At 44.4% G+C, this 72,089-nt stretch overlaps 1 pseudogene; it reads right to left on the bottom strand.

Annotated features, from left to right (window-relative positions):
• Nucleotides 1-30,083: 30,083 nt before the first annotated feature.
• On the bottom strand, nucleotides 30,084-53,660 carry LOC131838973 (cationic amino acid transporter 3-like; annotated as a pseudogene).
• Nucleotides 53,661-72,089: the final 18,429 nt, after the last annotated feature.

Raw genomic sequence — 72,089 nt, 5'->3', positions numbered from 1 at the left:
GTCTCCTTCCCAATCCCATCTTGTTTCATTGATTCTTCTCCTACCCACTTAAGCCCCCATGTTGCATCACCACTTCCTCATATCAGGGAGATCATATGATAGTTGTCTTTCTCTGCTTGACTTATTTTGCTAAGCATGCTATGCTCTAGTTCCATCCATGTTGTTGCAAATGGCAAGATTTCATTTCTTTTGATGGCTGCATAGTATTCCATTCTGTATATATACTACATCTTCTTTATCCATTCATCTGTTGATGGACATCTAGGTTCTTTCCATAGTTTGGCTATTGTGGACATTGCTGCTATAAACATTCGGGTGCACGTGCCCCTTCAGATCACTACGTTTGTATCTTTAGGGTAAATACCCAGTAGTGCAATTGCTGGGTCATAGGGAAGTTCTATTTTCAACACTTTGAGGAACCTCCATGCTGTTTTCCAGAGTGGTTGCACCAGCTTGCATTCCCACCAACAGTGTAGGAGGGTTCCCCTTTCTCCGCATCCTCGCCAGCATCTGTCATTTCCTGACTTGTTGATTTTAGCCATTCTGACTGGTGTGAGGTGATATCTCATTGTGGCTTTGATTTGTATTTCCCTGATGCCGAGTGATATGGAGCACTTTTTCATGTGTCTGTTGGCCATCTTAACAAAACATCTTTTTAAGCTTCCTATTTTACTTGGCCATTTGCACCCCAGACATGGCTGCCAATCAGGAACATATGGAAATGTTTGCAAGAAAATAGCAATATCCTCTCTGTGCCTAACCCAGAAGAACCAATATCAGAAAAATTCCAGCTTACCAGTCACTCCAAAATGTGATACCACATCCCACAGTTATAACATCAGAGTAATGCTGGAAAATAGATTTCAGCTATGTCATATTGATCATTCTGGCTTGACTATTGTTGACAACCAGAGTTTACCTAGTAGAATATATAAAATATGTACTAGTGTTCTGCATTTTGACCCATATCTGTGATCAACTCTAAGCTCACAGCATCTAGGGCATTGTTAGTATTTCTTAATCAAAGATGGAAAAAAGCACAAAGAACAATGGGTATCAGGAATCAGTAAGACAGTACTCTGCTCTGGTCAGTCTGATAAGGCTGCATGAAAGGTGAAGAATTAACCCATCTTGGCATTGTGTATAACTGTTTCCCAGGAAAACATCAATTCAAGCTACATCTTCAGTTTGAGCCATGATCCAATAAATAGAGCCTCTTTAGGCCTTCCTTCCATGGCCCCCACCAAAAACACAAAACAAGATCCACCACACCTTGAACCAGTAAATCCATTTTACCCAAATAGATGGAACCAGTTGAATATTAAAAATTTTAAAATATTTTAAAACTATTTTAAATATTTAAAAAATAATAATATTAAATATATAGATATTACCAAAGGTCTAGATACTAAACCATAATAATAATTATCATTATATTTAATATTATGTAATACTATCATAGTATTATACTATTACATAATAATTATATTATATAGTATATAGTATTATATAATATATATTAAATAATATAATAATAAACATAGTAATAATTATATTTATATATAATTATTTATTTATGTCATTTATATATAATAATTTGTTTATATATTATTATATAATAATTTACTTATATATTATATATAATAATTATATATAAACTATAATATAATAATTGTTATATTTATATTTTCAGTTTTGGTCACTGCAGGAAAGGAAAAGAGAGAGAAACGATTGCAGTAGTAGTAAATGCACAATTTCTCCCCTGAGAAAAGAGAAGTATAGGTCAGATAGCTTCCCTGAAACATCAGAAACAAAGCTGAAGTAATCAAATTCAGCCCCTACTAAAGAAAACAAATATCCAGGGCACCTGGGTAGCTCAGTGGGTTAAGCATCTGCCTTAGGCTCAGGTCATGATCCCAGGGTCCTGTGTTTGATTCTCCACATTGGGATCCCTGATCTGTGGGGAATCTGTTTTTCCCTCTCCTTCTGCCCTCCCCACCTGCTTCAGTGCTCTCTTTCAAATAAATACATAAATAAATAAATAAAATCTTTAAAAAAAGAAAATAAATATCCAAACTTATCTTCCAGTAGTCTTCTGAGAACTTCACCAAATGAATCACTTACCAGGCATCCTCCAACCTATGATATTACTTTATACTGCATTCTGTTTGCATATTATTTGGGTGCATGGATGGCTCAGTGGGTTAAAGTCTCTGCCTTTGGCCCTGGTCATGATCCCAGGGTCCCGGGATTGAGTCCCACATCGGGATCTCTGCTCAGCAGAGAGCTGCTGAGCTGAGAGTTGCTCCCCCCCACCATCTGCCTTCCTCTCTGCATACTTGTGATTTCTGTCTGTCAAATAAATAAATAAATAAAATCTTTCAAAAATAAAATAAAATTAGATAAGAAAATCAGGGAGATATCTTCAGCAGCTGTAAAAATAGATACTCAGTTCCTTGAGCCTGGAGGAAGAAGCCCCTCAAATTCTCTCTGGTGATGGGGGGGCCCCCTTATCACACTGGACTATTCTGCAAAGTCTACACCAATATCCTCTTTAAGAAGACATGACACAGAGACTTTCAGACTTTCTAGTGAGAAATGAGGCAAAACATGGAGGAGGCAGCAAGCCAGATGGAAGAATCTTCATTGATTCAAAGAACTTGTCTAGACCAAACGGAATTGATTAGGGCCAAACTGAAAGCGACCAGGGATGATATTCACAATGTTAGGGCAGAGCTGAAAGCTACCAGGGATGAGGTTCACAATGCTCTCAATGAGTTCCAATCTAATCTAAATTCTCTAAAAGCTAGGGCAACTGAGACAGAAGATAGAATTAGTGATCTGGAGGACAAACAAATAGAGAGAAAGGATCAGGAGGAAGCCTGAAACAAACAGCTTAGAAGCCACAAAAACAGAATCAGGGAAATAAATGATGCCGTGAAACGTTCCAATGTCAGAATTATTGGAATCCCTGAAGGGAAGGAGAAAGAAAGAAGTCTAGAAGATATAGTGGAACAAGTTCTTCATGAAAATTTTCCCAGTCTCGCGAATGGAATGGTGTTCGTGTACTAGAGGCAGAACGGTCTCCACCCAAGATTACAGATTCCAGAAAAACATCAAGGCACCTGATAGTCAAATTGAGGAATCATAATTGTAGATATAATCTCTTGAAAGCAGCTAGATCAAAGAGGCTCCTTACTTACAGAGGAAAGCCCATCAGAATAACATCAGACCTGTCCACAGAGACCTAGAAAGCCAGAAAGGGCTGGCAAGATATATTCAGGGCACTAAATGAGAAGAACATGCAGCCAAGAATACTTTATCCAGCAAGACTGACATTCAAAATGGATGGAGAGATAAAGAGTTTCCAAGACCGGCAAGGCTTAAAAAAGACTATGCAACCACCAAGTCGACACTGCAGGAAATATTAAGGGGGAGGGGTACTATAAAAGAGGAAAAATCCTAAGAATAGCATTGAACAGAATTGTTCAATATAGAGACAATCTAAAGAAAGAAAGACTTCAAAGGTAACACGATGTCAATAAAAATGTATCTATCAATAATCACTCTCAATGTGAATGGCCTAAATGTGCCCATCAAAGAACTTGTCTGTACTATGTGCTGGGTGGGCCCTGTGGGAGAGACAAAGATGAAGAAAGCAAGCTCTGTAACAGGTCAGAAAGGAAAGACTAGGAAGGAGGGCAGGGCAAAGACGTGGGAAGAGTGCTGAAGGAGAAGTGCCAAGGAACAATCCCCCTTAACTCATATTTTCTTCAGCAGAGGTGAGAACATTTCTGGTCTAGAGGAGAAAAGAGTGTAGGCCTCCAAATCATTCTGACCACAGCAACGTCCCTGTCTTTCCCAAACTCAAAAAACTTCTGGTGTGTGACCCCAATCCAAAGTCTATCTCTGGCACCATGAAATACCCTCTGCTGAAACTCCACAGGGCTTGACCAGCCAGAGGCACTTCAAGCCCAAACTTCTTCCTCTATGGCTCTGTCTCTGTTTTCTTGACAACTCTAAAAACAGGAGAAATCACTTACCTATGGGCTTTTTCTGCCTTAGAGGAGAACGATCTGAGAAGAAAGTGCAAGTCAAACCCAGGGAGGGAGAAGGAGCTTGGCCAAGCACAGTCAGGACTTGGAGTGGAGCTCAGCCTGTGGCCCCTGGGAGGCAGGTCCCTCAGGAGGTGGGGCCATGGAAGGTGGGGTTTGCTGGGAGGCACTACCATTGGGGAGGTGTGGCTTCTGGGAGGTCTAGGCTTTGGGAAGTTCTTTAAACAAAGAAAGAAGCACCCATTAGCCCCTCTCTCAGAATATCCCTTTAGTTTTCTCTACCATCACCATCCATCCCTGTCCCCTCACTCATGTTTCCCACCAGTCCACAAATAAAACTAAAAGGGAACTGGCTTAAGCTTCCCCATGAGGGATTCCTGAGACAGTCACTCAGCATCCCTAGCACACTCTAACTGACTATGCATTGAGCACTGTGCTGACTGAAGTAAAGAAAAAGATAGAGACCCTGCCTAGAGAACTTGCAGCTCTAGACATTCAAAACATCCAAGACCCTGAGACAGTGACCGAAGGAAGGTATCTCCTCCTTCCAGGAACATTTGTCTTCAAACACAGGCAAGATTTCACAGATATGAGAAGACCTACTTAGAGAACCAGGGCTGAATGCATAAGTGATGGGGCCAAGAAACCATGAGTCTCAAGGTAAAGGGGCACTACTGCTTCTACTTGATACTGCTGACATGCCTCTAAACCCTAAATTACAAGCTCTAAAGACAGGGAAGGATGTGGAGGCACGGGAGAGAAGGATTGAAGCAGGACTCTAAAGGGACAGAATCTATACTAACTATACAAACATGGAGCATTGAAATTGGAGCAGAAAGAATTGTTCCTGATTTCAGAAGAACCTCCTAGAAATCACACTGACCCTGACACATCTGCAGGAGGCATGGGCCAAGGGCACTAACTAAGCACCTCCTGTGTTCCAGGTGCTGTGCTGGGTAGGAGAGGAGTGGCCCAACCAAGACTACAGAGTCAGAATTCCTAGAGGCAAAGGGGGCAGGCAGGACTGGAAGTATGGCTTTCAAGACAGAACAGTAGGGAAGGGGCATCTGGGTGTTTAATGTGTCTGTTCCAACAGTCCTGGGCTGTCTTCCCTTCCCTCAAGCTAAAATTTTCCCAAATGTGGCTCTGCTTGCCAGAAAGAAGGGTGAGTGCTGGAGGAGGGTTTCCCTGTCCTTGCATCTGATCCCAAGTGCAATCCCTTCCCCTTTCTTGAGTTTTTTGTTTGCTTGTTTGTTTAAGTAAACTCTATGCCCTTCATGGGGCTTGAACTCAGGACTGTGAGAACAGGAGTAATCTCTTCTCTCTCCCTGTGCTTTCACTGCCTGCTGGGTAGAGGGTGGAGGTTGAAGGAAATACCAGAGCCCCCAGATAATCACCAGGTAAGGAAAGTAACTGAACCAGGGTTGGGGGGGCGTGCATAGGATGTATAGCTGGGACAATAAGTCTCTCTTGGAGGAGGGGTACAGATGGGGGTACCTGTCGGTTCTGGCCCATCCTGTTTATTTTTCATGAAGTATCTGAACCTTGAGGGGTGGGAGGAGAGAAGAGGGGGGAGGAGGGAAGAGAGGGGAGACAGGGTTGTGATCCAGAGACAGGGCAAGAGGCTGAAAGACAGAGATAAGAAACAAGGAGATGAGATGAAAGGGAAGGCAAGAGAAGGAACCCAGGCGGGGGAGGTAGAGAAAGGAGATAGATGGACGAGAATGTGCTTATAGACACTAAAAATCACACAATGTGAAACTCAAAATGATGTGATGCAAAGAGAGGACCACTTAGTGGTCTTTTTAGCTGGATCTGGAAGTGGCCTCCACATCACCACAAGTTCGGCTGTGGTGTTCCACACACTCTCCTTCTCCTGACTCTGCTTGGCCAAGTTCCTTACCTGTCCCTGGATTTGGCTTGTACTTTCTTCTCAGGTCCATAGCCACTGGCTATAGAAGCACTAGAGCTTTGATCAGAGGGTATTTCATGGCACCAAAGATGGACATTGGCCTGGCAGTTACAGACCAGAAGCCTTGGAGTTTGGGAAGGACATAGAGGTTTGCTGGGGTGAGAAGGACTTAGAGGCCTAAATTCTGTTCTCCTCCCGACCAGAAAAATTCTCAGCTCTGATGAGGAAAATATGAGTCATGAGAGGTTATTTCTTGCTGCTTCTCCTCCAGAGTCCTTCCTACCTCTTTGCCCTGCCCTCATTTCTGGCCTTTTCTTTTTGACCTGGTGCAGAGCTTTTTTCTTCCTCTTTGTCTTTGCCACAGGCCCGGCACACAGTATGCTTACACATGTTCCTGGAATGAATGAAGATTCTTGCATCTGGCTCTGCTGCCTCCTTCAGGTTTTCTCTCGTTTCTCACTGGAGATTCTGAAAGTCTCTGGTTGTATCTTTCTAGGGAGGACATTGATATGGACTTTGCAGAATAGCAGGTTCAGTTTGATAAGGGGGTCCTCATTCACCAGAAAGGATTTGAGGGTCTTCTTCCTCCAGGCTCAATAGCTAGATAACTCTTTTTATAGCTGCTAAAGGTATCTTCCTGTCTTTCTTATCCAATTTTTAAAAAACTGTGATGGGATAAGCTCTATGCCCTAATTTTTTTTTTAATTTTTATTCATCTATTTGACAGACGGAGATCACAAGTAGGCAGAGGCAGCCAGAAAGAGAGGGGGGAAGCAGGCTCCCTGCTGAGCAGAGAACCCAATGTGGGGCTCCATCCCAGCACCCTGAGATCATGACCTAAGCTGAAGGCAGAGGCTTAGCCCACTGAGCCACCCAGGGGCACCCGGTAATGAGACTCTTTAATCTCACAAAACAAACTGAGGGTTGCTGGGGATGGGAAGTAAGAAGAGGGGGTTTGGGTTATGGACATTGGGGACAGTATGTGCTATGGTGAGTGCTGTGAAGTGTGTAAGCCTGATGATTCACAGACCTGTACCCTTGGTGCTATAACACATTATATTTTAATAAAAAATTGAAAAAATAAAACTGTGGTGGGGATGGATGATAGGTGGTCAGGGTATAGGAGGTTAGATTACCAAGTTCCCCTGGGGTATGGCTGCCTAGTGGTATTTAAAACATTGTATGAAGTCTTCTCTGAGTTCCCAAATATATTACAAATGATCCAGTGCTAAACAAACCTTTCAACTTGAAGGCTCTGTTCTTTCTCTTGGAATCTATCAAATGGATGTACATGGCAGGCATATGTATTTATTGATAAAGGCTTGGAGAAGAAGTCTGAAGTGGTACTCACTTCCTGGGTCTCCAAGAGGAAGTTAAACTCACTCTTACCAGAAAACACACTTGCAAGTCTTTAATTTCAAAGGCCCTTAGAGCCTTAAAGTGTTCTCTGTCCAAGAGCCCCAAAATCACCACATACGCTGTTGGCAGTATAAAGCAAGATCAGAGAGAAGGAAATGTCAGATTGAGAGGCTGGGGTACAAAAGGCTAGGAGACAGGAGGCTCGTGTGCACAGCAGGTCTGGAGAGAAGCTGAGAAGACATCAAAGATGAGGATGAGGATTAATGCATTCAGGTTTATAAATCTTTACAACTGCACAGAATTCTGTTGCATAAGTCTCATTTTGTTCTCAATAACAAGCTACAGAAGCAGGCACTGGTATTGCTATTTTACAGGTAATGAAACTAAGGCACAGAGAGGATATGTAACCTGCCTCAAGTCACAGAGCAGGTGAGGGAACAGAGCAGAAAATCACGTGACTGCACTGTGGTACCTCCTCCTGTAGGTTCTGACCTGGGAAGCAGGCAAACTTGGAGCCTTGTTGTATAGGGATAACTGCTTCACCTGAGAGCAAAAGACCTGCTTCCTGGGGCCAGGATAAAGGTCTCAAAGCCTTCAGTCTTCCCATGACACTCCCCGTGCCCATCTGCAACTCCCTCTCAGTTATCCTGTCTCCTGACTCCAGGGGTCTCTTCCCCAACCTTCCCAGGTGCTAGCTGCTGTGTCCCCCCAGTCATGGCTCAATAACCTGTGTGGTCCAGGCTAGCCATCCTCACAGTCTAGGCCAGAAAGTCATCCTTGCTCCCAGGGTTCTGTCCACCCAGCCCGGGTTACTGTGGAAGTAGTACCCTGGCACCTTTTACATTGTGGCCCTGCATCCAGCAGACCCTGCCTCCTGTATCCCTCTGCTTCCCTCTCACACATTCCCCAACACACACACACACACACACACACACACACACACACACACCCCTACACATTCCCTCTTCATCTGTCTCCTGCATTCATACTCCTTCCCCAGCAAGGTCATGCACCTTCTGAGAGCTCTGAATTCTCCGATCCTTTCCTCTCCATGTTCCTGATCCTTGCTAACTGACTATCATTCTCCTTGTTTGCTAGGGAACCTTTCAGACTTCTGTGTCTTCCTCCATATTCACTCCTGTGGTCATTGTCAGTCTCCCATCATCTGGCTCATGGGGTCCGGTCCAGCTGCCCTTGACGCACTCAGCTCACACACATTGGCTGAGGGAGAGCCCAGAGCACTGTGTCTGTCTGTCCTGCAGTTAGCCTCCTCTTCTCCACTGTCAGGGAGCTTCCCTGGCGAGGGCCCCTGGTCCTCCGTCTGGGCCTCCCGCGGGTGCCCAGCACACACAGAGAGGGTGGAGTGTGGGGCTCACTGCTTCTGCTCCCAGGGAGAAAGGAGGGAACTGAGAAAGGAGCCCAAGCGGGGACAGCACCTGAGCCTGCACGGCCCTGGGAGCTCAGTGTCAGGGCAGCAGGGGCTGGAGGGAATCCATGTCTAGGAGGCACTGCTTTCCTGTAGACACCTCAGGGCACCTGTGTGTGTGTGTGTGTGTGTGTGTGTGTGTGTGTCCACGCACACCTGCCACACAGGAAGGGGAGGGGAGGCTGTGAGTCTGAGGCTCCAGGAGTGCAGGTCCTGTCTGGGAGGGAGAGTCCTGGGGGGAGATGGGGTCTAGGCCCCCCGCTGCTCCCAGCACACACAGACCCATGACCACATGGACAGAGGCCAGTCAGTGCGGCCACCGCAGGATGGATGCAGGTTGGACTTTGGGCAATGCCTCCTTCCGCTCTGGGTGTGAGTTGGCTCATTCACATGGTTCCCTGGGTCCTGCGGTTCAATCCAGTCCCGATCCTCCCTCCTTGTCCATGCTCATGGGCACTTGCCAGGTTCAGAGATTAGAACCTCATAGAAACATATGGAATTATTAGTATTCAGCTTGTTTGGGCTCATACAGTCTATTACTTTCCTTCTTCTCTCTTTTAAACACTTATTTTGCTTCCCGGCTAAGGGCCAGGGGAGCAGAGTGAGGAAGGGCAGACACGAAGAGCTCACAGTTACTGGCGCACACTGGGTGCCGAGGCTGTGGCCTTCCCACCACAGCACTGATGCCCACCGCAGTCCCGTGAAGGATTTCCCGCAGCCCTGACAGGCATTCCCCACCTGGTACAGGTGAGTGAGTCCAGGTGAGGAGGCTACACAGGGAGGAACAAGGCTGGGATTCAAGTCAGCTCAGACCTCCTGCTTCCCCACTGTCCCACCACCACCACCACCAGGGAAGTCCTGCCAGAGCCCGGGAACCAGAAGGCCATGCCTACAGCTTCAGGATGGGGAGGGAGGGGAGGTAACAGGCCACACTGGATCTCTGGGGCAGGAACAGAAGAGCCCCTTGGCAGGGGTGAGTGCAAAGCCCGGGGAGCACACCTGTAACCCAGCTGGAGAAGGGCCAGTGCAAGAGAGAACCTGGACAGAAACACACGGAGGGCAGGGAGGAGGCTGAGAGGGGGCAGCAGACAAGGGCAGAGTCTGGGAGAGTAGAAGGAGGATCTGCAGGGGGAGGCCAAGACGGGTGTGGGCAGAGCAGAAGGGCAACGATGCGGAGGCACCAGGCCTGCTGCAGAGTGTCAGGTGCCAGGGAGGGAGAGACAGCAGGGGCATGGGGAGGAAAGATAAAGGCCAGGGGAAAGGATGGAAACAGGAGGGAGGGAGGGAGCCTGTGGAGGAGATGTGGGCCTGAGGCCAATGGAGGAGCCCAGGGTCAGAGGCAGGGTGTACAGAGAGGGGGAGCTGGAGTCTGGCCCAAAGGTGGTAGGGTGGCAGGCCTGCGAAGGAGTGAAGGTAGGGCATGCACACATACAAACACAACAGACAAGCTCACGTGCACACGCGCACACGTGCACACACACACACACACACACATGCACACACTACCCAAGTAAAAGGAGCAATTCTCCTAAGTCCCAGTCAGCCTCCCCAGCCCCATCACCACACACCCTGGCAGGCAACTGGAGGCCATGGAAGGCAGGACCACCTGGATGAGAGGAGGGAAGGGGAGAGGGAGGTCATGAGCCAGGGAGTGTGTGTCTTTCTGTGCCTGTTAGGGTCTGTGAGGTCACCTGCTCCTAGGAGCAGCCTGTGCCTGCAGGACTCCACAGTCCACTGGCCCTCGGGCTCCTCATGTGAGCTTCCCCCTGAAGGCATCTGCACACGGTTCACACTGATTCTGGTCTCTGTGGGGAGAGCAGTTTGTCATTTTGCTGTTTGTCTCCTTGTCAGGACCTCAGCGGGGGCACAGGGAGCCAAAGCAGGGTTTCCGCAGGGGGTGCATGGGCGGATCTCACCCCTCAACATGGGCAAATGCACACACACACACACACACATGCTGCCTTCCACCCCATGCAACCAAACAAAATACACAAAAGCATCCAAAACACCACTTACTCATGAGACACACAAGTACACAGGGGCTCTGACAGACCAACATGCCATCACCCACACAGATGGACACATAACAGCCTGGGGCACAAAGTACCCTGGGTGCACAGCTAACTGGCCCCAACACACACACACACACACACATACACACACACACAGAGGACCTGCTCACTTGGGCCTGCAAGTCCCCAGAGGACAGTGCACCCACACATCACCGCCTGGAACATCTCAGGGCTCCCTCTAGTGGTATGGGTTCCAATAGCAGCAGCAGCTTCAGATCCCCTCAGCCCTGCTGTGAGCATCTGCCTCCCTCCTCTCTCCTTCATGCTGGTGCCCCGTCCAGCTGCTGATTCCCGAGCAGCTCAGCTGTCTCCTGCCTGGTGTCGGGTTGGCTCATCCTGCTTCAGAAACAGCACAGAGAGCTTCTCCTCCTCTTCTCCTCCATCCCTGCCCTGCTGGGTTTCTCCTTCTACACCCCCTCCTGACTCCCCTCCTCCAGGCAGCCTTCCCTGATGAACTCACTGGCTCTGATTCTGAAATCACCCTGGTCTTATGCACCTGTGGGTGTGTGCTGGGTAAGTGTCACCAGGTTACTCTGCATAGGAGTGGGCAGGGAGGGGACTGTCAGCTCCCCAAGGGCAGGACCCCTTGAACCAGTATTTCAGGCAAATGCCAGGCCTCCCCCACCAGCACCAGGCTGGGGATGCTCCTGGGAACTCTGCTACCTGGTTGTAACAGACACACAGAAAAATGACACCAGGGCTGCCACAGCCACCAGGAAGGTCCACTGGCTACAAGGTCACAGGCTACAAGTGTCACCTTCACAGTGACTTTCGGAGCCATGTGGGAGGAGAAACGTCCTCCACTGGTTTCTGACTCCCACCTTGCTACTGCTCAGAGCAGGGCTATAGAGCGAGGGAGTGTGGGCGTCCCTTTAGCACCAGAGGACTCTGGTCTTGTGACTAGAGCTCTGAACTGCTGGGTTCCTCACATGTGTGTACGCACACAGACACACACACACACACGAGCTTCTCCTCCCAGGAAAGTTCCAGGTCCTGAGAGGCCAGCAGAACCCTTGACTCAAAGACCCTGCACCCCACCTCTGCCACTTCTACCTGCCCCTGCTCCCTTCCTCTCCTGCTGCCCCCACCTCCTTTTCCTTCTCTGTCCCTGTCTCCCTCCCTCTCTGTGCACACTTCTCTGGCTCTCTCCTCACCCTGGTGCTGTGTCCGTGAATCTGTCTCTGGCTGTGAATCCACGGCTTTCTCACCCCTGAGTCCCTGTCTCTCTCTGCTACCGTTAACCTTGTCTATCTCTGCATCTGTCTTGGATCTTTTGCTTTGCTCTCTGGAGGCTCCTCCCTTTCCTCTGTCCTGTCTCTGTTTCTGTCTCCTGGTCTCTCCATTACACTGCCCACAGTCTGTCTCTCTTGACTCTGTTTATGGGTGTTTTGACTCTCCAGGGACTTGGACTGGCTCTGTCTTATTTTTCTCATCCGTTGGTCATGGCATGAATTTACTGGGTCTTTCTCTCCTTGTCCCTTTGTCCATTCCTTCCCTTCTCTCTCTCACCCACACACAACCCCATGCAAGAGGCAAGGGTGTGAGACAGAGACGGGGGAGAGACTGAGAAACACAGAGATAAGAGAAGCAGGGAAGAGAGCTGGGAGGGAGAGCAGAGAGAGAGAGACAAAGGTTGTGGGGACAACACAGGACGAGATGTGGGGCAGACCCTGAAGGCTCACAGGGTGAGACTCAGACAGATGTGATGGGAAGAGAGACCCTCAGACTCTGAGGGAGGGATGCGGGGAGAGGGACAGCCCGAAGGGAGAGCTGAGGGCAGACCCAGTCCTGGGACATCTCAGACCACAGAATATCTAGTCAGACAGACAGACAAACAGGCCCAAAGACAGACAGATGTGCTGATGAGGTGAAGGTGAAGGAGGCCAAGCTGGAAGGAAGCAGACAGGGCTGCAGGGAGGAGAGGGAAGGAGCAGACAGAGAGAGAGAAGGAGGCAGAGGTGCAGCAGGAGGGGGGAAGCCAGGCAGGGAAGGGGCCGCATAGTTGCTCCTGGAGCCTCTTCCCTCTCACCAGGCTCCTGCTGAATCTGGGTCCCTCTCAGGATCTGCTGCTGCTGCTGGAAGGGCCCAGAAAGCTGAGGGTGTGGCTGCCTCCCAGTGCCCAATGGAGGTCCCAGAGGCCTGCATGGGTATGGACCCCTGCCTCCCCTCCCCTGACAGTGCTGCCAGGCTTAGAGGCCTGAGCTCAGCCCTCATTTCTCAGGGTTCATGCGGGCTGGCACATCTAGTGCAGGGGAGTGGGGGCCAAGGAAAAAGAGAAACTGAGGCAGGCAAAGGAGGCTGGCAAGCTCTGGAGAAGTTGCTGGGACAGTCTGGTTAGGGATCCCATGGAGGAGAGGGAGGAGAGGTAGAGGTCTGGGACTGGGTCTGCATGGAGAGCTGAAGAAGGTACCACATACAGTATGATCAAAACAACTTACTAGTGACTGTCCATTAATTTGGGGTCAACAGTGTAGACAACAGTGTAGACCACCTTCTGAGCAGTCGTCATTCGTAACTACAAGCAGCTCTTCACTCAAGGTACCCCACAAATGCACATAAGAAGCTCACAAAAGGATAAGCTGAGGCAGAGAATAGTGACCTTGAGATTAGTGTACGTGCTTAAATCTAGGTTTTAAGGGACCAGTGATGGAGAAATTAGCCAAGACTTAGGATGTGAAGCTGGACCCTGCCTCTTCCCCCAGGCTTTCTTGGTATTCTGCAAAGACCAGCTCCCCCAGCTCCTCTCAGGGCAGGAGAGACCCTAAGAACAGTAACCCAAGCAATCTAAAGGGGATTGTTCTCCCACCCCCTTCCCTGCAGCAATATTTGAAGGTCCCAGAGGCCAGATGTCTGGTGACACCTAGAGCCCAAGGAGTCTCTGTAGCAGCAGGAGGAAGGCTGGAGAGGGAACCTTCCCGAGAAGTCCAGCAGAGATGACCTGTAAGCAAATCCTACCAGATTCATCCCACTCCCGTGGGCACATGGCAGTGTAATAAAGTTCAGAATGTCCAAGGATTCCATGTAATTAAATCCAGGAGCTGGTAATTACATTTCTTCTCCAAGTTCTACCAGTTACTCTCCTTGTTGCCCCTGGACACACATCTTTTACGAATCACATGGCACCAGACTCAGGACTTCAGATACCGCCTCCACTAGAGAAATGGATTTAAGCCTACAGCCATACCACCCTGAACACGCCTGATCTCGTCTGATCTTGGAAACTAAGCAGGGTCGGGCCTGGTTAGTACTTAAATGGGAGAAATGGATTTGATTTTAGCAATAAAATTTCGAGTACACTTTAGAAAGGATTTACTTAGAACTATGTTTGGTAAATGTTAGAACCAGAGAAATATAAAGCCAGACACTCTTATCACACCCGAACAGAAAAGGAAAGCCTTCACTTGACTGCTATTTCTTTGCCTGTGGGATGGGCGTCCAGATGACTTTTCCCACACCAGGAAATACTCATACAGTATCTATAACGTGGAGAAATAAATTCCCCTCTAACCCTGAGCTCTAGAGTGGAGCTAACTGTTGCCCTCCCCCCATCATGACAAACATTCTGAGGAAGCATGACACAGCCCGGAGGGAAGACCCCACATGCAAGTGTCCAGTTTGCTGTCCTGTCCCCGAAGGCCTCCCTCTCCTGGAGATCCTGCTGTATCTCCACCTCTTTGTGTCCCTCACGGTCCATCTTTGGGATCCACCTGTGAATCCAGCCCAGGAGAAGGAAAGCATCCTAAGGGAAGAGAAGACAGGGCCCTGTTCTACAGGAGGTGAGAAAAGAGAACACAAGAAACACGAAGATAAAAAAAATAAAGGCATGCAAGTTAAGAGTTTTTAGCCAGATCCTCCAGTGCTGACTGTGGAAAGGAGGATGGGCGCAGAGATGGAGAACATCAAGCAAGATCAGAGGGAAGGAGACACACATTGAGAGGCTGGGGTACAAAGTTTGGAAGACAAGAGGCTGGTGTGCTCAGCAGGTCTGGAGAGAAGCTGGGAAGACAACTGAGAGGATTAGGATGGTTAAAAATGCCCTACGCACTCCGATTTGTACATCTTTACAACTGTGCACGGTTCATTGGCATGAATCTCATTTTCTTCTCAATAACAGGCTACAGAAGCAGGTATTAATGCTGCTATTTTACAGATAATGAAACTAAGGTACAGAGAGGCTAATTAACGCCCCTCAAGTCACAGAGCAGGTGAGGGGCAGAGCAGAGAACCACATGGCTGCACAGTGTGGGCCCCCTGCAGACTCTGCCCTGGGAAGCAGCCAGGCTCAGGGCCCAGGTGGGGAAGGGAGAAGGGACTCCCCAGAGGACCAAAGACCTGCTTCTTGGGGCCCTTCTGAGCTTGTCCTGCCCAGGAGAGCTCTGCCATGTTTAGACCTCAGCTGGGTAGGGGGGAAGGAATATCTAACCCTCTGAAGATGAGGGCTGAACCACATCATTTATGGAAGATCTCTTTAAACACAGAATTCCATCCATGGAAGGGGTGAGAGAAGAGAGGAATCTGCAGGAAGGTCTCAGAGCCTTTAGTCTTCTCACGACCCCTTCCCAGGCGTGCACCTCACCCCTGTCTCCCTCTTCCTCTTCCTGTCTCCTGAGCCCCAGGGCCTTCTCCCCACCTGTCCAGGCCCTGCTTGCTGACTCCCCTGGCCATGGCTCCCTAGCCTTGTGCAGTCCAGGCTTATCACCCTCACAGCCTAGCAGGAGACATCAAGGCCAGCAGTCAGCCCTGTTCCCAGCGTTCTGCCCACCAGCCCAGGCTCACCGTGGAGCTACAACCCTGGCACATTTTACACTGAGGCCCTACATCCAGCAGACCCTGCCTCTCCCATCCCCTTGCCTCCCTCACATGCCCAACACACACACACACACACACACACAGGTGTGCGCGCACTCCCTCCTCACCTGTCTCCTGGGTTCACATTCCCTCCCTCAAGGTCATCTACTTAGTAAGAGCTCTGAATTCTCAGATTCTCTCCTCTCTCTTGCTCTCATTCTCCTTGTCTCCTAGGAAACCTTCTAGACATCTGTGTCTTCCTCCACATTCGCTCCTGTGGTCATTGTCAGTCTCCCATCATCTGACTCATGGGGTCCGGTCCAGCTGCCCTTGATGCACTCAGCTCACACACATTTGCTGAGGGAGAGCCCAGAGCACTGTGTCTGTCTGTCCTGCAGTCAGCCTCCTCTTCTCCAATGTCAGGGAGCTCCCTGAAGCCCGGGCCACTTGTCCTCCCTCTGGGCCTTCCCCGGGTGCCCAGCACACACAGAGAGGGTGGAGTGTGGGGCTCACTGCTTCTGCTCCCAGGGAGAAAGGAGGAAACGGAGAAAGGAACCCAAGCAGGGACAGCACCTGTGCCTGCATGGCCCTGGGAGCTCAGTGTCAGGGCAGCAGGTGGCTGGAGGGAATCCATGTTTAGGAGGCACTGCTTTCCTTTAGAAACCCCAGGACACCTGTGTGTGTGTGTGTGTGTGTGTGTGTGTGTGTACCTGACACACAGGGAGGGGAGAGGAGGCTGTGGGTCTGAGGCTCCAGGAGTGCAGGTCCTGTCTGTAAGTAAGAGCACTGGATTATTTATTTATTTATTTATTTATTTATTTATTTATTTATTTTGACTGAGTCACCGAGCAAGAGAGGAAGAGAGAGAGACTGACAACCAGAAAGAGACAGAATGAGAGACAGAGACAGAGACAGAGTGTACAAGTGGTCTGGAGGGACAGAGGGACAGAGAGAATCTCAACAGGACTCCATGCTAAGCACAGAGCCAGATGTTGGACTGGTTCTCAAGACCTTGAGACCATGACCTGAGCCATAATTAAGAGTCAGATCTTAACTACTTAATGGACTGAGCCACACAGGTGCCTCCACTCTGTTCTTTTCTGTAAATACTGCTTCCCACCTGGGTCCTCACCACCTTCTCCAGCCTCAGAGAACACTGGGCCTGCCCTAAAGGACACCCGTGTGCCCCTGGAGAGGAGGCTCAGAGCGGCCCTACAGGCTGGGAGGGGATCCTCACAGAGGAAGCCAGCATGAGCCAGCCTCCTGCAGGGGACTCTGTCAGCTCCACTGGGAAGAAGGTGGCAGGCAGGGGTCAGGCTCACTGTACTGAACCCAGGACAGAGGGACAAGTCACCCTGAGAAGCATGCGTGACCACCTCCCCACCTCACCCCAGGGTTGTGTCAGCCCAGCCCAGCTCCCTGGGGAGACAGGAGCCCTGCTTGCCTCCCCGCTGCCCCTGATATGCTTCCCCACAGCCCTGCCCCTCCCTGCGCCACTCCTGCAGTGAGAGGTGCCCTCCCTCCCTCCCCTGTCTTTCCTGCACCCCTGCCCCCAGCAGTGTCGTTTTCCCTCTCTGTCCCTCTCTGTCCTCTGTCCCTTTCTCTTCTCCATTCCTCACTCTCAGTTTTCCCTCTCTGATCTCAGTCTGGGCTCTGCCATTTCTTTCCCAGCTCAGTCTGCCTCTAACCTGCATCTGGTTTCTGTCTCCCAACCCCGCTACTGCTCAGAGCAGGGCTGCAAAGGGAGAGGGTGTGGGCGTCCCTTCAGCACCAGAGGACCCTGGCTTTGTGACTAAATCTCTGAACTGCTGGGTTCCTCACATGTGCGTGCGTGCGCACAACGCACACACATATACACACGCCTCTCCTCCCACCAGAGTCCCAGGTCCTGAGAGGCCAGCAGAGCCCTTGACTCAGAGAGCCTGTACCCACCTCTGCCGCCTCTACCTGCCCCTGCTCCCTGCCTCCCCTGCTGCCCCCACCTCTTCCTTTCCCTTCTCTGTCCCTGTCTCCCTCCCTCTCTGTGCACACTTCTCTGGCTGTGGCTCTGTGTCCATGAATCTGTCTCTGGCTGTGTGAATCCTTGGCTTTCCCACCCCCTGAGCCTGGGCCATTCCATGTCTCTGAGACTATGTCTGTCTCGAACTATCTCTGGCCTCTGGGTGTCTCTGTGTCTGTCTTGGATCTTTTGCTCTGCTCTCTGGAGTCTCCTCTCTTTCCCCTCCTGTCTCTGGTTCTCTCTGTCTTTCTGTTCCACGGAGGACTCTGTCTCTGCTGAGTGTCTATATTGGTCTCTTGTACTCTTCAGGGTGCTCGGAACAGCTCTATCTTCCTGATCCCACTCGGTAGGACTTGGCCAGAATTTACTGGGCCTTTCGGTCCTTGTCTGTGTGTCCATCTCTCCTCTTCTCCTAGTGTCATGCCAGGGTTGGTGAGTGGGCTGACATATAAAATCATCAAACACACTTGTGCCTACATTCACGCAACTCTAGCCCTTTCTTCTAAGGACCCAGAGCCCAGTCCTCTAGATCCTAGAGATCTAGAATGTTTGGGGGAAAGCAGGGAAACCCACAGGAAAGCTATTGCCAGTTTCCTGGCCCACACCGGAGTTCGTCTACTCTATCCCCCCTCCTGCCACCAGGGTGTCTAGGACTGTGACCCACACCCTGGGAGTGCCACATGCAGAGATAACTCAGTCCTTCACACAACCAACACTTCAGAGCACCTACCTGCCACCCCCCCAACTCACCCACACCCCAGGTCTGCAGCTGAGGCAGACACACAGAAGAGTAAGATCTTCTGCCATTGGTGGAGGGAAAAGATCAAGAGCTCAGGGTCAAGGATCTGAGTTCAAATCCTACCTTTGCCACTTCATATGCTGTGTTACCTTTGGCACTTGACATAAGCTCTCTGAGCCTTAGTTTCATCACCTGCAGGCTGGGGTCAATAAAATTTACCTAGTGTTTTGTGAGGATGAAAAGACATGTAAAACTTTATTCTGCAGTGTGTCCACCGTGGAAAGTGACCCCATTCTATTGTCCAGCCACTGTGGGGAGTGCCTCCCCAAAACACTTCCAGTCCTGCTGTCCCTGACACAGAACCCCAGACTCAGCTTCAGACCCTCAGATGCACACATCTCAGGAAAATTGATACCCAACGTGGCCAGCTCCATAGGACTCCCCTACCCAACCTTGGTCCTCACTCCTCTACCATGCTTCTTGTACATTTGCAGGTTGGGTTTTACATAATAACTCTTAATGTGGCTGACCATGGCCCAGAGGTTCACAATGGAGCGCTGAGCCCTCACATCAGGACAGGAAGTGCTAATCATCCCCCAGGTAGCTGTCCCAGGAAAAGTTGTCCCTCTAGTCTTTAACTGTTAGCCAGCATCCTGAGACCCCATGATAGATTAATTAACCTTTCCTTGTATCTCTCTATAAACCATGAATGCATTCCTACAAAAGAACAGAGCCCTTCTGCACATCGTGAAACAGAATCCAGACAATGGTGTACAACACCCATCCCCTTGCCTCACGTCAAGGAAACAGACCTTCTTGCACAATCTCAGATCACTGAGATAACATCTAGAGCTGAAACCATGAGGTCTACACATGATCAAGAAATTTTAGGGACCACTGTACTCCCTTTATTGATCTCTGCCCTAAACTCCTTTAAAAGTCCTCTGCCAGACAGTAACCTGGGAATGACTTTGGATAAGAATCTGCCTTCCCTCTAGGTACTGGGCTCCTGAATAAAACTTGTATTCCTTTCCAATCAACTCTTCTCTTGGGGGTTTGACTTTTGGGCAATTGGCAGTCAAACGTGGGTTTGGGTAAGAAATTTTGGTGAGCCAGCCTAAAGCCAACACCCCTGTGGCATCCAGTTTCCTGGGAATCTCAAGGTGGAGCAGCTGGTCCAGAACAGGCCAGGGCTTCCTCCTCTGTCTCCTCGGCTAGTAACTTGGACCACCTCAGGAGGTAAACTGCTCCGAGCTAGCTGATCTCAGGGAGGGAATCTGAGGGATCTGTTCCTGCAGCTTCCCAGACTATTTTTGTCTCAGGCAAACTCCCTGCTGATCCCAGACCCATGCTAGCTGCCAATTTTGCTCTTTGGTGTGAGTGGAAAGGAAAGGAACATTTGGGGAAGTTAAGGAGATGCTGGACAAGATATGTCCCTCAGAGTACACATTGAAGCAAGCTTCTCATTTGTGAAGCACTATGTATTTTTGTTTCCTTGTCCATGCTTTTCCCATTAGAAAGGCATGGCTTTCTGGTGAAACTAAAAAGGAGTTGAATAAGGGTCAATTTATTTGGAATTTGGAACAGATCTCTTTAAGTGTGGGAGAGGTGGGTTCCATTGTGTTGTGTTAATTTTCTGTATAGTAGTAAGTATTATCTTTATCCTGCAAAGTAGCCCACTGGGCCATACTTTGAATAAGTGGAAGAAATATAACCAGGAACCTATGACTAAGAAAAATATAATTTGTCTTGTGATACCACCTTGCTATGTATGTTAAGCTCGGAGGAAACATGACCATGAAGTGGCTCTCTTGGATCTCTTCCTCCCATTGGATTGTCTCCAAATAGGGAGTTTTGGTTTGGCTTTGCCAGCTTGTCTAGAGAGGCCTCTGGTTCAGTCAGTAGAACTCTGACTTTGGGGGGAGGAACCAGAAACTAAAATGCCATTTATTTGGTTTGATCATCTGTCAAGCCCCCAAATTTTTTGGGAAAAGGAATGCCAACAGAAGTTCTCTGGGCTTCATATAGTCATACTTTTGTTTCTTCTGTGTTCTTTCTGAACTCTTGCTCAAGAATATGGGGACACTCCTTCTGTTCCCAAAGAAAGCCCAACAGGACACATTTTAAATAAATGTTGCAGACGACTGAAAAGCAATCAGGAAAAAACACTGTTTTGCAAGAGGAAGAGACAGGAGACCAAAAGAATATAGGAATGTTAGTCTGACCTTTGGTTCTGCCTCTGGCCTTTCTGGAGGCACCCTTGTAAGATGTGTACGGAAAGGATAAGAAATGAGAACATATTTCCCTTGGGGTATGGAAAATAATTTGTCCTAAAATGAGATTGGTTATTTAGAGAGAGAAGATGAAGAAAAATTCTGAATTGAAAAGAAAGTTGTAAAAGATTTGCAAAGGGAAAGTTTGGAAATGAATTTTATGTGTGGTCAGGACTGACTCAGATTACAATGAGTCGGTTTAAATAGTACACAGATATAAGATCAAAATCCTGTTATTCTCTCTGTTAAAAGACAAAGTTTCTTTGTTGTTGGCCTTCTCTTGTTGTTGGCCTTCTCTTGATAAGAAATTGTGGACAAAGTTTTGTTTCTTTTTTTTTCCTTTGCCCAGAAAACCAGAGAGTCTATGTTTTGTCTTTATGATGTTTTTGATCACTTAAGAGAACTAAAGCTTCTCAGTATTAAAGGAACTAAGTTTTGCTAATGATTATATACCCTTTGAAGAACTTCTTACCACCAGCTTGGTTAAATAGATCCTTAAATATGAAGTTTTCTAATTACCTGTAATCCTACGTAGGTGTGTGCTTTAGAACCCTCTGAGGTTTTGAACAAACTTTCCAAGATTCAAATTCTCAATGAAATCTTTTTGACTAATTAGACTTGATATTTGGTACGTTAAATTACATGGGAAGCATTATCAAATAAATTGTTGATGAACTTTAGGTTGTACTGTATGGGTACATGCTATAACTGTTTGAGAAAATACATGGAATTCCTGTAGTTTTAGTATGTCCTGGTATAGGGTCATCACTTGACATTCTAATTATTGAAATTTGTGTGTCACAGAAATAACCAGATTTTCTTGTTGACTTTGGTATAGTGAACTTCCGTGAGATCTTGAACCTTTTTCATTTTTTCCCCATTTTTTTTCCATTTTAATTTTTGAGACTTTCATTATTTATAGTTAATGTTCTGATGCTTTTGAAAAATGCCTTTCACCTTCAAGGAGATTCATGGAAAAGACTTGACAAATAAAGGGTTTGATATCTTTGAGATCATTAAACTGGGTAAGAATTTCCAGAACTAATGGAAAAGCTGCTTCTAAACACACATGAATTATTAAGAGGGGGCTTAATAAATTGAAGAAGATGATTATAGTTTTTATGGCTCCTCTTTGAAGTACTGCTGATTATCCTGTTGGCTCTTCCAGATTTAAAGAAACTTTCTCTTAAGAAATCTGTGACTGAGCAGACATTACTCCAAAGAAAACACACAAATGGCCAATAGACACATGAAAAAAAAAATGTGTACTAGTACTCAGCATCAGGAAAATACAAATAAAAACCACAATGAGATACCACCTTACAGCAGTTAGAATGGCTAACATTAATAAGTCAGCATACACAGATGTTGGTGAGGATGTGGTGGTGCTGGTGCTGGTGGCAATGCAAACTGATGCAGCCCCTCTGGAAAACATTGTGGAGGTTCCTCAAAAAGTTAAAAAGAGAGCTACCCTACAACCCAGGTATTACAGTACTAGGTATTCACCCAGAGGATACAACATAGTGATCCAAAGGGGCTCTGGGACCCCAATGTTTATAGCAGCAGTGTCCACAACACTCAAACTGTGGAAGGAGCCCAGATGTCCATCAACAGATCAATGGATGAAGAAGATGTGTGCATATATATGTGCGTAATGCAAAATTACTCAGCCATCAAAAAGAATGAAACCTTACCATGTACATCAACATGGATTGAACTAGGGAATATTGTGCTGAGCAAAATTATCATATGGTTTCACTCATATGTAGAACATAAGGAAAGTGCAGAGGACAATAGGGGAAGGGAGGGAAAACTGAATGAGAGGATATGAGAGAGGGAGAAAACCACATGAGACTCTTGACTCTCGAAACAAACTGAGGGCTATGGAAAGGAAGGTGGGTGGGGGGATGGGTAAGTGGGTGATGGGCATTATGGAGGACCATGATGGTGTTATATTCAACTAATATATAATACATAATAATAATTCAACTAATATATAACTGGGTGTTATATTCAACTAATGAATCATTGAACATTATATCAAAAGCTAATGATGTCCTATATGTTGGCTATTGAACTTAAATTTTTTTAAAAAAGGAAAAATGAAAGAAAAACATATATATACTAAAATAAAATTGAATACAATGAAAGGAAGCCAAAAATGAAATATATATATATATACATATATGTATATAGTAAATGTAAAAATGAAAATTAAGAAAGACTTTTAAAAAAGAGTTGATAAAGTAAGAAACTAGCTGAAAGGTCTTTCTGTGACTCTGGGATCCTAAAAAGGAAATTTTAAACTGAAAGATTAAAGAATCATGAGAAAAAACCTTGAATTCTATGATCTCTTTTCCCCTAGCATTAGATTTTACACTTTTGTGATCTGTAAACTTAGTCTTAAGTGGAAGTTCCTATTGATCTTCTGGGAGAGAAGCCTGTTGGTGTTGATTCTCAGGTATCTTTGCACTGGTGGGAGTAGGGTATCAGGTCAGTGAAAGGGGCTCTGGATAGTTCTATGTGGCTTTTGTTCCCCAGAGGTTTTCCATGCCCCTTTAAAGGATGAAAATGAAAATGGTGGCCTCCTAGTCTCAAGCCCTGGAGCCAAAATCTTAGGGCCCCACTCCTCAGTGCACCCTTGAGAAAAGCTGTGGATCACTCTTGCCTCCCTGGTCTCCCAACCTGGGACGGAGTGTTTCTCTGGGACATGACCTTGTTTCAATTCTCCAAACCCTGCAGACACCTGTGGTGTGCTCCTATGCTGCTCCTCCCAAGGGGAGGGCAGGGGGGTCTCACAGGTTCTGCCGCTTGCTGCACCCCTTCTTGGAAAGCCATCACCGGACCATGACCATGCCCTGGTGCCCAGTATATGGCATCACAGAGCTGAAAGCCCACTCCTGGGCTCACTGATTACAGCTGGCTTCACAGCCTGGATGCCTGGGAACTCTGCCACACTCAGGCACCCCCGGTCTTTCTGTGACTCTGGGATCCTAAAACCATACTGTCCCACCTGGGATTCTACCACCTCAGTGCCTTTCAGACAAGGATGTCCCTCACTGGAGCAGACTTCTAGAAGTTCTGATTTTGTGCTCCACTGCTTATTCACTTGGCTGTAGTCATCTTACAGATGCTCCCTTCCCCGCCACGGTCTATCTTCCCATATATCCCCTCAGATCCACTTCTCTGCACGTCTTACCATGAAAAAATGGTGGATTTTCTCTTTGTAGAGCTGTAGCTATACTTTTCTTAGATCGCCGGCCAAATTCATGGGTGTTCATGATGATTTGACAGCTATCGGCTGAATTCAAGAAGAATTCATTTCAAGAAGAAATGAGAGTCCTTTTCACTTCCCCCATCTTCCCTCAAAAAACCTAATAAAAAGATTTCTTAATCTTATTACTGAGAAAAGCACAAAGCACAGAAAAACATATGCCACACAAGCTGGGTAATTGCATATCTGAAGGAACGAAGAAAACCCTCCTTCTTCCATCTCTATAGTTAATAGACCTTCTAACATTAGATGTCAATAAACATCTGTATTTCCTCCTTCTCTGGACAAGAGATGTTGTTAAATGTCAAATGAAAGTGAAGTTTGTCATAAAAAATCCCTCACAAAAATGTCTCCCAAACATTGGTGTTGGAGGTGGAGGAGGGGCTTCCTGGGCTGTGTCTGCCTTCAAACCATGTGCAAATTGTCTTGCCTCCTGCTGCCAGGAGCTTTGCTTCAGGTGTTCTAAATAAGGAAACAGAGACATTCAACTCCTCTTACCAACCTTGCTTCTGACAGAGCCCAGTACTTTCTATGAAATTAGTTTCACAAATGACCAGTTTCTCACAAGGTCTACTCTAGATTCCTTCATTAGTATAATTTTTAATTCTCCACTTTCTGGGATGGCTCAAACAGAGAGTCCCACGTGGCAACAAAGAAATAAATAAAATGGCTTCTTTAGCACCTTCCATTAGTGGGTTCTAGGAGAGGCGGGGTGGTTACACAGATGGTGTATATACAAGGGTGGCTGTGCTTTAGGCTAGAATGTAAAAGAAAGAAGAGGATTGCCCATGGCTACTGTTTCTCTTTCTCTGCAATCCTCTTCTGACTGTAGCACATGTGTGGGTTCCACAGCAGTCCAGCATCTTAGCCACAAACTTCCTAGAAAGAAAACTCTTTGAGGTTCCTTTGAGAGGTAATGAAAAATAAATATCACGGTTTGGTTCAAACACACCTAACCACACCTAACCAGGTCAGGTGTGGAGGACAGCTAGTTCCTTATAGCTGGTTGAACTCCTTCTGGATTTGTGTACACACACACATGGTACACACTATACACAAAAAGTCTAAGAAATATACTTGTTTTATTGACCTACTGAGATAAACATACCTCACTCCTTAGTGTATATTTCCATTCAAATTTAGACACACATGTCTATATATTTGGCACACACACATGATTTGCAGGGAGGTGTGTCATGAATATATATACCAGCCTCTCCCCCTTTCCACGCTCCTGACTGCCGGGTGGGGTACAGTGAAGGTGAAAAGCGAGTGTCTGAGTATGAGCTGCATGTGTCATTAAGTGTGTCTCTGACTACACACCACAAAACACATAGTTTTTGTTTTTCCGTTACTCACTATTTGGAATTATCCACTACCCTTCAGTTACATCTACGCCATCGAGCTTCAGTGATCATCTATTCCTCAATGAGCCAATAATCCACATAGAGTGTAGCTCAGGGCTTAGCAGCCTGAGCTTTGCTCAATCTTGGTACAAATCCTAGCTTCACTACTCCCTTGGCACAAATAGCTTAACCTTTCTGAGCTTAGTTTCAATGAGCATAAAACGAGCATAAAAACACTCACCTTGTGCAACTTTGTATTACATAGGTGATTATATAATATTTTTGGAACAAAGTACAGGGTGTAACATGCAGCAAATGGTAGCTATTACTATCATCATCATTTTGTGGACATTGGACATAGAAAGAAGTAATACATAAAGGCAATGTTTTGTTTGCTTAGGAGGTTTTTCAATCTCATCAATGAGACAAAATAAATATATGGAGAGTGGAAGGACATGGAAACTTAGAATTCTCATTTGAGTCCTTTAACATGCAACTTCTTTTCCTAAATCAAAGCCCTGTTTTAAAATTTTGCCAGATTTCAATTCTCTAATAAGAGTTTTCCTTCTTCTGTCACTATTATCTCCACGTCTAACCACCTCACATATCACACATCTACCCCAGCCTTTCAATTTAGGAGTTGACATAGAATTCTTGGAATAAAAAGATTTTGAGAGTTCATTTTGTGCATTTCCCCATTTCTGGGCAGGAGTCCATCTGAAGCTTTCCACACACAGCCAGAGAGCCTGCACCCTCCCCTCTCCCCCAGTCACCCTCTAATCTCAGAAAATTCTTCCTCATGTTCAATTTCAAGCCTGAAACAGCGTACCAATTACTTGGGAGCCTGTTAAAAAGGCATATTCTGTTTCAGTAGGTCTGGGTTGGGACCCAAGGATCTGCATTTCTACAGGCTCCCCGGTGACATCTATGCTGCTGGTCCATGGGTCATACTTTGAAGAGCAAAGATCTCCATGACTGTAGCAGGTGCTACAACTGTCTCCCAGGAAGAGTCTCTCTGTCCACATCCTTCTGTCCATCTGCCTTCCAGATAGCTGTGAGAGTCATATCTCATCCCTTCCTGATTCAGGAATCTCATTTATGGCACAATGCACATTATAAACCTGGTTCATAAATTCCCCTCAAATGGGAAAAAATACATTCCTCACAAGAGTCTCCTTCTTTCATGATCCTAAAGGTCCATAGAGCCCAACACTACTGACCCTTCTCTTTTCCAACTCACATGTCTCTCTTTTATTTCCCAAACTGCTCCATAGGCATCCGCCTCCAAGAAGTCTGTCTTGACCAATACCTCTCTCAGTTTCTACTCATATCTTCCCTTCCAGACTAATGATTCCTCAGTCCCTGTTCAATTACTAATTCCTCCTATTTCAGTGTTTCCCCCCCTCTGGGGTGTGACTTCTCTCTCCCTAAATAATCTTAGATGCTATCACAATGTTTTTGCATTGGGCCCTTTAAAAAGCACCTAAAGGATTGGGGAAGTATATGGATAATTTGGTTTCTAGCAGGCTTACTTGGAGTCACCTAGTTCTTGTTGGGAACATGAGAAATTCTGCAGGTAAGAAAGGAGCTTCTTACTCTCCATCCCAGGGTGGGCCCCATACATAAATGCAACAGGAAAACACTGGTCCTTCTATTCCAGTCATAGACTGCAGCAAGAAAGATGCCTGTTTTGCCCACCCTGGAACCAGTCTCATCTTCTGGGATTTCCTGGAGCCAGACAGAGCTGGTTGGGCCCCCTTCTGTCCCCTCCCATAAGCCCTGGGAATAGATGGACCTGGACCAAGGGTGATCGTGTCAGGCATTCTCCTAACCCAGGGCTGTTCTATCCCTGTTGCTCTTTGATGGAACAAACCTGTTCTTCACTGTTCAGGATTGGGAGAAGCTATCCCTTGCCCTGAGCAAGATTCCACCCTGATGGAACAGGCAGAACAGTCACCAGAACTCAGCCACGCAAAGGCAAAATTAACAGTGCCAGGATACAGTTTTGGGTACAGACATAGATGTAGCTCTAGATATAGTTCTGGATGGAGAGAAATGCTTTTTGTCAAGGAAGTTTCTCAGAAGGTAGTTTTAAAGAACTGGCACAGTGCTATCCTGAAAGGAAGGAGAATGTTCTGTACCAAAGAAATGTGTAAGCCTCAATTCAATTGAACATGACTTTATTAAATGCTCATTATGTGCCTGGCCCGCAGCTGGATGCTCTGCCAATGTGAGCAAGACATACTCCTAACCTATTATCTACAATCAGGGAACAAAATAAAGAAAATAAAGACTCAAAGATAACTGGTATTTTATTTTTTATTTCAGCTTTATTGCAGTATAACATATAAATTGCAAGACATACAAAATATACATTGTGGTGATTTGATATAAATATCCATCGTGAAATTTTTCAGTATGATTTCCTCACTGTAAAAAGGATTAATGATGGTACTTTAATCTAAATGTTTTATTAAAAAATAAATATGTGAAGGTGTGTGTACAAAAAGCAACTGTGGGGACGCCTGGGTGGCTCAGTGGGTTAAGCTGCTGCCTTCGGCTCAGGTCATGATCTCAGGGTCCTGGGATCGAGTCCCACATCGGGCTCTCTGCTCAGCAGGGAGCCTGCTTCCTCCTCTCTCTCTCTGCCTGCCTCTCTGCCTACTTGTAATCTCTCTCTGTCAAATAAATAAATAAAATCTTAAAAAAAAAAAAAAGCAACTGTGTTTCCCTCCCTTCATCTTTATAGGTAGAGGGCCTTCAGCTGGAGCTTTGGTTTACAAAGTGGTCCCTGGAGCAGCAGTATCAGCATCACCTGGGAACTTGTTAGATGTACAAGTTCTGAGCCCCACCCAGACCTCCTGAATTCCAAACACTTGGGTCAGGACCCAACAATATGTGTTTTCAGATATCCTCCAGGAGAGGTGACATCCACTGAAGTTTAAGCACCACTGAGCACTATTCCTGGCCTTCCACCAGTTCTCTCTCTCTCTCTGTGTCTTTCATTAGTCAGTCAGAGAGACAGTACTGACCATATCCAGCTCGGCTTCTTCCATTGTTTTCCTTCTTTCATCCAGGACCAACCCGCCAGAGGACATATGCTTTCCAACTTGTTCATACCTAAGAAAATCTAATAAAAGCAGGCTCTCTCTTGTAGTGGGAGGCAGGGTATGCTTAGCCCTACTTGTGATGATGCCCAAGACTGTCTTATTTAGTGATGCAGCATTAGCAATCCAATTAGGCTACAGCTGATGATTTAATCATCAATTGACAATCAATAAGTTCCAAACATTGGAGAGGAAAACAGGGTGTTATTTATTGTGCCTCTACAGCTCCAGCAATAGGTTGTAGTGAAAGTGAGCAGGATGCAGATTCAGATCACATGCAGTAGAGAGACGTAGTTGAGAGACTCACGGAAGAACCAAGGGAAATCTTAGAACTTTGTAAGTAAACACAACTTTAGAAATGATCATTTGTTGGGGCACCTGGGTGGCTCAGTGGGTTAAGCCGCTGCCTTCAGCTCAGGTCATGATCTCAGGGTCCTGGGATCAAGTCCCGCATCGGGCTCTCTGCTCAGTGGGGAGCCTGCTTCCTCCTCTCTCTCTCTCTGCCTGCCTCTCCATCTACTTGTGATTTCTGTCAAATAAATAAATAAAATCTTTAAAAAAAAAAAAAAAAGAAATGATCATTTGTTACCGCTCCTGTTAATAAATAAGTTAATAAATAAATAAATTTAAAATTTGAATTTAAAATAAAGTTAATAAATAAATAATAAGATGAATAGTAGAGCATGGAAGAAACTGAATGGCTTGCTCAGGTCACATTGCTAGTTAGTGGGGGAAAACAAGACCAGAAACCAGGACACTTGGCTCTTAGCTGTGCACTTTCTGAGCAGGTGGACCAAAGCAGAAAAAGGTACAGAAACTTTAAAGTCCAAGAATGCAGATATGGCCAAATAGAAGAACCAGCCCCAGGGGTTTTCGGCAGGGGCAGTGGGTTCAAAGCAAAGTGCTTTGTGCTCAGAGGAAAGCTCTGGCTCCAGTCCACGTATGCATGCTCTGCTGTCCCCTTACACTGCCGAGGCTCAAACTACACAGCCAGCTCAGTGTGCTCTGAACATTGTTTTGTTTTCTTGTGATTTTTGTAATGATTTTCTTTCTGCCTACAGTCTTTCCCTCTTGCCCATCTGTGGCAAAACCCAATCCATCCATGGGGAGAGCCAACTAACTCCAATGCCATACCTTTATAAAGTCTCCTGATTTCACCAATCTTCATCTCTGTCCCAGCTGCAAATGATCATTCTCTACTCTGAATTCCCAAGACACTTTATTTTTACATTACTATTGATAACTTTCTACTTGGTGTTACAGCTATGCTTTGCCCCTTGTATTAGAATACAAGCTCCTTAAGGGCAGGGGCCATATTTCCTTTTTTTTTCTCTCTCTCTCTAGTTGCCTTTATCTTTTTATTGAAGTACAATTAACACATAGTGTTGTTATATTACTCTCAGGTGAAGTATATAATGATGTAACAATTCCACACATCTCAGGGCTCATCAAGGTATGTACTCTTAATTTCCTTTATCTATTTCACCCATCCCCCAAACATTTCCCTTTGGCAACCACCAGGCTGTTCTTTGTATTTAAGTGTCTGTTTTCTTTTTTGTCTCTTTGTTTGTCTTATTACTTAATTTCTACATATCAGTGAAATCATATCATGTTTGTCTTTCTCTGACTGACTTATTTCACTTATCATTACACCCTTTAGGTCCACCCATGTTGTTATAAATGGCAAGATCATTTTTTTCAATATTCCACTCTGTGTGTGTGTGTGTGTGTGTGAGTGATATATCTTTAATCCATTTCTCTGTTGACAGGCACTTGTGTTGCTTCCATATCCTGGTTATTGTATATAATGCTACAATAAATATAAGGGTGCATATATGTTTTTGAGTTAGTGTAAATAAGAATCTTTTGCACAGCAAAGAAATCATCAATAAAACAAAAATCAACCTACTCAATGAGAGAAAATATTTGCAAATAATATATCCAATAAGGGGTTAATATCCAAAATATATAAAATGAGCTTATATAACTCAACACCAAAAATATTCATTTAAAAATGAGCAAAGACCAACAGACACATGAAAAGATGCTCAGCATCACTACTCATCAGGGAAATGCAAATTAAAACTACAAAGATGTATCACTTTACACTTGTCAGAGGGCTAAAATTTTAAAAAAGACAAGAAATAACAAGTGTTGATGAGGTATGGAGGAAAAAGCAACCTCATGTGCTGTTGTGTAGCAAAGTAAATTGGTACAGCCACTGTGGAAAATAGTGTGCATGTTCCTAAGAAATTAAAAATAGAATTACCATATGATCAAGCAATTCCTCTACTGGGTATTTATCTAAAAAAAACAAACACATTGTTTCTAGTTTCTTTTAATAGTAATTCTTTTTGAAGACACAACTGAAAAGTAGACAAGTTAAAAAAAAAAAAGGAGAAAGAGCAAAGATACATCATTCACTCCACAATAAAATGTTCCCCTACCAACACCCCATGGAGGCCTAGTTTCCACATGCTCAGGAGTACTCCAAATTATTGTGTGGGGAGAATAGGCTGCATTCAGGTATGATTATGTCAAACCAAATGTGTACTGGTTTTGGCCCTAACTTAAGAGGAGTTGGTCATTCTAAAGTCCTGTAGGATATGTTGGATCCCATAGCCAAAGTAGATAGCAAATCAATCAGCTTCCAGACACCAAAACAGCCCAGGTGTGAGCTGTCATCTGCATCATAAGGCAAATATTCACATGGGTGCTCAGGAGTGGGAGGAGAAGAAGAGCAGGGACCTTCAAGGGAAAGGCAGTGCAACTCTGTGGCTATTTCCAGATGACCCCAGTGATCCCAGTGAAGAGCACGAGAAACAGCACAACCATTGTGATCCACAGAGTCTGCAAAAAGCAGACGTGGCCACTGTGCCAGCACCAGGCAAAGAAGAGTCCGCAGCAAAGCAAGCAGTGAGGAGCAAACATAGACGACGCGGCCAGAGAGTAGAGTAGGGGTGGGGCTGACTGGAAAACCTAGTCTCCTTAGAGTCAGCTACTCTGCTGCAGGTACAGTTTCTCCCTGCACCTGCACTTCATTCCCCCCATTCTTCGTCTCAGGCTGATACCTGAGGATGAGAACAAAAAGAGCCACCTGGGACTAAACTAACAGGGACCCAATCGACCTGAAGTTCACAAGATCGGTGAGTCCAAAGAAGAACGCCATGATTGGTGCAATAATGCCCAAGATCACAGAGGCCACAATGGAACCATAAGTGCCAGTTTGGATCCTGGCAAGGACAGGGAACAGGAGACATCCTTTGCCATCACATGTATCAACTGACCTATGGGGAGCATAAAGTCCAAAAGGCTGGCAGAAAGACTAAAGACAAATCCAAAAGCTACAATATAATAGGCAGGGGCCCAACCAATGTGGAGAAATGCCTCAGACAAGGTGCTCCCAGGTTGAAGCTGGTAGTAAGGAACCGTGAGTGTCAGTGCTACAGAGACACCAAAATACATCAAAACACAGATGAACAGTAAAATCACAATGCCCATGGGATGGAATGCTTGGGATTCTGGGCTTCCTCAACTTTGGTAAGAATATTGTGGGGGGCGCCTGGGTGGCTCAGTGTGTTAAAGCCTCTGCCTTCAGCTCAGGTCATGATCCCAGGGTCCTGGGATCGAGCCCCGCAACGGGCTCTCTGCTCAGCAGGGAGCCTGCTTAGCACCCCCCCACACACACCTCGACTGCTTCTCTGCCTACTTGTAATCTCTGTCTGTCAAATAAATAAAAATAAAATCTTTTAAAAAAAAGAATATTGTGGGAACCAATAAGTGCATAGAAACAGGTAACTGCACCCTGGAAAGTCCCCTCAAAGCCAAAGGCAACAATCCTCCTGAGCCCAAAGGGTCCAAGCCAGAGTTGTCCTTGAGTCCAGTGTGTATGAACTCCTCTTCTGTGAGCTTGCAGTTGTGCAGGTCCCTCTTAGTGAAGCCAAAGATGATGACAAAACTGAGAACCAAAATTTCACCAATGTGACCACTTTGGTAACCACGAAAAGCTGACCATTGCACACAGTCTGCAACTCCATGAGCAACAACACCAGCTCTCTGTTGGGAGCCTCGTGCCTAGAAGGGGTTAACCCAATAGAGCAACAGTTCTTGGGAACCTCTTCAACCGAGGACCTTCACCGGTGGCGAGCTAGAGTGCCACCGTGTTTCCCTGGTGATTGCATGAGAACATTGTAAGGTTTGGCTTGTTGCCATTGCAGCTGCAGTCTCAAGACTAAGTTAATAAGTCTCCTGTGTTTTGAGAATATTGAGTTATGGCCTCAGTGTCCAAACCACAAAGGTCAAGGCTGTCTGATATCTCTGCATGGCCAGCTACTCTCAGGCCAAAATAGAAACTAGATGTACAGAAGGCGATTCTCTTACTGTGTGGTATAAATCAGAACTCTGCAAAATAAACTTTGGCACTTGCTTGACACGTTCGCCTGTGTCCCTCCTGTTCCCCACACTCCCTTTCTTCGTTCTCCTATCCTTCAACCCTGCTCCCTCTTGTCGCACCGGCTGCGACAGCTCTCCCCTAAGGAAACCTAGATAATCTGCAAGGACTTCAGGAACGTGCACTAAGATGCTCTCATGCAGGGTCTGAGAGATCCGGTTCCCAAGCAGACTGGTGAAAGCCAAGGTCCAGGCTTGGGTCATTTTGACTGTATCAGCATCAAGGGAGAGGATGAGGTTCCAGCCAGTGATGAAAGTCCAGATTTCACCCAGTGTGACATAGGCGTAGAGATATGCCGAGCCAGGATGGGGAATCCGGGCACTAAACTCTGCATAGTATGCATATACCAAATAAAATATGTTGCAGTACAACACAGAAGATGGGCCGGCCACCAAAAAACAGATCACAATGGATGTTCCTGCTTGATTGCCGGCCACCTTACCAGCCAGGATATACATACCCACACCCACTGTGAGGGCCACACCCAGGGCCACTAAAGCCAGAGTGCTCAGGCTTCTGTTGGGGGCAGTCTCAGGTACCAGCTGCTCCAGTGTATGTCCGTATACCATCTTTTGAACAAATCTATGAAGTGCCTGGCACAGCATTCTAGCTGGAATTGAAGAGAATTCCAGGATCAGAGGAGCTGTAACAAGCCCAGGTTGCCCAGAGGCTCAGATTGTGTTCAGTGAGGCTAAGTTAAGCCAAGCTGGGTTAGGGCCACTGATTTCCCTTGCTCAGGCTTCAAATCTACTGCAACATATTTTATCTGATATATGCTATCTCTCCATAAGGCCTAAATAAATAAGAAATGTTTAGTGAAAAATGGTGTTTAACCCACCGACCAAAATTCAGATGTCTCACGTCACCTGTGGCATCACAAATATCACAGAAATTGACATCAAGCGACACCCTAGAAAAATCAACCCTGCTTTCCTCCCAGAAAAAGGGCTAAGTACCTCCCAACATTCTCCCTTTTTTGCATACCATATGACATAATCCTATTTGAGTTCCTCTAAGTCATGTATTAATGTAGCTGTAAAACCCAACAGGACGTGAATGTATTGTGTTACAGTTCTCATGTGGGATGTTTGCTTGGTGCTGGAGTGTGATTTATGACACATAAATTCATGGACCAGAAGGCCACTTTGCAGTAGTACAATCATTTTTTAAATATTACCTGAGTTTAAAATACAAATATTGATCCCTAGTCTTACAACCCTTAGCCCTAAATTCACCTAAGGTCAGATGGCAGTTTAGCCCACTTTCTCTTCATTTTGCATGATCTATTCAGTTGTACTGTTGGCAAGGGATGTACTGTCTACTCCTTCCCTTTACTCACTGGGCCAAAAGGGGTGCTATGAACAAAGAAGAGGGAGAAAGGGGCAGAGTCCACACCTGCAAAAAGGAGAGGACAAGACTGTCTAGGAAGGAAAGATTGGAGAAATGGGGGCAGCAGCCAACTCAGGATCCAGGGCTGAGAAGGGAGAGGAGAAAGGAAAGGTTTATAAATTCTCACATTTAATAAACTTCGCCCAAAGTATCCAGACAAAAATTAACAACAGTTTTTATATCCATAGCTATGAGAGTGTGATGGGTAGGAAGAAAAGAAATAAGTCACTTAACACAGTGGCTGATAACCTAAACAGTTCCTCCTGTCTCCTCCCTCTCTGGGTCCCAGGAGAGAAGGTTAACACACTTCTGCAGACAGTCTCCTCACTGGCCACACTGTGCTCCATACACACACTGAGCCATCTGGGATGTCAGCTGATAGGGGCCCTGGAGACCCTGTTTGGCACTGTGAACTTGTATTAAAACCCTCACTTTTAACTCCTTAATAATTTTTCACAAGGAGTTATTTTTAACTCACTCAAACCATAGTCTGAATGTGTTTTCTTAATGAAGGAACACCACATGTGGTTCCCTCTCCCACCTCCTCCCCTCCTGCTATTCAAACAGCCCCCTCCTCAACAGGAGCAAGGATTTGGATGAACATTTCACAGCAATGCCCTGGAATGAGTAGTGGAGATCAGAGAACAAAGTCATGAAGCCCCCACTCTCCTCCCTACTCATGCTTTGGTTTTGAGAGAATTTGAAGAAATGTTGTCAGAAGTTTTTAAACACGGAAAGATTAAGTCAAAATTGAGACATCTTCTCTATAGATGTTCAAAGGGAACCCCTGGGTTATGGGCCAGACCTTCTATCTACAAATCCATCTTAATTCCTTATTTGCCACAAACCAGTCCCAGTGTAATGATTTACCAACAGCCACATGAGACAGATAAGGGCGGGGGGGGGGTGTCAAATTTTAACTCAAGGAATCTTTTTATCCTGCATTGACTATGAGCCAAGAAGGGTATTCCTCAATCAGAAATGAACAGTCAAGGCAAGTGCATGTCAAATTCCCAGGTGTCTTCCTAGTGGATGGAAGAGAAGAGTAGTTAGGGCCACATTTTCCAGTATTTGCAAGGCTAGTGAGTCAGCCTGCGAAGATTTCATGGAAAGGGTATAATTATCCTATTTTGACACTGTGTATAACTCTTTCCCAGGAAAACATTAGTTCAAGCGATAGCTTCAGCCTGGGCTATGAGCCAATGAATAGAGCCTCTTTTAGGCCTTCCTTCCCTGCCACCACCAAGAACACAAACTCCACCACACCTTGAACTAATAAATACATTTTTCCCAGGGAGAAAGATCGAGGTAAATATATGCTACAGATATTGATACAGATGTAGATATGAATATGAAATATTAATAATAATTACTATCAATAATTCGCAGTCTTGGTCTGTGCAGAAAAGGCCAGTAGAGATAAACCACTACAGTAGTAAAATGTGTGTGACTTCTCTCCTGGGGAAAGAGAAGGGAATCTCAGTTTCCCTGAAAAGTTAGAAAGAAAGCTGAAATAACTAAATTCAACTCATACTAAGGAAAATAAATACCCCAACTTCTCTCTTAGGAGTCTTCTGAGTACATCAACAAATGGATCACTTACCAGGCATACTACACTTGTGATCTTACTTTCTACTGTTTGCATGTTACTTGGAAGAAGCCTTGGTCTCTCTTTCTAAAGTAAAACCTCCTCAAGGTAGAACCTGCTTCAAAGTTTCTCAATGAGGATAGAAACCCTAAATCTGAAAGTCAATATTACTAGGCGCAACCAAGACTTGAACTTGAAGGCATGGCAGCCCCCATTCCCCTGCCAAACTGCTCATTAGGCCAAGAGGAAGCATAGACACCTCCTCCAACTCACCTATCTACCCTACCAGCTCCAGCACTACACTTCTCCAATTCCATCCCAGTCTGGCAGAGGCTGAATTCCAAGTCATCCTGATGCAGACTAATGCAAACCAGACCAAATGTATCTAGACCAAATCCGACCAGGCAAATGGAGACCAAAATCCACATAGATGGAAACCAAAACTATTTTGTTTCCTTCCCACAGTATCTATGGAGCCCCAGCAACTACACTATTAAAATGATGCATACACGACACTAGTAAAATGATGCCATTATTTTGGTAAGCAAGAAGACAGCCAGAGCTTCTCTAGAGGCTGTATAAACTGCATATTACCCAGTATCATTCTGGGATGGTTGTGAACAGGTTCCTCTTCTTAGTTCCTTGGGATAACTTCAGAGAACACAGAGATAAGTGAAACCTTCCTCATTCATGATTTAACACATTGACAGGTTTAGTTTCAGTCAGATTCTAGTTTTGAAAATTCTTAACATTTCTATTACACCCAAACAAGAAAATCAACCTGACAAATCAGAAATACCTGAGCTTCTGATTCTAGAGGCCTTCGGAAACTAGATGGGCTACCAGGAAGAATCAGAGTGAGAATTTATAAACAGGAATCAGAAAGAGAGCTGGGAAAGCCAGGAAGAGTGCAGTTAAAGGATTAGAATTGATGTGACAATTTGATATCAACAGTGAAAATTAATTTCTTTTCTACTTCCTTGTACAATTCTCTTTTATTCAACTCTGAATCCCATCCACACAGAATACCTAAGAACAGTCCTCAGGAGATGGGCACCTGGGTGGCTCAGTTGATAAAGCATCTAACTCTTGGTTTTGGCTCAGGTCATGTTCTCAGGGTCATAAGATGGAGCGCTGTGTCAAGGCCTACCCTGGGCATAGAGACTGCTTAAGATCTTCTCTCTTTCTCTCTCCTGTAGCCTCTCTCCTTTCCCCCAGTTCCCTGTGCACTCTCTCTCTCTCTTAAAATAAATAAATAAATAAATAAAAAATAAAAAAGTCCTCAGGAGAAAGCAGTAGAAGAAATTCCATCTGCCTGTCCATCTTATTTTCCAAACTAAAACCATGATATATGTCGGTCTTTGTCTAAAATGAGCACTGATCCATACCCACTTTTTCCAAGAATCTTTATGAAACAGCTTTGTTTTTTTCCTCTAAATCCTTCCTCTCCTTGTAAGCATAGAATCTAGAAATCCATCTAGTGGTCCCATCCATCACTATACTATGTCTCCATTTTAGACTAGTAGTTCTGAGTGGTCAGGGCCCACGGCTCCTTCTTTCATGCACCTTCTCTGAATACACACCCTCAGTAATATACTGCACTCAAGGTGGCTTAATCTTCAAACAGAGGCAGACTTCTCAGAAATGCAGAAGGTGGGGCCTACTCAGAGACCCAGTGCTGAATGCACAGGTGAGGCGCCCAAGAATCCGTGGGTCTCAAGGTAAAGCGGCACCACCACTGTCTCCACTTGATGCTGCTGACATGCCTCTAAACCCTCAACTGTGTGCCTTAAAGCCTGAGGTGGAGATGAAAGGAATAGAGAGATGGTAATGGCAGGTCCCTAAAGGGTCAGAGTCTGTACTAGCTATAGGAAGAGACACTGAACTTGGAGCAGAATTGCTCCTGATCACAGGAAGAACCTCCAGCTGAGGAGAAACCATAAATCACACTGACCCTGCCCTAACACATCTGCAGGAGGCATGGGCCAAGGGCACCAACTGAGCACCTCTTGTGTTCCAGGTGCTGTGCGGGGCAGGGGAAGAGTGGCCCAGCCAAGACTACAGAGCCAGAATTCCCAGAGGCAAAGGGGGCAGGCAGGACTGGAAGGATGGCTTTCAGGACAGAACAGAAGGGGAGGGGCACCTGGGTGTTTGATGTGTGTCTGTTCCAACAGTCCTGGGCTGTCTCCCCGCCTCAACTGGGATTTCCCCAGATGTGCACCTGCTTGAGGGCAAGAAGGGCAGATACAGGGGAGGGTCGGTCTATCCATGCAACTGGTCCCCAGAGCAATCTCTTCCCCTTTCTCCCTGTGCTACTCACTGCCTGCTGTATAGAGGGTGTGAGGCTGGGGAAAATGCCAGGTTCTCCAGACAATCAATAGGTAAGGAAGACAACTGGCCCAGGACTGGGGGAATGCAGAGGATACAGATTTGGGGCCAGAAGTCTCCCCTGGGGGAGGGGGACAGAATGGGGGAAACTGGCAGGTGGAGCTCACCCAGGTGATGTCACCAGGAAGTTTCTGCATCTTGAGGAGGGGAAAAGGGAAAAGGAGGAGAGGCAGGGGTGTGGGGCAGAGACACGGAAAGGGGCTGAGAGAAAAAGATAAAAGAAGCAGGGAAGAGAGCTGGGAGGGAGAGCAGAGAGGGAGCAGGGGTGGGGGAGGCAGCACAGGACACAGACAGAAGGAGATGCGGGGGAGACGCTGACAGGTTCACAGGGTGAGACTCAGACAGATGTGATGGGAAAAGAGACCCTCAGACTCTGGGGGAGGGATGCAGGGAGAGGGACAGCCAGAAGGGAGAGCTGAGGGTAGACCCAGTCCTGGGACATCTCAGACCACAGAATATCTGCAGTCAGACAGACAGACAGACAAACAGGCCCAGACAGACAGATGTGCTGATGGGGTGAAGGTGAAGGAGGCCAAGCTGGAAGGAAGTAGACAGGGCTGCAGGGAGGAGGGAAGGAGCAGACAGAGAGAGAGAAGGAAGCAGGAGTGCAGCAGGAGCGGGGAGCCATGCAGGGGGAGGGCTGCATTGTTACTCCAGGTGCCTCTTTCCTCTCACCAGGCTCCTGCTGAGTCTGGGTCCCTCTCCAGAGCTGCTGCTGCTGCTGGAAGGGCCCAGAAAGCTGAGAAGTGGGGCCGCCTCCCAGTGCCCACCTGGGGTCCCTGACGCCCTGCATGGGTATGGACCTCACCTCTCCTCCCCCAACAGTGCTGCCATGCAAAGAGTCCTGAGCTCAGCCCTCATTTCTCAGGGTTCATGCAGCCTGACATTCCCAGGGGAGTGGGGGCTAAGGAAAAAGAGAAACTGAGGCAGGCAGGCAAGGGAGGCTGACAAGCTCTGGAGAAGGTGCTGGGACAGTCTGGTTAGGGATCCCATGGAGGAGAGGGAGGAGAGGTGGAGGTCTGGGACTGGGTCTGCATGGAGAGCTGAAGGACCACGCACAGTATGATCAAAACAACATACTAGTGACTGCCCATTAATTTGGTAGTCATCCATGACTACAAGCAGCTCCTCACTCAAGGGCCCCCACAAATGCACATATGAAGCCCAAAAGAGGATAAATTGAGGCAAAGAATAGTGATCAGTATACATGCTTAAGTCTAGGTTTTAAGGGACCAGTGATAGAGAAATCAGCCAAGTGTGAAGACCTAAGGCTTAGCATGTGAAGCTGGATCCTGCCTTTTCCCCCAGGCTTTCTTGATATTCTGCAAAGACCAGCTCCCCCAGCTCCTCTCAGGGTAGGGGAGACCCTAAGAACATTAACTCAAGCAATCTAAAAGGTATTGTTCGCCCACCTCTTCCCTGAAGCAATATTTGAAGGTCCCAGAGGCCAGATGTCTGGTGACACCTAGAGCCCAAGGAGTGGCTGTAGCAGCAGGAGGGAAGGGGAGAGGGAACCTTCCAGAGAAGTTCTGAAGAGAAGAACTGGGACAAAACCACCCAGGTTCATGCCATTCCCACGGGTATAGAGAAGTATAATAAAGTTCAGAACTTCCAGGGCTTTCATGTAATTAAATCCAGGAGTTGATAACTGCATTTCTTCTTCAAGTTCTACAAGTTACTCTCCTTGTCCCCTGTGGACACACATCTTTTATGAAACACTAGACACTATATGTCAGGACTTCAGATGCCACCACTAGAAGGATGGGCTTAATTATAGCAAAAACAATTTAGGATACATTTTGGAAAGGATATCCTTTGAGCTATGGCTGGTCAATACTAGAACAAGGAGCACACAGACACAAAGACACACACACACACACACACACACACACACCCCTATACATTCCCTCCTCATCTGCCTGCAGGGTTCACACTCCCTCCCTCAAAGTCATGCACTTTCTGAGAGATCTAACTTCTCTGATCCCCTTCTCTCCATGTTCCTGCTCGTTGCTAAATGAGTATCAATATTCTTGTTCCTCAAAAACCTTCCAGAATTCTGTATCTTTCTCCGTCTTTCCTCCTGTAGTCATTATCAGTCTCTCATCATTCAAGTCATGGCGTCTGGTCCAGTTGCCCTTGAGCAACTCAGCTCACACACATTTGCTGAGGGAGTGCCCAGAGCACTGTGTCTCTCTGTTCTGCCGTCAGCTTCCTCTTCCCAGCTGTCAGGGAGCTCCCCTGGCCAGGGCCCTTTCCCATCTGGGTCCTCACCTTTTTCACCAGCCTCAGAGAAACCTTGATAATTTTCTAAAATTCGATCTACCCTAAAGGACAAAAATATGCCTCTGGTGAGTATGCCCAGAGCTGCACTGTATGTAACGGAGATCCTGAAACAGGGGACTCCAGAGAGGGAGATAAGGAGTCCTGCCAGCATCTGTCTCATAGGCCATCTCCCTCCAGCATCCGTGCCTCCTCCCCCCTGGCTCCAGCCAATCTGTCTCCTCTGAGGCTAATGGGCTGAGCTCAGGTGCAAATTCACAGAAGCCTAGACTCATAGTCCCGGTCTGCTCTAGACCCATTCTCTCCAGGATATCATACCCCTGCCGCTTTCTTTAAAAACTCTGCAACTCTGGGAGCTGAGGTTGTAGATGGAGACCAAGAGAAAGAGAAATTGCTCTCTCTGCTCAATATCTTTATCTCAGCCGTTTGTCTACACCGCACATCCCCCAAAGCAGAACTAAAACCTCAGACAACAGCAAAAGGGATGAAATCTCAGGAAGACTTTCCCAGCCTTAAGGAGGTCCTGAGTGCCTCCAGAAAGCAGGGCATTTGGAGGGAAAGATGAAGTTGGAGGACCACAGAATGCTTCTTGTGGTACACGCAATTTCCACCAGGGGGCGAGGATAGGAGGGGAAGCTACTCAGCAGAGGCTTGCTAAGCTCTCTGCGGCCACAAGATGGCAGCAGAGAACGGCGCTCCCTGCAGAGCAAGGCCTGGGCCCTGGGCGCTGGTACTGGGCTCCCCTGGAGGGAGGGAGGGACCCGTTGCCAGGGGAGCATCGAAAGACTGAAGAACCATGAGGAGATGGAGTAAAATGTATAGAACAATATCCCCAACTCTACCAAGGTCAAAATCTTCCTGAAAAGGGGAACCATCAGGCTTGAACTACTGACTAAAAAATATGTCCCAGGAGGAAGCAGTGTTGGGAAAGGGTGAACAGGTGTAAAAGCTCCAGGTACCAGTGTCAGATTCTTCTTACCCACTCCCAAGCCTTTTCTAATGTGACCCCTGATGTGCAAGAGACAGAAACTAATACTACCAACTTGTTCTGAAGGAGGCCGGTGGGAAAGTGGTCAAAGGAAGACCTTGGTATGAACTGCTTAGCTGAGGCTGCTGGGATACTGGCGGACTGCTTGCCCCTCATAGCCTGGGCTGTCTTCAGCCTTGGAGCAGGGATCCAGGGATGACTGGGGTCAGAGGGTGGGGGCCTCTAAAATCAGGGGATATCTCCCCCTTCCCTGAAGCCCCAAAACCCTGACCCAAAGAGAACAGAGCCCAGAACTCACTGAGACTGAGGTGGGAGGTGAGAGGAAGTCTCTGTGACAGCAATTTGCCTCTCTCATTGTGTACTTCTGTCTCCATCTCCTCACATCCTGGGCCATTATTTCAGACACCACTATCTTCTTCTGTCTCCAAGTCTGTAGCAAGATCAAAGCTCTTAACTCTGCTTTGCTCGCAAATCCTCAGCTGGAGAAGAGGGGGCAGGGTCCCTCCTGAGAAAAGGGGAGAGCCCTGACTTACCCTCTTCCCAAGATAGCAGGGAGGATGAAAGTAGGACCAAAGAAGAAACCAATCTATTGGTTGGGTAAAAATTTCCTAATAATATGATCTATACCTGAAAGTATCATGACCTGACCTATACTAACAATAATATCCTTAATCAACATTCATAATGCACTTACTTCTACATCTCTGCACATGGCCTCTCTCCCTGCAACTGTATACTTTGCATGAAATGTATTTAACAATTCTTGGGCTCTGTGCTGGGCCCAGTGGAGAGAATGTAAAAATATACAGGGCACAGTCTCCCCACTCCAAAAGCTAAGAGTTGAGTAAGGGACAAGGAAGATACAGGGTAACTACAACAGAAGACAGTGTGTGGAGAGATAACTATGGTAGATTGACACAGAGGAGTAAAGATGGTTGAAGGAAATAAGTTGCTTCTGATGTGAGTTATCCAGGAAGGTGTATGCAAGAAGTAAATTTAAACCTGGACTGTGGTGATTGTGTAGGATTTCAGTAGTCAGAGATTGGGAGTATGGAATTCCAAGGAAAAGACAGTTACTGTGAAAGATTTCTTGACTTAGGGCATTATTTGATGCTGACCTTGTGATCATCATAAGAGTGAAATACAAGGACCAGTGAAATTCAAGGTATTACTGCAGAAGCCAGAAGCTTTCTATAGGGCAATAAGGGTCAGGACCTGAGTCCCAGGGTCCACTTTTTCCCTCCTTATCTTGCAGCTGATCTTATTAAAGGTCTGTACTGTTCAAATGGAGCAGGGTACCCATTATGCCTCCATCTATAGGTCTCTCATCTCTTCTCTCCCTCCCCTAAGTTCCTTATTGACAATGAGAGGATTTCTTAATCTCATTACTAAGAAAAGCACAAAGAATATACCACACCACTTAAGTTGGATAATTTGCGTGCCTGAAGGAAAGAGAGACACCCCTCCTCCTTCCATCTCTATAGTCAATTTTCCTTGATCTTTAGACACTATATGTCAATAAATACCTGTATTTCCTCCTTCACTGGACAAGAGATGCCATTAAAGGTCAGATGCAAAGTTTGTCATAAAAATCCCTCATAAAACAGTCTCCCAAGTGCTGGCATTAGAAGGTAGAAGAAGGGATTCCTGGGCTGTGTCTGCCTTCAAACCACGTGCAGGTTGTCCTGAGTCCTGTTTCCGGAGCTTTGCTTCAGGTGCTCTAAATAAGGAAACAGAGACATTCAGCTCCTCTTACATCCTTTCTTCTGTCAAAGCTCCTTGTTTTCTATGATGTTCATTTCACAAGTCCCCTATTTCTCACAATCTCAACTCTACATTCCTGAGTTAATATAAATTTTAATTCTCCATTTTCTGGGATGGCTCAAATAGAAAATCCCCTTTGTAAGCAAATATATAAGTAAAATAGCTTCTTTTAGTACCTTCCATGAAGGAGTTCTAGGATAGGGGAGGTGGTTACATGGGTGGTTACAAGGATGGCTGTGTATTAGGCTAGAAAGAAAAGTCATGAGGCAATTTCCTCTGGTTGTTGTGCTCTTTCTCTGTTACCTCTCCTGCCTATAACAGATTTATAGGGGCTCCAAAGCATCCCAACATCTTAGCCATGAATTTCCCAGAAAGAAAACTCATGGATGTTCCCTTGAAAGTAGATGAAAAGTTAATATCAGGATTTGGTACAAACACACAAATCAGGGCCAAGGAAGGAAGGTAGCTAGTTCAGTACAGCTTGTTGAACTCCTTCAGGATTTGTGTATGCACACACAAACAGAGGCACACACACACACACACACACACACACACACACACACAGAGGCACACACATCATACCTAACAACCACAGTCATATTTATAGAGGAAATATATCCCATTCCTTGGTGCTTATTTCCACTCAAATTCAATACATATGTCCATATACCTAGCACACACATATCTTTCAATGAGATGCTTTAATCAATATAATATGCCCAGCCTTTCCCCTTTCCAAGCTCCTAATGGCAGGGTGGAGCAGAGTGAAGTTGAGAGAATGTCTGAGTACAAGCTTGTGTGTGTCACTAACTGACTCTGACCATAGGGCACAAAGAAATAGAAATTATTTATTCATTATTCGCTATCTGTAATTAACCATTATCTTTCTATTACCTCTATGCCATCATGTTTCAATGATCACCTATCCCTCACTGAGTGGCTGCTCTGTACAGAGTACAGCTTAAGAAGAGGTTACCAGCATGAACTTTGCTCAAAGCTGGTACAAGTCTTAGCTTCAGTACTCAGTTTGCACAAATTACTTCATTGCATTTTTCACCTCTCTGAGCCTTAGTTACAGCTTTTTAAAAAAATTAACATATAATGTGTTATTTGCCCCCAGGGGTATAGGTCTGTGAATTATCAGGGTTACACATTTCACAGCACTCACCATAGCACATACCCTCCCCAATGTCTATAAGCCAGCCACCCTATCCCTACTCCCCTCATCCCCCAGAAACCCTCAGTTTGTTTTGTGAGATTAAGAGTCTCTTATGATTTGTCTTCCTCCCAACCTATCTTGTTTCATTTTTTCCCTCCTTAGTCAACTTTTGTAAAGTGAATATAACAATATTCAACCCCTACAACTTTTGTATTAAATAGATGATCCTGTAAAGTGCTTGGAACAAAGCATAGGGCAGAGTATTCAGTAAATAGTAGCTATTATTTTCATCATCACTCTGTAGGCATTGGAGATATAAAGAAATAATACATTAAAGGGATTTTTCTATTCCCTTGGAGGTTTTCAGTCTCATCAATGAGATAATATATATACATGGAGACAGGAAGAACCTGAAAACCTAAAACTTTTATTTGAGCCCTAACATGCAGCTTATTCTCCTAAACCTGAGACTTGATTACAATTTTTAATTTATTTTTTATTTTTTTATAAACATACAATGAATTATTAGCCTCAGGGATATAGGTCTGTGAATTGCCAGGTTTACACACTTCACAGCACTCACCATATCACATACCCTCCCCAATGTCCATAACCCCATCACCCTCTCCCTGGACACCCTCAGTTTGTTTTGTGACATTAAGAGACTCTTATGAAAAAAAAAGAAAAAAAAAAAAGAGTCTCTTATGGTTTTCTCCCTCCTGATCCCATCTTGTTTCATTTATTCTTTTCCTACCCCCTTAACCCCCCATGTTGCATCTCCACTTCCTCATATCAGGGAGATCATATGATAGTTGCCTTTCTCCAATTGACTTATTCCGCTAAGCATAATACCCTCTAGTTCCATCCACATTATTACAAATGGCAAGATTTCATTTCTTTTGATGGCTGCATAGTATTCCATTGTATATATATATATATATATATATATATATATATATATATATATATATATATATATATACCATTTCTTCTTTATCCATTCATCTGTTGATGGACATCTAGGTTCTTTCCATAGTTTGGCTATTGTGGACATTGCTGCTATAAACAGTCAGGTGTACGTGCCCCTTCAGATCAATACCTTTGTATCTTTAGGTTAAATACCCAGTAGTGCAATTGCTGGGTCATAGGGTAGTTCTATTTTCAACTTTTTGAGGAAGCTCCATGCTGTTTTCCAGAGTGGTTGCACCAGCTTGCATTCCCACCAACAGTGTAGGAGGGTTCCCCTTTCTCCGCATCCTCACCAGCATCTGTCATTTCCTGACTTGTTAATTTTAGCCATTCTGACTGGTGTGAGGTGAAATCTCACTGTGGTCTTGATTTGTATTTCCCTGATGCCAAGTGATGTGGAGCACTTTTTCATGTGTCTGTTGGCCATCTGGATGTCTTCTTTACAGAAATGTCTGTTCATGTCTTCTGCCCATTTCTTGATTGGATTATTTGTTCTTTGGGTGTTGAGTTTGCAAAGCTCTTTATAGATTTTGGACACTAGCCCTTTATCTGATATGTCGTCTGCAAATATCTTCTCCCATTCGGTCAGTTGTCTTTTGGTTTTGTTAACTGTTTCCTTTGCTGTGCAAAACCTTTTGATCTTGATGAAGTCGCAATAGTTCATCTTTAACCCTTACTTCCCTAGCCTTTAGCAATGTTCCTAGGAAGAAGTTACTGTGGCTGAGGTTGAAGAGATTGCTGTCTGTGTTCTCCTCAAAGATTTTGATGGATTCCTTTCTCACATTGAGGTTCTTCATTCATTTTGAGTCTATTTTTGTGTGTGGTGTAAGGAAATGGTCCATTTTCCTTTTTCTGCATGTGGCTGTCCAATTTTCCCAAAACCATTTGTTGAAGAGGCTTTTTTCCATTGGGCATTCTTTCCTGCTTTCTTGAAGATTAGTTGACCATAGAGTTGAGGGTCTATCTCTGGGCTCTCTATTCTATTCTATTGATTTATATGTCTGTTTTTGTGCCAGTACAATACTGTCTTGATGATGACAGCTTTGTAATAGTGCTCGATGAGAATACCACCAACTTTGGCTTTCTTTTTCAATATTCCTTTGGCTATTCTAGGTCTTTTCTGGTTCCATATAAATTTTAGGATTATTTGTTCCATTTCTTTGAAAAAAATGGAAGGGATTTTGATAGGGATTGCATTAAATGTGTAGATTGCTTTAGGTAGCATAGACATTTTCACAATATATGTTCTTCCAATTCATGAGCATGGTACATTTTTCCATTTCTTTGTGTCATCCCCAATTTCTTTCATGAGAACTTTAGAGTTTTCTGAGTATAGATTCTGTGCCTCTTTGGTTAGGTTTATGCCTAAGTATCTTATGGTTTGGGGTGCAATTGTAAATGGAGCTGACTCCTTAATTTCTCTTTCTTCTGTCCTGTTGTTGGTGTAAAGAAATACAACTGATTTCTGTGCATTGATTTTATATCCTGACACTTTAATGATTTCCTGTACAAGTTGTAGCAGTTTTGGAGTGGAGTCTTTTGGGTTTTCCACATATAGTATCATGTCATATGCAATGAGTGATAGTTTGACTTCTTTGCCAGTTTGGATGACTTTAATTTCTTTTTGTTGTCTGATTGCTGAGGATAGAACATCTAGTACTATGTTGAATAGCAGTGGTGATAATGGACATCCCTGCCATGTTCCTGACCTTAGGGGGAAAGCTCGCAGTTTTTCTCCATTGAGAATGATATTTGCTGTGGGTTTTTAATAGATGGCTTTGATGATATTGAGGTATGTGCGTTCTATCCCTACACTTTGAAGAGTTTTGATCAGGAAGAGATGCTGTACTTTGTCAAATGCTTTATCAGCATCTACTGAGAGTATCATATGGTTCTTGCTATTTCTTTTATTAATGTATCGTATCACATTGACTGATCTATGGGTGTTGAACCAAACTTGCAAGTGGGAATAAATTCCACTTGGTCATGGTGAATAATCCTTTTAGTGTACTGTTGTATCTTATTGGCTAGTGTTTTGGTGAGAATTTTTGCATCTGTGTTCATCAAGAATTTTGGTCTATAATTCTCTTTTTGATGGGATCCTTGTCTGGCTTGGGATCAAGGTGATGCTGGTGTCATAAAATGAGTTTGGAAGTTTTCCTTCCATTTCTAATATTTGGAACAGTTTCTGGAGAATAGGAATTAATTCTTCTTTAAATGTTTGGTAGGTGGGGTGCCTGGATGGCTCAGTGGGTTAAAGCCTCTTATTTCAGCTCAGGTCATGATCTCAGAGTCCTGGGATCGAGCCCCACATCGGGCTCTCTGCTCAGCAGGGAGCCTGCTTCCTGCCTCTCCACCTACTTGTGATCTTTGTCAAATAAATAAATAAAATCTTTCCAAAAAAAAAAAAAAAGTGTTTGGTAGAATTCCCCTGGGAAGCCGTCTGGCCCTGGGCTTTTGTTTGTTTGGAGATTTTTGATGATTGTTTCAATCTCCTTACTGGTTATGGGTCTGTTCACGTTTCCTATTTCTTCCTGGTTCAGTTTTGGTAGTTTATAGGTCTCTAGGAATGCATCCTTTTCTTCCATATTGTCAAATTTGTTGGCGTAGAGTTGCTCATAGTATGTTCTTATAATTGTTTGTAATTTTTTGGTGTTGGTTGTGATCTCTTCTCTTTCATTCATGGATTTATTTATTTGGGTCCTTTCTCTTTTCTTTTTGATAAGTCTGACCAGGGATTATCAATCTTATTAATTCTTTCAAAGAACCAGCTCCTAGTTTCATTGATTTGTTCTATTGTTTTTTGGTTTCTATTTCATTGAGTTCTGCTCTGATCTTTATTATTTCTCTCCTCCTGCTGGGTTTAGGCTTTCTTTGTTGTTCTTTCTCCAGCTCCTTTAGGTGTAGAGTTATGTTGTGTACCTGAGACCTTTCTTGTTCCTGAGAAAGGCTTAGATCTCTATATATTTTCCTCTCAGGACTGCCTTTGCTCTGTCTTACAGATTTTGAACCACTGTGTTTTCATTATCATTTGTTTACATGAATTTTTTCAATTCTTCTTTAATTTCCTGGTTGGCCCATTCATTCTTTAAAAGGATGCTGTTCAGTCTCCATGTATTTGTGTTCTTTCCAAATTTCCCCTTATGACTGAGTTCTAGCTTCAGAGCATTGTGGTCTGAAAATATGCAGGGAATGATCCCAATAATTTGATATCAGTTGAGACCTGACTTGTGACCCAGGATGTGATCTATTCTGGAGAACGTTCCATGTGCACTAGAGAAGAATGTGTGTTCTGTTGCTTTGGGATGGAATGTTCTAAATATATATGTGATGTCCATCTGGTCCAGTGTTTCATTTAAGGCCTTTATTTCCTTGTTGATCTTTTGCTTGGATGATCTGTCCATTTCAGTGAGGGGAGTGTTAAGGTCCCCTACTATTATTGTATTATTGTCAATGTGTTTATTTGAATTTGTTATTAACTGGTTTATATAGTTGGATGCTCGCACATTAGGGGCATAGATATTTAAAATTGTTAGATCTTCTTATTGGACAGACCCTTTGAGTATGATATAGTGTCCTTTCTCATCTCCTATTATAGTCTTTGGCTTAAAATCTAATTGATCTAAGAATTGCCACCCCAGCTTTCTTCTGATGTCCATTAGCATGGTACATTGTTTTAGACCCTGTCACTTTAAATCTGGAGGTGTCTTCACGTCTAAAATGAGTTTCTTGTAGGCAGCATATTGATGGGTTTTGTTTTTTATCTATTCTGATACCCTGTGTCCTCTGATTGGGCATGAATTTAGTGTCATTGCATTGCCTGTAAGGTGACTGTTACTGTATATTGTCTCTGTTACTTTCTGGTCTACTACTTTTAGGGTCTCTTTTGCTTAGAGGAACCCTTTCAATATTTCCTGTAGAGCTGGTTTGGTGTTTGCAAATTCTTTCAGTTTTTGTTTGTTCTGGAAACTTTTTATCTCTCACATCCAAGTGAGACAGCCATATCCCCCATCACCTTGCTAATCTCAGAATATTTTTCCTTATGTTCAACTCAGCCTGTTTTCCTTCAATATTGGCCTGTCTTCATCACTCATTCTGATTCGGGATGAGGTACATCAACCCTCAAAAGTGTAAGAAAACTCCCAAATTCCCACCTGGTAACATTGTTCCATTGCCTATCAGCTCGTCTCTGGAATTACAAGTCTCAAATAGTTTGTTATTAACCGATTGAAAATCATCAAAGGATCTCTAAAAAAAGCATAAATTTGGGGCCCTATCAGGGTATAACCATACATGCAATCTTCTGGCATCTTCATATAGTTTTGAAAAGATGAAAGATTTCTAATTTCCAGGACAGATACTTAAGAACGCCTATTTCAATCCCCCCAACCTCCAGAGCCTCCTGGATTAGTGTCATCACATTATCACTCATTTGATTAAGGGACAGTAAGACCATAAGTCAGGACATGACTAAGATGACCTCCCCCATTCCTTTAAGGCCATCATATGAAGAAGAGGTATGAGAATGGGCAGTAGTCCCTACAGATGCAATTCTTGTGCCAGGGGACCCCTGAAGACCAAGTAGTTTCCTGGGAGGGCACAAAAGGCATTGTCCCAAAGTGAGCAGAGTGTCAAAGTCTGCCATAGTTATCCATGTGGGAGGCCTGGAGGCAAGAGGAAGCCAATGCCCATACTTCTCCCTCTTCCCCCAAACTCAACTCCCCCAGCCTAGGCTCATCCTCTTGTATTCCCAGTTCCAAAGTTTGCAGACATTCCATAGTGCACCTCTGAGACCAGACACCTATCACTGATCACCTCAGGCCAATGCTTCTCAAACCTGAAAAAACATACAAATTACTTGGAAACCTGCTAAAATGCAGATTCTGATTCTATAGATCTGATTTGGGGTCTAAGACTTTGCATTTCTACAAGCTCCCAAGTGACACCCATGCTACTAGAGCAAGGATCTAGATGATATAGTGGGTGCTACAACTGTATCACAGGAAGAGTCTATCTGTCCACATCCTTCTGCTATCTATCCTCCAGATGGCAATGAGAATTAGCTCATTCCCTCCTAATTCAGGAATCTCGCTCCATGACACAATACACAACAATATAAACCTGGCTCATATTCCCTTGAAATGTGGAAAAAGAGTCTCATTCTTTCAAGACTCTTAAAGGTCCATGTGCCTAGAATGACTGTCCCATTTCTCTTCCAGCTCACCTTTCTCTTTTTTATTTCCCAAATTTATCCATAAGTGTCTTCCTCCAGGAAGTGTCCCTAGAGTAATACCTCTTTCTCCGTTTCTACTCATACTTTTTCTTCCAAAGGAATGATGCCTTAACTCCTATCCAGTTATTAATTCCTCCTATGTCAGTCCATTTTCCTCCACATTTGGGGTATGCATTCCTTTTTACCAAGATATCTTAGATGCTCTCACAAGGTTTTTGCACCAGTCCTACAAAGAAACATCCAAAGGAGTGTGTAAATATATGAGAGGTTCTGCCTCCACCAGGCTTCCCTGGAGTTACCTACCCCATGTGGGGAAAATAAGAAATGCCGTGAGTAAAAAAGTAGCTTCCTAGCCTTCTATCCCAGGGCAGGCCCCATATATAAATGCAACAGAAAAACACTGGCCTTTCTGTTCCAGCCATTGACTGCATCAAAAAAGATGCTTGTTATGCCCACACTGGAGCCAGTCTCATGTTCAGGAAATCCCTGGAGCCAGAGAGAGCAGGTTGGGCCTTTCATCAATTTCACTACTTCTGGCCCCTTCCCATATTCCATGGAAAGACATGGAGCAGGACCAACGGAGGTCATGTCGGGTATTTTCCTGTTCCAGGTCTGCATTTTTCCTGTTGCTCTTTGAATGAACAACACTGTTCTTAATATTGTGTCAAGAGGAAGGAAAGAACTTACTCCTTGCTTGGAGTAAGACTCCATTCTGATGGAAGAGACAGGATAGTCACTAGAATTCAGGTGTAGCCACACAAAGGCAGCTTTGTGTAATTGTAATAGCTTAGTACAGGTCTAGAGGCACTTCTAGATTTAGTTCTGAATGGAGAGAAATGCTGTTTGTCAAGGTAGTTTTCCAGATGATAGTCTTTTTTTTTTTTTAAGATTTTATTCATTTATTTGACAGACAGAGGTCACAAGTAGGCAGAGAGGCAGGCAGAAAGAGAAGAGGAAGCAGGTTCCCTGCTGAGCAGAGAGCCCAATGCAGGGCTCAGGATTCTGGGCTTCTTCCACTCTTGTAATAATAATGCTAAAACAAATAAATGCATAGAAACAGATAGCTACTCCACAGAGAATCCCCCTGAACCCAAAAGGCACAAATCCTCCAGAGCCTAGAGGCCCAAGTTAGAGGTGTCATTGAATCCAGCCTTTACATAGTCCTCTTCTGTAAGCTATCATTTGTACAGGTCTCCTTTAATGAAGCCTGAGATGATGCCAAAACTGAGAGCCAAAAGTTTCACCAATGTGACCACGTTGGAAACTGGGAAAATCTACCTATTCCTCAGAGTCAGCAATTCCATCATCAACAACATAAGGCCCAAACAATGAAGCCTGGAATTTCTCCCAGGTGCTGGGAAACATTTGGTGAGATGCTCTCATGCAGGGTCTGAGAGATCTGGTTCCCAAGCAGATTGTCAAAAGCTAAGGTCCAAGCCTGAGCCACAGTGGCTGTATGAGCAACAAAGAAGTCAATGAGGTTCTAGCCAGTGATGAAAGCCCAGATTTAATCCATAGTGATACAGGTGTAGAGATATGAAGAGCCAGCATAGGGAACCTGGACACCAAACTCTGCAAAGCACAGCCCAGCCAACCTAGAAGACAAGCTGGATCCCAACAAGCAGACCACAATGGATGGCCCTGCTATGTCTCTAGCCACCTCCCAAGCCAGGACAAACACACCTACTCCCACTGTGCAGCCCACACCCAGGGCCACTAAATCCAGAGTGGTCCGTCTTCTGGCAGGCACCATCTCATTCACATCTTCCTCCAGCATTCGTCTGCGTACCAGCTTTGGACCAATTCTGTGAAGTGCCTTACATGGCATTCTAGCTGGAATGAAAAGGACTCTAGGGTCAGAGAGCTGTAGAAAGCCCAGGAGTGGAGAGTCTAAGATCAGGTTCGATGAGGCTGAGTTAAGCTGAGTTGAGTTGGGGCTGTTGAGTTCTGTTGCTCAGGCTTCAGAGCTGCTGCTTCATATTTTTTTTCTGTTATGTGTTATCCCTCCATAATGCCTAAGTAAACAATAAATATTTACTGGAAAATGGTATTCAATCAACAAACTAAAGCTCACAAGTCCCATGTCACTTGTTGCAGCACAAATATCATAGAAACTTATACAAATATCAAAGAAACATAGAGGACATCATAGAAAAATCAATACTGCTTTCCATCCAGGAAAAAGGACAATGGTTCCCCACATTCTGCTTTTTAGCACACCGCAAGACATATTCCAACTTGGGTTCATCTAACTCATGTAGTGTCATGTGATAATTAAGCCATAAGACAACAGGTCATGAATTATTGTAGAGTAATTCTCACATAAGATGTGCAAGCAGTGTTTGAGTGTGAGTCATGACAGGTTAATTCACGGACTGGTTAGCCTCATCACAAATCTTGAAAATATCATCTCAGATTAAAATATAACTTTGGCCCCCCAGTCATAAACCTTTAGCTCCAACATCAGCTAGCCAAGGTCAGCTGGCACTTTGGTCCCTTTCTCTTCATTCCGCATCATCCATTTAGCTGTGCTGAGGGCCAAGCATGGACAGTCCACCCCTTCCCTTTACCACCTAGGCCCACAAGGATGCAGTGAACAGAGAGGAAGAAGGAGAAAGGGGCAGGACCTTCATAACCACCTGCAAGAAGGAAAGGACCAGGCTGTCTGAGAAGGAAACACTGGAGAAATGGGGGCAGCAGCCAATCTAGGATCCATGACTGAGAAGGGAGAAGAGCGAGGAATTTAGTTTTGTGAATTCTTACATTTAATACACCTCACACAAAGCAACTAGGAAAGATTCACTACAGTTTTTATGTCCACGGTTATGAATGTGTGATGGGTAGAGAGAAAAGAAATCAGTCCCCTAGCTCAGTGGCTCATAACCTAAATATTTCCTTCTCTGTCCTGCCTCTCTGTGTTCCAGGAGAGGTGAGGCCACTTCTGCAGGAAGTCTCCTCACCAGCCACACAGTGATCCAAACCCACCCTGTGTGATCTGTGATGTCAGCTGCCAGGGACTTGGAGGTTATGCCCCACTCTGTGAGCTTGTATTAAAACACATATTTCTGGGAGGAGTCAAGATGACGAGAAGTAGCAGGCTGAGACTACTTCAGCTAGCCGGAGATCAGCTAGATAGCTTATCTAAAGATTGCAAACACCTGAAAATCCATCAGCAGATCGAAGAGAAGAAGAACAGTAATTCTGGAAACAGAAAAACAACCACTTTCTGAAAGGTAGGACCCACAGAGAAGTGAATCCAAAGCGACGGGAAGATAGACCCCAGGGGGAGGGGCCGCATCCCGGCAAGCGGCGGAGCAACCGCGCACAAAATCAGGACTTTTAAAAGTCTGTTCCGCTGAGGGACATCGCTCCAGAGGCTACCCGGGGCGAAGCCCACACGGGGTCAGCGTGGCCTCAGGTCCCGCAGGGTCACAGAAGGATCGGGGGTGTCTGAGTGTCGAGAGCTTGCGGGTACTGGAACGGGAAACTTGGCTACAGTAAGCCCACAGCTCGGTGTTACCTTGAACTGGCCGCAGGCTCGGTGAGCTCGGAGCGCAGCCAGAGGTCGGGCAGACGGGAGTAACTGGCGCTGTTCTCTGAGGGAGCACTGAGGAGTGGGGCCCTGGGCTGTCGGCTCCTCCAGGCCGGAGACCAGGAGGCTGCCATTTGTGTTCCCGTCCTCCGGAACTCTACGGAAAGCGCTCAGGGAACAAAAGCTCCTGAAAGCAAACCCTAGCAGATTACTCACCCCGGCCCGGGTAAGGGCGGTGAAATTCCGCCTGGGGCAAAGACACTTGAGAATCACTACAACAGGCCCCTCCCTCAGAAGATCAACAAGAAATCCAGCCGAGGCCAAGTTCACCTACCAAGGAGTGCGGTCTAAATACCAAGGAGAGCAGCAGAATTCCAGAGGAGGAGAAAGCCAAGCATGGAACTCATGGCTTTCTCCCTGTGATTTTTTTTAGTCTTGCAGTTAATTTAATGTTTTTCTTTTTCATTTTTTGTTTTTTTTTCTTGCCTTTGGGTAAAATTTTTTTTTAACTTTTACCTTTTTCTTTTTTAACGTTTTTTAACTAGTTTATCTAATATATATATTTTTTCTTTTTTATATTTTTCTAATGTGTTTTCTTTTTTCTCTTTCTTCCTTTTTGAACCTCTTTTTATCCCCTTTCTCCCCGCTCACGATTTGGGATCTCTTCTAATTTGGTTAAAGCATATTTTCCTGGGGTTGTTGCCACCCTTTTAGTATTTTACTTGCTCCTTCATATACTCTTATCTGGACAAAATGACAAGACGGAAAAATTCAACACAAAAAAAAGAACAAGAGGCAGTACCGAAGGCTAGGGACCTAATCAATACAGACATTGGTAATATGTCAGATCTAGAGTTCAGAATGACAATTCTCAAGGTTCTAGCCGGGCTCGAAAAAGGCATGGAAGATATTAGAGAAACCCTCTCGAGAGAGATAAAAGCCCTTTCTGGAGAAATAAAAGAACTAAAATCTAACCAAGTTGAAATAAAAAAAGCTATTAATGAGGTGCAATAAAAAATGGAGGCTCTCACTGCTTGGATAAATGAGGCAGAAGAAAGAATTAGTGATATAGAAGACCAAATGACAGAGAATAAAGAAGCTGAGCAAAAGAGGGACAAACAGCTACTGGACCACGAGGGGAGAATTCGAGAGATAACTGACACCATAAGACGAAACAACATTAGAATAATTGGGATTCCAGAAGAAGAAGAGAGAGGGGAGCAGAAGGTATACTGGAGAGAATTATTGGGGAGAATTTCCCCAATATGGCAAAGGGAACGAGCATCAAAATTCAGGAGGTTCAGAGAATGCCCCTCAAAATCAATAAGAATAGGCCCACACCCCGCCACCAAATAGTAAAATTTTAAAGTCTTAGTGACAAAGAGAAAATCCTGAAAGCAGCCTGGGAAAAGAAGTCTGTAACATACAATGGTAAAAATATTAGATTGGCAGCTGACTTATCCACAGAGACCTGGCAGGCCAGAAAGAGCTGGCATGATATTTTCAGAGCACTAAACGAGAAAAACATGCAGCCAAGAATACTATATCCAGCTAGGCTATCATTGAAAATAGAAGGAGAGATTAAAAGCTTTCAGGACAAACAAAAACTGAAAATTTGCAAACATCAAACCAGCTCTACAGGAAATCTTGAAAGGGGTCCTCTAAGCAAAGAGAGAGCCTACAAGTGGTAGATCAGAAAGGAACAGAGACAATATACAGTAACAGTCACCTTACAGGCAATACAATGGCACTAAATTCATATCTCTCAATAGTTACCCTGAATGTTAATGGACTAAATGCCCCTGTCAAAAGACACAGGGTATCAGAATGGATAAAAAAACAAGCCCATCTATATGTTGCCTCCAAGAAACTCATTTTAAGCCCGAAGACACCTCCAGATTTAAAGTGAGGGGGTGGAAAAGAATTTACCATGCTAATGGACATCAGAAGAAAGCAGGAGTGGCAATCCTTATATCAGATCAATTAGATTTTAAGCCAAGGACTATAATAAGAGATGAGGAAGGACACTATATCATATTCAAAGGGTCTGTCCAACAAGAAGATCTAACAATTTTAAATATCTATGCCCCCAACGTTGGAGCAGCCAACTATATAAACCAATTAATAACAAAATAAAAGAAACACATCAACAATAATACAATAATAGTAGGGGACTTTAACACTCCCCTCACTGAAATGGACAGATCATCCAAGCAAAAGATCAGCAAGGAAATAAAGGCCTTAAATGACACACTGGACCAGATGGACATCACAGATATATTCAGAACATTTCATCCCAAAGCAACAGAATACACATTCTTCTCTAGTGCACATGGAACATTCTCCAGAATAGATCACATCCTCGGTCCTAAATCAGGACTCAACCTATCAAAAGATTGGGATCATTCCCTGCATATTTTCAGACCACAATGCTCTAAAGCTAGAACTCAACCACAAAAGGAAGTTTGAAAAGAACCCAAATACATAGAGACTAAACAGCATCCTTCTAAAGAATGAATGGGTCAACGGGGAAATTAAAGAAGAATTGAAAAAAATCATGGAAACAAATGATAATGAAAATACAACGGTTCAAAATCTGTGGGACACAACAAAGGCAGTCCTGAGAGGAAAATATATAGCGGTACAAGCCTTTCTCAAGAAACAAGAAAGGTCTCAGGTACACAACCTAACCCTACACCGAAAGGAGCTGGAGAAAGAACAAGAAAGAAACCCTAAGCCCAGCAGGAGAAGAGAAATCATAAAGATCAGAGCAGAAATCAATGAAATTGAAACTAAAAAAACAATAGAACAAATCAACAAAACTAGGAGCTGGTTCTTTGAAAGAATTAATAAAATTGATAAACCCCTGGCCAGACTTATCAAAAAAAAAAAAAAAAAGAGAGAGAAAGGACCCAAATAAATAAAATCATGAATGAAAGAGGAGAGATCACAACTAACACCAAAGAAATACAAATTATTATAAGAACATACTATGAGCAACTCTACGCCAATTATTTGACAATCTGGAAGAAATGGATGCATTCCTAGAAACATATAAACTACCACAACTGAACCAGGAAGAAATAGAAAGCCTGAACAGACCCATAACCAGTAAGGAGATTGAAACAGTCATTAAAAATCTCCAAACAAACAAATGCCCAGGCCAGACGGCTTCCCGGGGAAATTCTACCAAACATTTAAAGAAGAACTAATTCCTATTCTCCAGAAACTGTTCCAAAAAATAGCAATGAAAGGAAAACTTCCAAACTCATTTTATGAGGCCCCAAACCAGACAAGGATCCCATCAAAAAAGAGAGCTATAGACCAATAGCCTTGATGAACACAGATGCGAAAAATCTCACCAAAATACTAGCCAATAGGATTCAACAGTACATTAAAAGGATTATTCACTACGACCAAGTGGGATTTATTCCAGGGCTGCAAGGTTGGTTCAACATCCGCAAATCAGTCAATGTGATACAACACATCAATAAAAGAAAGAACAAGAACCATATGATACTCTCAACAGATGCTGAAAAAGCATTTGACAAAGTACAGCATCCCTTCCTGATCAAAACTCTTCAAAGTGTAGGGATAGAGGGTACATACCTCAATATCATCAAAGGCATCTATGAAAAACCACTGCAAATATCATTCTCAATGGAGAAAAACTGAAAGCTTTTCCACTAAGGTCAGGAACACGGCAGGGATGTCCATTATCACCACTGCTATTCAACATAGTACTAGAGGTCCTAGCCTCAGCAAGCAGACAACAAAAGGAAATTAAAGGCATCCAAATCAGCAAAGAAGAAGTCAAATTATCACTCTTCGCAGATGATATGATACTATATGTGGAAAACCCAAAAGACTCCACTCCAAAACTGCTAGAACTTGTTTAGGAATTCAGTAAAGTGTCAGGATATAAAATCAATGCACAAAAATCAGTTGTATTTCTCTACACCAACAGCAAGACAGAAGAAAGAGAAATTAAGGAGTCAATCCCATTTACAATTGCACCCAAAACTATAAGATACCTAGGAATAAACCTAACCAAAGAGACACAGAATCTATACTCAGAAAACTATAAAGTACTCATGAAAGAAATTGAGGAAAACACAAAGAAATGGAAAAATGTTCCAAGCTCCTGGATTGGAAGAATAAATATTGTGAAAATGTCTATGCTACCTAAAGCAATCTACACATTTAATGCAATTCCTATCAAAGTACCATCCATCTTTTTCAAAGAAATGGAACAAATAATTCTAAAATTTATATGGAACCATAAAAGACCTCGAATAGCCAAAGGGATATTGAAAAAGAAAGCCAACGTTGGTGGCATCACAATTCCGGACTTCAAACTCTATTACAAAGCTGTCATCATCAAGACAGCATGGTACTGGCACAAAAACAGACACATAGATCAATGGAACAGAATAGAGAGCCCAGAAATAGACCCTCAACTCTATGGTCAACTAATCTTCGACAAAGCAGGAAAGAATGTCCAATGGAAAAAAGACAGCCTCTTTAATAAATGGTGCTGGGAAAATTGGACAGTGACATGCAGAAAAATGAAATTGGACCATTTCCTTACACCACACACAAAAATAGACTCAAAATGGATCAAGGACCTCAATGTGCTAAAGGAATCCATCAAAATCCTTGAGGAGAACACAGGCAGCAACCTCTTCGACCTCAGCCGCAGCAACATCTTCCTAGGAACAACGCAAAAGGCAAGGGAAGCAAGGGAAAAAATGAACTATTGGGATTTCATCAAGATCAAAAGCTTTTGCACAGCAATGGAAACAGTTAACAAAATCAAAAGCCAACTGACAGAATGGGAGAAGATATTTGCAAACGACATATCCGATAAAGGACTAGTGTCCAGAATCTATAAAGAACTTAGCAAACTCAACACCCAAAGAACAAATAATCCAATCAAGAAATGGGCAGAGGACATGAACAGACATTTCTGCCAAGAAGACATCCAGATGGCCAACAGACACATGAAAAAGTGCTCCATATCACTCGGCATCAGGGAAATACAAATCAAAACCACAATGAGATATCACCTCACACCAGTCAGAATGGCTAAAATCAACAAGTCAGGAAATGATAGATGCTGGCGAGGATGCGGAGAAAGGGGAACCCTCCTACACTGTTGGTGGGAATGCAAGCTGGTGCAGACACTCTGGAAAACAGCATGGAGGTTCCTCAAAATGTTGAAAATAGAACTGCCCTATGACCCAGCAATTACACTATTGGGTATTTACCCTAAAGATACAAACGTAGTGATCCAAAGGGGCACATGCACCCAAATGTTTATAGCAGCAATGTCCACAATAGCCAAACTATGGAAAGAACCTAGATGTCCATCAACAGATGAATGGATCGAGAAGATGTGGTATATATACACAATGGAATACTATGCAGCCATCAAAAGAAATGAAATCTTGCCATTTGCGACAACATGGATGGAACTAGAACGTATCATGCTTAGCGAAATAAGTCAAGCAGAGAAAGACAACTATCATATGATCTCCCTGATATGAGGAAGTGGTGATGCAACATGGGGGCTTAAGTGGGTAGGAGAAGAATCATGAAACAAGATTCGATTGGGAGGGAGACAAACCATAAGTGACTCTTAATCTCACAAAATAAACTGAGGGGTGGGATTATGGACATTGGGGAGGGTATGTGCTTTGGTGAGTGCTGTGAAGTGTGTAAACCTGGTGATTCACAGACCTGTACTCCTGGGGATAAAAATATATGTTTATAAAAAATAAAAAATTAAAAAAAGAACCACACATTTCTAACTTCCTATTAATTTTTCACAAGGAATTATTTTTAACTCCCTTGAAACATTGCCTGACTATGTCATATATATATTCTTAATGAATGAACCCTGTATATGGTTCTTCTTTCCCTCTCCTCCCCTGCTGCTATTCAAATGACTACTTCCCAGGAGGAGATCAAGTCTTTGGATGAACAACTCACAGCAATGCCCAGAAAAGAACTTCAGAATACAGAGAAAACAAAGGGAGGCATTCCCCACTGTCCTCCCTGCTCAGGCTTTGGTTTTGAGAGAATTTAAGGGGATGTTGGCAGAAGTTTTCTTTTCTTTCTTTTTTTTTTTTAAGAACTTATTTATTTATTTGACAGAGAAATCACAAGTAGGCAGAGAGGCAGGCAGAGAGAGAGGGCGAAGCAGGCTCCCTGCTGAGCAGGGAGCCAGATGCAGGGCTCAGTGCCAGGACCCTGGGATCATGACCTGAGCCGAAGGCAGAGACTTAACCCACTGAGCCACCCAGGTGCCCCTGCAGAAGTTTTTAAAGATAGAAAGATCAAGTCAAAATTGAAAAGTCTTACACAGAATACACTGAGGGCTGCTGCAGGGAAGCAGATGGGTATGGGCTAAAAGGGTAATGGGTACTAAGAAGGACACTTGTGGTGAGAACTGGTGTTATATATAAGTAATGAATCACTAAATTCTACTCCTGAAATCAATAATCAATATTACCATATATGTTAACTAAGTAGAATTTAAATTCCAAATGTTAAATTAAAAAAAAATAAGAAAATAATTGTACAATCTTCTCTATACATTGTTGAAAGGAAACTGACATATGGGCCAGACCTTCTGACTGCAAATCCATCTGGATTCCTTATTTGCCACTCACTAGTTCCAGTGTTATGATTTCCCAACTCACTTAGGATAGAAAAGGAGATTCAATTCTTAGTTCATGGAAGCTTACACTATAAATGTGATTGAGTAATCTTCTACCCATCCCCAGATTCCAAACCCTTCAGTGGTTCCCCACTCTCCTTCCTTCATCATCTGACATAGGCTTGCTCCTCTAGCATCATCCTCTGGTGTTAAACACATGGGGTCCTAAGCTTAGGGAATTAAACCAAACATCAAAAAATGCAATAATAATAGTAATAGTAGTAGTAGTAACAATAATAATAATAATAATAATAATAATAATAATAATAATAATCTGTTCACCTGTGGATGGCTCATCTTATTCCTGGGAGAGGCAGTTCTGGTGTCTATAGAGGTAAGAGCAATGACCATTACATCAGAAATTCTGCATGTGAGCCCTGGCCCTTTCTCGTAACTACAGTAACTCAGGGAATCTGCTCGCTCGCTCGAAGCCTCTGTCTCCTCATCCACAAGGGATCTCACCTTACCTTCGCTGGATCAGCATGAGAATTCAATGAGGAGACACAAACCATCACACACTGTTGGTGGAATGTCATGGGGGCACCATCCTGCAGCACAATCCCAGTGGAATTAAGAACTCACACTCCCTCTCAACCCACAATTTCTCTCCCTCCAAGGGGCACACCCCTGGGAAACTCTCTCCTGAGTCCCCAAGGGGCCCATGTGACAAACAGTCACAGGACTGTTTGCGGTGGCAGGAAGTGGGAGCCGTGCCAGCCTCTGTTTCTAGAATAATACATAAGTAAAATGTGCCGTGTGTGCACAATAAAATGTACACCGCAGTCAGAGTTGATAAAGTACCTTTACAGAAACCAACTTGGATAGATCTCAGAGACCAAGTTAGGTAGCCAAAGTGAAAGCAGTGTGATGTGTCTAGCACAATGCCATCTATGTACATTTTTAAAAGAGCCAAAAAATGCTGTGTATTTGTCAAGGATACATGTACACCTGTTTAAAATGTCATGTTATTCTTGTGCTCAAAACCTTCCATTGGTCTCTCTTTTAATTTAGAATATAAACCAAAGTCTGTATTTTCAGTGACCTACAAAGTCCTACAGGATTTGTCACTGACTCAGTGACTGTTCAGCCTTCTGTTTCTCTTGTCCCACTCATTTCTCTGTAGTCACTGGCCTCCTAATCATTTGGCCTCCTAATATATCAGACAAAGCCCTACCTCAGGGCCTTTGTATTTGCTGTCCCCTATAACTGCACCACTTCTGTCCCAAATAAACACATGGCAGCTCCCTTCCCTGCATTTGGTGAAATAACATGTCTGTAGCACAGCCTTCCTGAATCACCCCACATACAGCTGCAATCTGCTCCTAACCACAGACAAGAGACCTCTTCTCTCTAGTCTTCATTTTTCCCAGCACTTGTCACTATTTAAGGCACAATATGTTTTACTTATTTATTTGCTCATGATTTGTCTCACTCCATAAGCATGCAAGATGCATGAAAGAAGGATTTTTTTTTTCTGTTTTGCTCCTGTCTGTAGTCCCCCATCTACACCTGTGCCTGACAGAGATGGCACTGTGTTTGTTGAAAGGAAGACAATATCTAACTACACATAGAGAACATGAACCAGAAAAATGTTTGTTAAATACACTAAAATAAGTCTCTCCAGTGAGGAGGGTGAATGACAATAGAAATAAGCATGAAGGGGATAATAAAATGCATTGAAAAGGGACCTGACAGGATGCTGTGGTGTGAACATGCCATGACTGAGGGAGGGACTGACTCCACTCTGCACTGCAGGCTCAACACAGTAATTGCAGGAGATAATATTGTTAGAAGACCTGGTACAGAGCCCGATAAATGGCAGACATTCAGTAGATTTAAAATGAGGGGGAACCAGAATCCTATAGTTGCCAGGATATGGACAATACAAAGAAGGAATACCTGCTAAAAAGAGAATTCAGAACAAGGGAAGTTGGGCCACCCTTCTGACAAGGTCCCTTTTCCCAATTCCTCTTTCTCCTCCAGCTCCTTCAACTATCTTTGGAGGCTCCTGTAGTTGGCACTAAGGATGTTTGTACCATGTTTCTCTCTTTGGAGAACTGTCCCCAGCTATCACCTCTCAACAAAGACACAACAGTGGTTGTTCATATCTGTTGAATCACGGACCCTTCTGAGGTTGGTCACCTCAAAAAAATGTTTCACACTCTTCTGAAGTCCATCCATGAAACCAGAGCCAGAATCCCAGAGGAGAACCATCTGAATGTCAGGGTCAGAGAAGGGTAATTCTTGATAATTTCTGTTTCCCTCAACTGGATTGTGCAGGATGGTCCTTGTATTCTTCCCAGTTTCACTGAAGATGAGGGAACATGGGCCTATAGACAAAATAACAAGATACCGCAGAAGCAACCTAAAGAACAGAACATCTGGGAATTAAATAATCACATTTTATGACACAAACAAATGCAGGCAGAACAAACAAATGAACACGCAAACTTTCAGAAGAAAAAGCAAACCCATGAATGGGAATCTCAAGAGTCTACTACAAATCCAGCCTATAACAACATAGAGAATCATGGTCCTTAAACATTGTGTTCAGAAATACCCTATCTCCATGGAATAATATGCAAGTATTTGGACAGTTTCTATTCAGGGTAGGCTCTCTGTCCCAGCTGTCAGAGCCCTGCTGTAATTCTCCCCTTACCCTCAGGCCTATCACTTCCTCCCTAACTCAGAAACTCACATCCTGACGTACCCTTCCTGGGATGAGCCTGTGGGTTGGGTGAGTCACCTGCCCTTCCAGAGACACCTTCCTCACTCCTTCTGTCCAGTCTTGACCCTTTAGCTCCTCTCAGCCCTATTCTACAACCTTCTCTCCATATCTAAAAAGACTTTCTTAAGCCATCCTTACTGTGGGACTCGATCCCAGGACCCTGAGATCATGACCTGAGCCGAAGGCAGCGGCTTAACCCACTGAGCCACCCAGGCGCCCCTTCCTGTCAGCATTTATAGGCCCCTCTGATGGTCAGCTGAGACTGATTTTCAGCTGGTGGTGTCCTGGTGTGTCACTTAAATTCCATTACAGTCCAAAAGCATCCACAGGGCAGGGTCAGGATCTATGTACTTCCTCCTCCTTCTGAATTCCACACCCCCACTTTCAACCCTCACTCCCCAGTATAAGGATCTGCTCATAATTATACCAAGCAACCATAAGTGGCATTTAGGACAGAGAGAATGCATGTATAGAGAAGTATTGATTGACTACTATATCTTAAGATCCCCAGAGACTTTTTAATTTTTCTTTTAATTCTAGAAAGAGTGAAAGGGCCAAACAGAGGTATAAACAGGAGACTGGAACATGTCTCATCATCTGTTTCAAGAACATTTCCTGAGGACATTTCCTAATGAGGGCCCTGGGTCTGTGAATCTTAATTCAATTAGGAAGCAGTCTCTCCCAAGGGAGGGCCTTGGCACAGGGGAGGTGCTTACAGAAATGCAGGGAGGGGGCAGGGAACATGAAGCAGCTTATATAAATTCCATAATGCTCCCAGCTCCCCCTCCCTTTCCTCTCCTCCCTAAAAAGCCTCAAAGATAATTTGGATATCAGTTGCTTTGCTAGAAGTTTGATAAAGACTTGAGAGAACAGTTAATGAGGGTGTTCAATAATTATTTTCAAGTTCACAAAGCTTCAGAAAAGTAGACTTTAAATGTAAAATCTTATGAGATTATATCAGCCCTCTATATCTAAGCACAGCTCCTTTCTGATCCCAAAGTGTATAAATACTTTCATCCTTCTTAAAGTTTTCAGATAATAAAAATGCACCCTTATTTCCCTCACTCCACCTTTACATCGTTCAGGCCTTCGCTGGAGCTTTGTTTTTCAGTGTGTGGTCCCTGGACCAGCAATGTCAGCATCACGTGGGAACTTGTTAGAAGTGTAAGTTCTGGGCCCCATCCTGACCTGCTGAATCCCAGATGCTGGGGTGGGGCTCAGCAACCTGTGTTTTCACAAGCCCTCCAAGTGAGGTGGCACCTGCTGGAGTTTGAGCACCACTGAGCAGTGTACTATTCCTGGCCTCTCAGCACCACCACCCCTCTCACTGGGACTTGACTGTGAGTTGAGGAGATAGCAGTGAGCATGCTCTGCTTAGTGCCTTCCAGTTTTTGTCGGCTTCCTTTTTTTATCCAGAACCAACCCGCGCACAGGACACACACATTCCAACCTGCTGATACACCAGAAAATCTAATAAGAGCAGGCTCTCTCCTATGATAGAAGGGAAAGGTTGCTCAGCATGACTGGTGATGACGAATATGTTTGCCTGACTAATGCAAGACTGACTATCAAGTCAATTAGGCTGCAGATCTACAGCTGATGATTTAATCGTCTGTTTCTATGTCATGATTATCAATAGGTTCCAAACACAGGAGGGGGGAGATGGGATGTTATTTATTGGACCCCTACAGCTCCAACTATGGATTGTAATGAAAAGTGGACAGGATGCAGGTTCAGATGGTGTGCAGTATGGAGACCTAGTTGAGAGAATAATAGGGCGGAAGAACCAGAGGCAATCCTAGATTTTTTCAAGGAAATGGAACTTGAAAAATGATCAGCTGTGACCTCTCCCATTACAGACAAATAAGCAGAGCATGGAAGGAACTGAAATGGTTTGCTCAAGGTCACATTGCTAGTTAGTGGTGGAATCAGGATGAGAATCCAGGATACATGGCTCTCAGCTGTGTACTTTCTGAGCAGGTGGACCAAAGCAGACAACAGCAGAGAAACTTTAAAGTCCAAGAATGTAGACATGGCTAAGTAGAAGAAGCAGCCCCAGGGTTTTTCAGCATGGGTGGTGGGTTCAAAGCAACGTGCTTTTTGCTCAGAGGAAAGCTCTGGCTCCAGTCCACGTGTGCCTGCTCTGTTGTCCCGTCACACCTCCGAGGCTCAAGCTACACAGCCTGCTCAGTGTGCTCTGAACATGGCTTCATTTTCCTGTGCTTTTCCTGGTGTTGTCCTCTCTGCCTTCAAATCTTTCCCTCCTGCCCATGTGTGGAAAATTCCATCTGGGCTTGGAGAGTGCTGATTTAAATGCCATTCTTCTACAAAGTCTTCTCTGATTTCATCAGTCAACTTTTACCACTGTGCCAGCCACAAAAGATATCCTCAAATCCAAATTCCCAAGACACATTATTTGCTTATTACTTATGGCAGTACTTTACTTAAGCCAACATTGTTTAAAAAAATACTACAGAATATTCCAAAAGCTACAACATAGTAGGCCCAACCAATACAGAGAAATGCCTCAGGCAAGGTGATCCTAGGTCAAAGCTGGTAGTAAGAAACCATAAGTATAAGTACTGCAGAGACACCAAAAGACACCAAAAAGCAGGTGAGCAGTGAAATCACAATCCCCATGGGGAGTAACATTCAGGAACCATGACTTCTTCAACTCTGGTAATAATAAGGGTGAAACCAGCAAAAGGATAGATACAGATAGCTGATCCATGAAGAATCCCCTGGAAGCCAAAAGACACAAATCCTTCAGAGCCCAGAGGGCCCAAGTGAGAGGTGCCATTGAGTCCAGCCTATACATAGTCCTCTTCTGTGAGCTTCCAGTTGTGCAGGTCTCCCTTAATGAAGCCTGAGATGATGACAAAACTGAGAATGAAAATGTCCATGAATGTGAACATGATGAGAATCAGGAAAATCTGCCTAGTTTCCAAATCAGCAATTCTATGAGCAAGAACACAAGGGTCACAATAAAGAAGCCTAGAATTTCTGCAAAGACATGGGAAACACGCAATGGGATGCTCTCATGAAGGATCTGAGAGATCCTGTCACCAGAAAGATTGTCAAAAGGTAAGGTCCAAGCTAGAAAAACAATGTTTATCCTAGCAATGTTGGAGAGGATGAGGTTCCAGCCAATGGTGAAAACCCCAAGTTTACCTACAGTGACATAGATGTAGAGATATGCTGAGCCAGAATGGGGAACCTGGGCACTAATCTGCATAGCACAGCACAGGCAACATAGAAGCTAAGCCAGCCACCAAAAAGCAGATCACAGTGCCTGGTCCTGCTATATCTCTAGCCACCTCCCCAGCCAGGATATACACAATCATATCCACTGGGTTGTCCACACCCAGGACCACTAAACCAGAGAGTTCTGGCTTCTGGCAGAGCCAGTCTCAGCCCTGTGTTACTCCACCATATGTCTGTGCACCAGCTTTTGACCAAGCTTTGGATCTTCAAAGTGTCTGACACAGCAGGGTAGCTGGGATTGAAGATGAGTCTAGGATCAAGGAGCTATAGCAAGCTCAGGGAGCTGAGAGTCTCAGATCAAGTTCAGTGAGGTTGAGTTAAGCAGAATTGGGTTGGGGATGCCAAAATCTGTTGCTCAGGCTTCAAAGCTACTGCTTCATATTTCTTCTGGTATTTACTCTCCCTCCATAATGCCTAAGACATGGTAAACAATAAATTTTTACTAAATCCACTATTCAACCCACCAGCCAAAGCTCAGAAACCCCACATCACCTGCTGCAGCCCAAAGGTCACAGAAACTGACATGAAAGGACATCATAGAGAAACTAGTCCTGCTTCCCCCCTCCAAAAAAAGTGCCAAATACCCAATGTTCTCCTTTGTACACACTACATGATCCAATCCCATTTGGGTTCATCTAACATATTTAGCTTCATATACTAACTAAGCTGCAAGACACAATAGGTATGAATATATTGTGCAATAATTCACACACTGAATGTGTGCTTGGTGCTTGAGTATAAGTTATGATACATTAATTCACAGACTAGCTGTCTCATTGCAATTACCCATTTTTTTTTTACAAATCATTTGAGCTTAAAATACAAATATTGGGGGGCGCCTGGGTGGCTCAGTAGGTTAAAGCCTCTGCCTTTGGCTCGGGTCGTGATCCCAGGGTCCTGGGATCGAGCCCCGCATCGGGTTCTCTACTCAGCAGGGAGTCTGCTTCCTCCTCTCTCTCTCTGCCTGCCTCTCTGCCTGCTTGTGATCTCTGTCTGTCAAATAAATAAATAAAATCTTTAAAAAATATATACAAATATTGGTTCACTGGTCTTAAACTCTTGGGCCCAAAATCAGCCAGTCAAGGTCAGATGGCACTTTGGCCCCCTTTCTCCTCATTCTGGATCATACATTCAGTTGTACTGATGACCATGAATGTATAGTCTACCCCTTAGTAAGAAGGGGAAATTAGAATAGAGATAAGGATGAAAGGGATAATAAAGTGCATTGAAAAGGGGCCTGAGAGGATGTGATGTTGGGAACACGCCATGACTGAGGGAGGGACAGACTCTACTTTGAGCACTGCAGATTCAACACAGGAATTATGGGAGATAGTGTGAGAGAACCTGGTACAGAGCCTGATGAGTGGCAGACATTCAGTAGATTTAACATGAGGGGGAACCAGAATCCTGTAATTGCCCAGGATATGGAGAATACAATACCTGCTAGAAAAAGAATTCAGAACAAGGGAAGATGGGGCATCCCTTCAACTAGGTCCCTCTGAACCCATGACCCTTTTCCCCATTCCTCTTTCTCCTCCAGCTCCTTCAACTATCTTTGGAGGCTCCTGTCGGCACTAAGGATATCCGTATCATGTTTCTCTCTCTTGGGAACCATCGTTAGCCATCTACCTCCCAAAAAAGACACAACAGTGATCCTTCACATTTATTAACTCACACAAGTTTGGTCACCTTAAAAAAAAAAGTCATGTGCTCTGCTGAAGTCCATACATGGAACCTGAGCAGGAATCCCAGAGGAGGACCATCTGAATGGGAGGAGCAGAGAGGGGTCATGTTTGGTAATTTCTGTTTCCCTCAACTGTGTTGTGCAGGATGGTCTTTACGCGCTTTCCACTTTTACTGAAAGTGAGGCAAAGTGGGCCTACAGACAGAGTATGAAAATAATAGAGAAGCAGGGGTGTCTGGGTGGTTCAGTGGGCTAAGCCTCTGCCTTCAGTTCAGGTCATGATCTCAGGGTCCTGGGATCGAGCCCCACATTGGGCTCTCTGCTCAAGGGAGCCTGCCTCTCCCCTTCTCTCTCTGCCTGCCTCTCTCCCTACTTGTGATCGCTCTGCATCTGTCAGATAAATAAAATCTTGAAAAAAAATTCACTACAATAAAAAAAGAATAATAGAGGAGCAGCCCAAAGGATTGAATGGGTGTATAATCGTATTTCACTTGTCAGGAAGAGGGGAAGTATCCTTATAGTGTAAGCTCTCAGAGAAAAGGTATTTCTGGATTTGCTACCATTTTGCCTGCACTGTCTGTAAACAACCACACAGATGTGTTCTGTGTATATTGGGTTGGAGCTAAAGTGAGAAGCTGGATGGTCCCTCAAGTAGAAGCTAAAAAAGTTTCTAAGTGAGAAAGACTGGATTTAGTATATTAGAGATCAGATTTGGGGGCACCTGCACCTGGGTGGCTCCATCAGCTAAGTATCTGCCTTTGGCTCAGCTTGAGATCCTGGGATCAAGCCCCCATTGGGGCTCCCTCCTAGGCAGGGAGTCTGTTTCTCCCCCTACTCCTTCCCCTACTCATGCACTGGCATGTGCTCTCTCTCTCTCAAATAAATAAATACTGTCATTAAAGAAATAAGATTTCAACTAAATATAAAAGAATACCAAGGCAAATTCCACATGAGAAAATTCAGGTACCACACTAATCCTTTGTTCAAAAGGCTTGGAAGAAAAAAAAATTTATTTACCCTAAATTATCAACTCTACCACCATTACCCCCAAATCATCACATGTTACACGCAGTATAAGAGAATAGTGGAAAACAAAGAATTTCCCTCTCTGGGAACTCACAATTAAGGGCATTTCATGAACCCCTCCCTACCTGCCAAAATAAGTAAAAGATATATCAGCTATGACCAAGAAGGGTATTCCTCAATTAAGAAATGAATAGTCATGGTAAGAGTATGTCAAGATCCCAGATGGCTTCCTTGTTGATGGAAGGTAAGAGTAGTAAGGATCAGATTTTCTACTGTTGGCAAAACTAGAGAACATCTTCTGTACACCATGGGTCAACCTGAGAAGGTGGCATGGAAGAGGGGGAATTACCCCATAGTGGCATTGTGAGTAACTATTTCCCAGGAAGACACCTGTTCAAGCTACATCTTCAGGTTGGGCCATGATCCAACAAACAGAGAATCTTTCAGGCCTTCCTTCCATGCCCCCACCAGAAACACAAAGCAAACTCTACCACATCTTGAACCAGTAAATCTAATTGCCCAACCAGACAGATCCAGTTAAATATTTGCTACAGATCTATATACTAAGATACAATACTAATTCATCATCATCATCATCATCATCATCATCACCATCCTTATCATCTCAGTCTTGGTCTATGCAGGTAAGAAAAAGAAAGAGAAACCATTGAAGTAGTAATAAAATATAAACTTTCCCCTGAGGAATGAGAAGTAAAGACTTCCCTGAAAAGTCAGAAAGAAAGTTGAAGTAACAAAATTCAGCTCAGTCTAAAGGAAATAAATATCCAAACTTATCTCCCAGGAGTTTTCTGAGAACAACCTCACCTAATGGATCACTTTCCAGGTATCCTCCCACCTGTGATCTTACTTTGTATTATGTTCTGTTTGCATGATACTTTGAAGAAGCTTTCATCTCCCTTTCTAAAATAAAAACTCCTTGGGATACAACTAGCTTCATGTTCTTTCAAAGAGACTAGAAACCCTAGTTCTGCAAATAAATATTATTGCATGCAACTAAGACTTGAACTTGGAAACACGGAACCCCTCAAACTATCTGCTTATTAGGCCCAGAGGAAACACAGCTACCTCCTCCAACTCAGCCACCTCCCCTACCACCCCCAGTATTACACCTCTCAAATCCCCTCCCAGTCAGGTAGAGATTGAATTCCAAGTCAGTGAAGCCCATCCTGATGCAGAATAACACAGCAGACCAACTGTATGTTGACCAAACCCATCCACCCAAATGTAGCCCCAAATCTATGCAGACGTAGACCAAAACATATGTGCTTCCTTCCCATAACCTATGGAGTCCATGCTACATGCACGTATAATAGTAGGATCATTGTACCATATTTAGGTAAACAATCAGATATCCAGGGCTTTTCTAGAGGCTGTATACACTCCAAATTATCTAGTATCATTCTGGGATGGTTGTGAGCAGGTACCTTTTCTTAGTCCCTTTGGGATAATGAAGAATGCAATGTTTCTCATTCATGATTTGACACATACAGGTTTAGTTTCAGTTAGAATCCAGAGCTGGAAATTCTTTTTTTTTTTTCCCAATTTTTTTTAATTTATTTAACAGAAAGATACATAATGAGAGAAGGAACACAAACATGGGTAGTGAGAGAAGAAGAAGTAGGCTTTCCCCTGAGCAGGGAGCCCGATGCCGGGCTTGATCCCAGGACCCTGGGAACATGACCTGAGCTTAAGGCAGAAGCTTAATGCCTGAGTCACGCAGGCACCCCCAGTGTTGGAAATTCTTAACATTTCTGCCATGCCAAAACAAAGTGATCAACTTGACAAATGTTTCTGGAGGTCTTCAGAAAATAGATGGGCTAACAGGAAGAAATAGAATCAGATTTTCTAAAAAAGAATCAAGAAGAGATTAGAAAAAGCCAGGAAGGGTGTGAAATTAAGGGATTGGAAAGTAATATGTTACATTGATGTCAATAGTGAAAATCATTTTCTTCTCTACTTCCAAGAGTCACTACACCCTTTTCTCTACCCTGAACATTGTCAACACAGAACATCTAATAAATGTCCTCGGGAGAAGCAAGCAGAAGGAAATCCATCTGCCTATCCACCTCGTTTTCCAAACTACAATTGTAATATAGGAAGGCCTTTGTCTACAATGAGCACTGACCTCAAGTCATTTTTCCCAAGAAGCCTTGCTAAATACCTTTGTTTTCCTTCCTCAAATCTTTCCTTTCCTTGTAGGCTCAGAATCTAGACATTCACCCAGGGTTTCCATCTATCACTATACTCTGTCTCTACTGTTAGACTAGCAGTTGTGAGTGGTTAGAGTCCATGCCGCCTTCTTTCATGTACCTCCTCCCAATAGACACTCTCAGTAATAAACTGCAAACAATATGGTTTAGGAAAGGCCAACTGTCTCTCTGGTTATCTTCCTTCATATATTTAATGTGTCTTTCTGATCTCCCATGTAAGGATTTGGCTATCTCTGTCCTCTCTCATCAGACTGTGCTTCATCCGCTCAAAACCCTAGGTAGTTGTCTCACACCACAATCTGTTCCTTTGGAAAGCTAACTGGTTTTGCTTTGATTTGTTGT

The sequence above is a fragment of the Mustela lutreola genome, chromosome 8 (genome assembly GCF_030435805.1).
Source record: "Mustela lutreola isolate mMusLut2 chromosome 8, mMusLut2.pri, whole genome shotgun sequence".
NCBI lineage: Eukaryota > Metazoa > Chordata > Mammalia > Carnivora > Mustelidae > Mustela > Mustela lutreola.
This window is presented reverse-complemented; position numbering and strand designations above follow the sequence as displayed.